Consider the following 60,948-nt stretch of genomic DNA (forward strand, 5'->3'; position numbering starts at 1 on the left):
AGCTCTGTTCATCCTGCACCTCCTGATACAGGAATAGAATTCCAAGACCACAGTGGGGACTGACACAACCTACAGGGCCTAATTCATTACTGCATTTGAACCTATTTTTTGTCCCATTCTTCCTTCTTTGAGGCTGTGTGAAGACACCAGCGTATATCTTAATTACCCAAACGACTATGTTTTTGCAAACCATGAAGAATTGACTTTTTATCTGTATATTGGCTTGTGGATTTAAGTGTTTATCTCTGGTGGGTCAATAAGACAGACTTGCATACCATTTAACATACTGTGTAAGTCTGTAATAGTGACTTGTACATTGTTAGTCATCGGGTTCCTGTCACTGCACAGCAGGAATCTCGAGCCTTGCATTCGGCAGTCTCCCATTCCTCTCCGGCCGCAGAGGAGGCTGCTCAGCAGACTCGTCGATCCTGGCGCTCTGCTCAGACCAGCTCTGTGGGTTTGGTTGCTGCTGCTACCTCTGGTCCAGCTACAGCAACGCATGCTGGTCAGCAGCGAGCTACTCCAAGGACTAAATCCTCCTTTTTGTCCACTGAGCATGCCCGTGGGACGATCTCTCATTGGAGATCGGAGGTCACATGCTCAGGTCCTTCTCCAGCTCAGATTGGACCATCAGGAAGGCCCCGGAAGGACGCGGCTATAAAAGGTTCGCATGGCCACTCGGTCATGCACTAATATAGAAAAGGATTAAACCATGTGGAGTGACTGTTGTATGCATGTATGAATGTCTCTGGTGAATGACTCATTGGAAACCCCTACCCTTGGTACGCATGTGTTGTGTAGCCTAGCTTGCTAATGCCCAGGCTGAGGTCCAGGTAGAGGCCGAGTCAGAGACTGGAATCAGCATCCACCGGTGGCTTTGTCTGTACGCCATGGTGTACATAATCTGCACTCCTCGGTGGTCAGCGTCCATTAGAGGCATCCACAGGTGCAACGCCACATGCTCAGTAGGTCTAGAGAGAATCAGACCTCGTGTCCTTGGGGCTGAGTTCTGTGACCATATACTGAGCACTCTCTTGCCGAGTGCTGTGAGTTTTAACAGGCTCTGGCATTTATGTTCCGCGGTACTGCGGCTCTGTGACGTAACAGAGTCCGCTCCTATTCACACTGGGTGACGTTAACCCGCGTGTGACCTATTGTATACCGCTATATACATCCGCCATTACTAAGCAGCAGTTTACCACCTCTGCACGGTGGACCCGGGGCTGCGAACGCACATTATTATTTTATTATTTGATGCGTTCCGCAAGCCCTAACAGTACATAGTGTGTGTTTATCTTTGTTTATTGTGTGCCCATATGCTAATTGTGTATTGTATTCTGTATCCAGTTTGTTGACTGAAGGGTGGACTGAAGGACACTGGGTAAATGTAAAAATAGATCACATGCCTCAGGTATAAAATGAGTCAAGAGACAGAGAGAGCAGATCTCATCACACAGAGCTACCAGTCAGACATTCTGCAAGACACTCAATGGACGAGAGGACTGCAGCCAATTCATCATGGCACCATCACAAGGGACACGGATCTATGATTCTATAGGAATCATCCTAGGGGTTGTCGGCTCCGGTTGGAAGAACACAGATCTGATCCAGTGGCCATCTCTTAACCATGCATATGTTTGGAGAAAGCCAAGTTTTGGGACCCGCCGGTCACCTGGTTCCATGGAGATGGTCAGATGAGCAAGGTGGTGACACTCGTATCAACTGGCTTTAGACCTTGTACAGACTGTTCTCTTTCCTCTACCTACGCTTGTCGTTATCTCTTCTCTGTGTGTGTATCACAGGTGGAATAGCAACCCTGGGATTTCTGACATAACACCTACTATTATCCTGGTGAGTAAGCAGAAGGGTGAGACCCTGTAATGTGCACCATCTTTGGAGTATTTGCTGGGATTATTCTGTTTGCTATTGGGTGTTGTGATTCAATAAAGTATTGCCACACTGGTTTACCCTAACCCTGTGTTGTCTGTGTAGTGTATTGCCCACGGGGAGATAGAGTGGCAGTTCAGTTGTATGAGCCCTTTCCATGCATGCAGTTATGCTAAAGTCAGCTGGGCCAGCATACGAGAGCACCCACTGACCCCATTTCCACACAGGCTGTTTTTTATTTTGTGCCAAATTCTTCTTTTAAGTTCGGCCAATTCTGAACTTTGTTTTCTACTTATTTGTTTCTTCCATAATAATAATAATAATAATAATAATAATAATTTTTATTTATATAGCGCCAACATATTCCGCAGCACTTTACAATTAAGCGGGGACATGTGTGGGGAGGAGGACCCCCATACAGTGATTGGGCTGGAACCAGGGGGACCGCCATCAGGGTTGTTGAAGAAACCACATCAGGGGGATTACAAAGGGAGACATGCGACTGAAGTTGTCAGGGCAACAGGGGGCGGGGCGAGGGTAAAAGGAGCAGGGGACGCGCTGAGGTGGCAGTTGGCAGAGAGCCTGACAGGAGAGAGGAAGCCGTGCGGCAGAGAGAGGACTGTGGCAACTGACGGTGTGGAAAAGAGAGACAGGCAGGAGTCTGAAAAAGGGAAATTTGAGACTGACCGAAGGTTGACGCGTAAGAGACTCTCCCCGGGAGTTTCCCCCCGCAAAGATTCAGATAAAGTGACGGCCGCTGATTCCCTCCGTGGTGTGACAGGACCGGGATCTCAGGCGACCGCTGCGACGACACAGCAATCCGGTACAGTGGCCAGGACACTACCCCCCTGTCTTCTCCCACAGCTGCGGCCCCGTCATCACCGACCTCAGGGGACGTCACCTCGCTATAGGCGGCCGCAGAGTCCGTCCTGGTTACTGAGGGGACACTGAGCAGAATTTGTTAACGTTTATGTCTTTTTTTGAAACTGCGTCATGACCTGGCTGGGGAACGAGCGCCTCTAAACGGACGCCTGGGAGATTGACCCCCTGAACAGTTTCTTCAGGGCCTGTTGTGCCCCCACCGACCCCACTTCTTCAGGGCCCGTTGTGCCCCACCGTGCCAGCTTCTTCAGGGCCCGTTGTGCCCCACCGACCCCATTTCTTCAGGGCCTGTTGTGCCCCACCGTGCCAGCTTCTTCAGGGCCCGTTGTGCCCCACCGACCCCATTTCTTCAGGGCCCGTTGCGCCCCACCGCCCAGCTTCTTCAGGGCCTGTTGTGCCCCATCGTTCCGGTTTCTTCAGGGCCTGTTGTGCCCCATCGTTCCGGTTACTACAGGGCCCGTTGCGCCCCACCGTCCAGTTTCTTAAGGGCCTGCTGCGCCCCATCGTTCTGGTCTCTTCGGGGCTGGACAAGCACAAGTCCTTCCGGGAAGTCGTGGATTACAAGGCAGCCACATCTGCAACCCCTGAGTGGTCGTGAACTCGAGCGACGCCCGGAAGGCTAAGTGTATTATAGGGAAAATAAGGACCCTTTTTGTTTTTTTTATGTTGTTTTACGAGTCCCTGCGAGGACAAATAAGTGTTTCCCGTTTTGTCTGATTTAAGCAGTTTTAGCCCTTGTGGCTTTAAAACTTATAAAAGTTTATTTCACCCCACATTCAGTCTCGTGTCTCGTCACTGCATCCTGTGAGCCTGCTCGAACCCTACACTTGGCGTAGTCGGCAGGATGCAGTCTCCGAGCGCGGACAGTGGTAGCCCCGAACATGGGGGAGCTGTAAGCTCTGTAAATAATGAGGGTCCCCGTACCAGCATCTCATTGGGGGCCATGTTGAACAACCTGCCTAGATTCTCTGGCTCAAATGCTATGCTATGGAGCTGGACAGAGCAGATGAGGGGGCTTTTTCGGATGCACCCAATGACCCCTGACCTGGAAGCTGAAGTGGCACTCATGGCCCTAGACGGGGAGGTGCGGAGGTCAGTGATGTTGAAACCCCCGGGGCACCGCAACACTTTTGAAAAGGTGTTGCAGATAGTGGAACAGACCCAAGGGGATCCCACTAATGTGGGAGAGTTAAGGACCCAACTGTTTAGCCAGATGCAGGCAGAGGGGGAGACGATTACTCAGTATATGAATGTACTCCTAGAGTTGCATACGGCTATTGAAAGAAAAGATGGGGTAGGGGTAGGACCTGTTGACATAACCCTACGTGACCTACTGGTGACTGGACTGCGAGATCCACTGATAAAGCAGGCTTTAAGGGAACGGATCAGAATGAATCCCCAAATCGACTTTTCAGAAGTGGGAAGTCAGGCACGGGTTCAGGAGCAAGAGCAGGGGATGGCGGTCCCCGTGGGGAAGGTCCGAGGTGTGGAGGCCTCCTCGAACACAGTTGAGGAACCTCAATGGGTGGAGGAGATGAAGCGTGAATTTAAAAATATAAAGAGCGAGTTGGCTGAAGTAAAGAGAAGAACCGAACCGGAGACTGGACGACCCAGTGCTAATCCCGGTCCCTGGGGGTCACGCTCTCCGCGAGGTGGTCAATCTCTACCGGCCCGGTGTTATGAGTGTGGAGAACCAGGCCACTTCGCCCGAGAGTGTCCGCGGCGTGGGAGATACCCACCCCGGCGGCCATTAAACTAAAGGGCTCCGGGCTGGGGGGACGCCGCTCGGAGCCGAAAACCACAACTAGGGGTGGTGGAAGTCCCGAAGATTTGGTAGCAAAGTGTCCTGAAGTTTGGGCAGAAGTAGAGGGCCGGGCCGTCCGGTGTCTGGTGGACACTGGGTCACAAGTAACCACTATGCCCGCAGCGTACTTTCAACAAAACTTTCCGGAGGCAGCAAGGCCTCAGTGGGGGCCCATGATTAGACTAGTAGCCGCCAACCAACTGCCGGTTCCGGTTGCCGGGGTAGTGTGGGTGCAGGTGACGTTGTGCGGTAAACCCCTCGGCCGCAGAGGGGTGGTGCTGACTCAAGGAGAAGCTGATCAACGACACCCCGTCACCCTAGGCATGAATATTTTAAAAGAGTTTGGTAACCTGTTGCTTAATGATCCCACACAAAGGACACTGAAGCAGTGGGGTTCTCGCACAGCTCAGGGACAGGTATTCCAGCAGCTGGTGCGAGGTGCGCGGGTGCATCGGGACTGCCAGGAGGGTGAGGCTCTGGGCAAGGTCATCGCGACAGCGGCACCCCTGCTTGTGCTGCCTCCTGGACAGACAGTGGTGGCCCTGCCAATTCGGGCCCCGATACCTTTGGAAGGCGTAGAGGTGCAGGTGGAGCCGTGTCACTCAGAGCACTTACCTCCTGGCATACTGGTGGCCCGTTCCCTCGCTACGGTGCGAAAAGGAACCGCCCTGGTCCGCTGCGTTAAGCTTGAAGACCGAGATATCATTCTGAAAGCACGGACTGTACTGGCCAAACTAGTAAAGCCTTTAGAAGAAGTGCTGCCCGCTGCTGCGGTTCAATTACGAGTACACCCCGAGGATCCTGGGGAGGTAACAATACGAACCCTACAGGCCCACGAAGTCTCGACACAAGAGAAGGGCCGAAATATTTTGGAGCAGATGCGGGCCGAGCTTTCTGGACTAACTGCGGCCCAACTTTCACAAGTAAAAGCATTGCTGGGACAGTACCATGAAGTATTTGCTAGTCATGAGGACGACTTTGGGTGTACCACCGCCATCACTCATGAGATCCCCACAGCAGGAGCGGCCCCTATCCGAGAACGATATCGACAGATCCCGCCACAACTCTATCAGGAGGTGAAAACTTTGCTGGCTCAGATGCTACAAAAAGGGGTGATACGGGAAAGTCAAAGCCCTTGGGCGGCCCCCATCGTGTTGGTCCGGAAGAAAGATGGTACACTACGATTCTGTGTTGATTATCGTAAATTGAATGCTTGCACTATTAAAGACTCATACCCACTGCCCCGCATAGAAGAATCTCTGTCTGCATTGGGTAAAGCAACATATTTTTCGACCCTGGACTTGGCCAGTGGGTACTGGCAGGTGCCTATGTCAGAAGAGGACAGAGCTAAGACGGCGTTCATAGTGCCCATGGGACTGTTTGAGTTTAATCGAATGCCATTCGGGCTGGCCAACGCCCCCGGGACATTTCAGCGATTGATGGAGCGATGTCTAGGGGATCTCAATTTTGAGGCCACGTTAATCTACCTGGACGACATCATCGTCTATGCCGCCTCCTTCGAGGACCACCTGAAGCGGTTGGGACAGGTACTCAGCCGGCTGCAAAAGTACGGGTTGAAGGTGAAGCCTCAGAAATGTCACCTATTTCGCTCTCAGATTGAGTATCTGGGTCATGTCGTTTCGGCAGAAGGTGTGAGGCCATCCCGGGAGAAGATTGCTGCTATCCAGGAATGGCCTACCCCCGAGACGGTGAAAGACGTGCGGGCTTTTCTGGGGTTAGCTGGATATTACCGTCGTTTCGTAAAGAATTTTGCATGTCGAGCTCGAGCCCTACATGACCTGCTGAAGGGGGCTCCCGCTGGGGCCAATGGGCGAAAAATCCAGTGGCAACACCCTCAGGAAGAGGCCTTCCGAGATCTCAAGGCTGCGCTCTCGGATGCCCCAGTGTTGGCTTATGCGGATTTTTCTCAGCCGTTCATCCTGCACACTGACGGGAGTCTTCACGGGCTAGGAGCTGTGTTGTCACAAGTTCAGGATGGCCGGGAAAGGGTGATCGCATATGGAAGCCGTTCACTCCATGACTCCGAGCGTAACCCTGACAATTACAGCTCTTTTAAGCTCGAGCTCCTCGCAGTGGTGTGGGCTATGACGGAGAGATTCGCAGAGTACCTAGCGGGCTCCGAGGTGGTAGTGCGAACTGACAATAACCCACTGGCTCATTTGGAAAACGCCAAGTTGGGGGCTTTGGAGCAGCGATGGGTGGCCCGAATGGCGAAGTACAATTACAAGATTATTTACAAAAGAGGGGCCGAGAATGTTCATGCAGATGCTCTCTCTAGGATTCGACATACAACTCCTGGACAGAATCGAGACGAAGAATTAGAAGGAGAGGAAATACCGTTCGCTCTTACCGCTGCCGTGCTCACCAATGTTGATGCAAAATTATCTTCCCCAGAGGCCCACAGGGGCATCCTGGAACAATCTCGTAATAAGTGGATACAACAGCAACAAGAAGATGAAGAAGTTGGACTTCTCCAGACATGGGTCGCCGCTGGTCAATTACCCACTGATACTCAACGACAAGCTTTGACCCAAGACCTGTCGCTGATGCTGCGACAATGGGAGAGACTGATTATCCGAAGGGGATTACTGTATCGTAAGATCACTTCGCAAACAACCTCAACGACTGTTTGGCAGGTGGTTACGCCCGGAGCTCAACTACACGAACTGGCTCGAGAGGCTCACGAAAAAGGGGCCCACTTTGGAGTCAAAAAGACTTTGCAATGGTTACAACAGAAAGTTTATCACCCACGCTTGTCGGCTGTTGTGGACGAAGTTTGTCGTACTTGCCGCTTATGTGAATTGGCCAAACCGCCTGCTCAGAGGGCCGCAACACAGACGATTGTGACTTCAGAACCCTTGGAGCTCTTGACGGTGGATTATCTGCACATTGGTCCCACATTCCAGGGATACGAACACTGCCTCGTCATGGTGGATCATTTCACTAAATTCGCTGTGGTCACCCCTACTCGAGACCAGACCGCGGAGTCAGCCGCCTCCGCAATTTGCAGAAATTTTATACAAGTGTACGGCTGTCCTCAACGCATACATTCCGACCAGGGAGCATGTTTTTTGGGGAAAGTTATGGAGGAACTACATCATCTTTATGGGATTGATAAATCCCGGACCACACCATATCACCCGCAAGGGAATGGGGCTTGTGAGCGATTTAATCGGACATTGATTCAAATGCTACGCACTCTGGAGAGTGACAAGAAAGCTCGTTGGCCTGAATATGTTTCTGAATTAGTGTGGGTTTATAATAATCGGGTACATCGAGTAACGGGCTATACTCCTTATTTCCTGCTGTTCGGACGAGAGGGTAAAGGGATCACGGAGGTAGAGTTGGACCCCGAAGAGCCTCTGCCCTGGACCGGAGTGTCGTCTTGGGTCCGAAATCATCGCCACAGGTTGCAAACTCTTCACCGAATTGTACATACCAAACTTCAAGACTGGGAACACCCCGGGAAGAATACAACCTCCCCTCCCCATCTCCAAAGCGGGGACCGTGTGCTTGTACTAGATCAACGCCCCCAGAATAAACTGGAGTCACGTTGGGAAGAGAGTCCTTATCGGGTACTACGCCGTATCCATTCAGAAGGACCTGTGTACGAAATACAGCCCGAGCAGGATGAAACACTGCCTACTCGCATTGTGCATCGTAATATGTTACGCCTGTGTATTTCTTCCGACCCGAAGCAACTGGAACCCGACCCGAAGACATCCGAACCGGAGTCCATATGCTGGGACTCAGACGACGAGGATTTCCCTCCAGTTCCCAAGGGCCCTCCACCCAATAATGAGCCAGTTGACACAATTAACCCACCGGCATCTTGCAGCTCACCGACGTCCACCACCCCAGAAGATTCCACCCCAGTCGAACTTAGACGCTCCGAGCGGTCAACAGCCGGCAAACCCCCCGAACGGTATGAACAAGACCAGTTCGTATGGCAACAAATATTGACACCTTTACAGACCAATCTCAATAGACTAACACTCTCGCCCGAGGACTGGCGAGCTTACAGGGTGGGGGAATGTGGGGAGGAGGACCCCCATACAGTGATTGGGCTGGAACCAGGGGGACCGCCATCAGGGTTGTTGAAGAAACCACATCAGGGGGATTACAAAGGGAGACATGCGACTGAAGTTGTCAGGGCAACAGGGGGCGGGGCGAGGGTAAAAGGAGCAGGGGACGCGCTGAGGTGGCAGTTGGCAGAGAGCCTGACAGGAGAGAGGAAGCCGTGCGGCAGAGAGAGGACTGTGGCAACTGACGGTGTGGAAAAGAGAGACAGGCAGGAGTCTGAAAAAGGGAAATTTGAGACTGACCGAAGGTTGACGCGTAAGAGACTCTCCCCGGGAGTTTCCCCCCGCAAAGATTCAGATAAAGTGACGGCCGCTGATTCCCTCCGTGGTGTGACAGGACCGGGATCTCAGGCGACCGCTGCGACGACACAGCAATCCGGTACAGTGGCCAGGACACTACCCCCCTGTCTTCTCCCACAGCTGCGGCCCCATCATCACCGACCTCAGGGGATGTCACCTCGCTATAGGCGGCCGCAGAGTCCGTCCCGGTTACTGAGGGGACACTGAGCAGAATTTGTTAACGTTTATGTCTTTTTTTGAAACTGCGTCATGACCTGGCTGGGGAACGAGCGCCTCTAAACGGACGCCTGGGAGATTGACCCCCTGAACAGTTTCTTCAGGGCCTGTTGTGCCCCCACCGACCCCACTTCTTCAGGGCCCGTTGTGCCCCACCGTGCCAGCTTCTTCAGGGCCCGTTGTGCCCCACCGACCCCATTTCTTCAGGGCCTGTTGTGCCCCACCGTGCCAGCTTCTTCAGGGCCCGTTGTGCCCCACCGACCCCATTTCTTCAGGGCCCGTTGCGCCCCACCGCCCAGCTTCTTCAGGGCCTGTTGTGCCCCATCGTTCCGGTTTCTTCAGGGCCTGTTGTGCCCCATCGTTCCGGTTACTACAGGGCCCGTTGCGCCCCACCGTCCAGTTTCTTAAGGGCCTGCTGCGCCCCATCGTTCTGGTCTCTTCGGGGCTGGACAAGCACAAGTCCTTCCGGGAAGTCGTGGATTACAAGGCAGCCACATCTGCAACCCCTGAGTGGTCGTGAACTCGAGCGACGCCCGGAAGGCTAAGTGTATTATAGGGAAAATAAGGACCCTTTTTGTTTTTTTTATGTTGTTTTACGAGTCCCTGCGAGGACAAATAAGTGTTTCCCGTTTTGTCTGATTTAAGCAGTTTTAGCCCTTGTGGCTTTAAAACTTATAAAAGTTTATTTCACCCCACATTCAGTCTCGTGTCTCGTCACTGCATCCTGTGAGCCTGCTCGAACCCTACACATGTACAGACAATAAATTCAATACAAGTTAAGACAATTCAAACAGTGACATTAGGAGTGAGGTCCCTGCTCGCAAGCTTACAATCTACAAGGAAATGGGGGGACACAGTAGGTGAGAAATGCTTGTTAATTCAGGTCTGGCAATTATAATAGGGATTTTCATATAAAGCTGCATGATCCGGTCATCAGCCCGTGTGTTTAAGTGCAATAGACAAGTATCAAATGCAGTTATCATGTGCATGAAGGGTGTGGAGACAGATGAATAGTAGGGTGCAGATTCAGAATAATATTTGGAAGGAGGGAACAGGGCAAAGTTAGCTTGCTGAGTAGTTGATGTGGTAGGCTTGTTTGAAGAGATGGGTTTTCAAAGCGCGCTTGAATAGGTCAGGGCTAGGTATCAGTCTGATCGTCTGGGGAAGTGCATTCCAGAGAGCTGGAGCAGCACGAGAGAAGTCTTGGAGACGGAGGTGCGAGGTTCGGATTACGGGGGATGTTAGTCTTAGGTCATTTGTAGAACAGAGGGCACGTGTAGGCCGATAGACAGAGACGAGAGAGGAGATATAAGGCGGTGCAGAACAGTGGAGAGCTTTGTGGGTGAGAGAGATGAGTTTATACTGGACCCTGTAGCGAATAGGTAGCCAGTGTAATGACTGGCACAAGATGGAGGCATCGGTGAAGCGGCTGGACAGAAATATGACCCTGGCTGCCGCATTCAAGATGGATTGGAGAGGAGAAAGTTTGGTAAGGCCTCTTTCACACATCAGGTTTTCGCCGTCAGGCGCGATCCGGCGCTTTTGACAGAAACCGGATCCGGCGAAATGCAATGCCGGATCCGGTTTCCCCCCCATTGACTTGCATTTGCGCCGGATCGCGCCGGATGGCCATGCGTTTCATCCGGTTTTCGCCGGATCCGGCAATGTGTCGCGATCCGGCGTCTGGAAAAAACGGCTACTGTAACGTTTTTTGTCTCCGGCAAAAAAGCCGGACACGCCAGATCCGGCACGTCCGGCTTTTTCACACAATGAAAGCCTATGAGCGCCGCAATGCGCCGGATCCGGCGAAAGCCGGATCCGGTGGCCGGATCCGTTTTTTTGGTCTGAGCATGCTCAGTAGCTCTGCCCACAAGACATATATAAAAGCAAGACAGTGGGACCCACAGCCACACCCAACATGCCACCCAAGAAAGCAACCAAGCGCAGCAGGAGAAGGCAGGAGACCACTGCAGCACCATCAGCACCACCACCACCCCAAATGGAGCAGCAAATGGAACATGCTGAGGAGGGGAGGCCAGCAGCAGATGAGAGATGGTAATTATCAAATCCCCCATTCCTCCAAACTAGGGCTATTGAATATCAAGATATTCATTGGCCCTTTGTTTCTCTTTATTCAACAGCCGCCCAAGAGATGCAGCAGCAGCAGCAGAAATGGCATCACTGGCAGCAGCAACAGCAGCAGCAATACCCACAGCCATGGAGTCTGGCCATCAACAGGACAGCACATCTTCTTCTGGGAGCCCTCCCTCGCATCGTCAGCGTTTGACGGTAAGTTTTTATTTCCAAAATCCATCATCTCTGTAATATATGTCTATTCATTGCCTTTTATTTCAAAACAGGATTCACAAGATGAAGAGGAGCTCCCAGAAGAAGAAGGAAGGGGTGGACAGACACTTGGAGTGGGCTCACAATTGGTAAGTTTTTTGCATCAAACGCAGAAACACAACATCACACTACACACAACACATAGAAAACAATGTTCTGCAGACCACACACAGCAAACAAATGCCTACATCCAAAGACATAACATTTTTTGTTTTCTTCTCTAGTCTTCCCAATCTGGTGCTCGGCCAAGAGGTCCTCGCAGTGCCTCCCAGGGTCGTCGGCGACAGCAACGCGGCGGTCACCAGCGTGTAAGTATAAATATTTTTGCTTTGTTTTTTTGCACTTTTTATTTCATTTCTTTTGTGGAGGCTAATTATGTTATTTTTGTCTTTTTCTTTAACAGCCTTCACAGCGTGCTCCCGACTCTGACGGTGAGGATGGAGGACTCGATGTGGACCACCTCATCGATCTCGTCAGAGAAAGGGAGCCGCTCTGGAATATGGCTGATCGCCGCCACGCTGACCTTATCGTTACCCGACGACTCTGGGAGGAAATCTGTTCGCTCCTTGTGGGCCGCTGGGAGGACCTCGATGTTCGGGCCCAGATTAAAGAGCGTAAGTATATACAGTACCGGTTGCTTGATGTAAACCAGTGTTTCCCGAACTCCAGTCCTCGTGGTCCCCACGGATCATGTGTTCAGGATTTCTATTTACTATGGAAATCCTGAAAACATGACCCCTGGGGACCATGAGGACTGGAGTTTGTGAAACACTGATGTTGTATACTAACCACTCCTTTCTCGTTTCAGGGAACAGAATTGTGAATCGGTGGCGGTCTGTGAGGGATCGTTTCAAGAAGGAGTTCAATAAAGAGATGCGGGCCCCGAGTGGATCTGGAGGACGCAGGAGCAAGTACAAGTACGCACAAGCCCTGTTGTTCCTCCGGGAAACAATGGTCACTAGAAGGTAAATATTACACACCACATGTGAAAAAAAATGTTAGATGTAACTTTTTTTTTTCAGCCAGGGCCATACCATGTCAGTATTTTAATTGTTTTTTTTTCTCTTTATTCCACAGCACGGTGAGCAGCACTCGGGAGCCTGCACGATTGGACCCTTCTGAGGCGATCCCTGAGGAGACCGGCACCGAGGGACACTTCGACCGCCCCGGTACATCTGCACCTTCCCAGCCTTCCCACACATTCGACCCATCTGTCCCATCCACCAGCACAGGAGCATCGTGGCCGCCTACATTACATGAAGCTGCTGGTGAGGAGATCGCTTTCCCTTTACCCCACCCTTCTGCCCCTGCCACCTCTAGTACACCTGCGGGTACTGGGCGGCAGCGGCAGAGGGGTCAGGAAAAGAGTTATGCGCCACAGTTCTTGCATCTGAATGCATCTTTCCAGAACTGTCTAAAAGTCTTGTCAGAGCAAATCTCCGCAGGCTTTCAGCAGATCAACTCCAGCATTCTGGAGGTGAAGACACTTCTGCAAACCATGCATTCAGAAGCAAGATCTTCGCCAAACCACACCTTTTTCAGGTCTGTTGTGGAGCGCATGGAAACGCTCTCTCCTACCCAGCAGATGCATGTAATGCATTCGTGCCACGGTGCTCTACAGCAGGTTACCTCCCAACCTCCACCTCCCACCACTGTAGTTCCTCCACCTGCACCCCCTCCAGCCACTTTCCATCCTTCCCCTCCTATTACATCTGCACCCCCTCCAGCCACTTTCCATCCTCCCCCTCCTATTACATCTGCACCCCCTCCAGCCACTTTCCATCCTCCCCCTCCTATTACATACCAGCAACCTCACCAGTACCAGCAACCTTCCCAGTACCAGCAACCTCCCCAGTACCAGACATCTCCCCACTTCCAGCAACCTGCCCCGTACCAAACTCCTTCCCCGTACCAAACTCCTTCCCCGTACCAAACTCCTTCCCCATACAACTTTCCATCAACATCATCTGCTCCTACAGTCCCTGCCCAACCCTCCACTCCACCGCCCACCACCTCTTCTGCCTCCCACATGTCCACCCATTCTGTAGCTTTTTCCACACCATCACCTCTAACTGTTCCTTCCCCACCACGATCCCAGTCCTCTCTCCACACTCCCATTGTCGAAGTGTCCCGCAGCCCCTCCAGCAGTATTTCCACCCCACACTACACCGAGTTATAATGTTATTTTTGTAATAAAAATGCCCATTTGGTTGGTTTCAAACCTTTATTAAAAAATTTTTTTAACTTTAAAAACAGTTTACACAAAAAAAAAAATTTTAAATAAAAGTTAAATTATTGTTTACACTGGTTGTCTGTCATTTCTTTCTGCGGCGAAATATGTTTAAAAAAAAGGTTAAATACAGGGTATTTAAAAGGTAAAAAGGTATTCAAAACCAGGTATATAACTGTGGGTAAATTTTAGCTTTTTGCCACAGTTGTGTTCCTGGTTGTGTTTGAAGCAAAGTATTTCACCTGAAAAGTTGTGTTTATTGTTGGTGATTTCCTAACAATGTACACAACTTTTGTTAAAAGGTGAAATACTTTGCATAAAACACAACCAGGTACACACCTGTGGCCTAAACCTAAAAATAGAGACCATGACAAGATAGCCAACTTTGGTTGGCAAAGGTATATACTGTTGGTCCAGAAGGTACACAAGTTTGGTTAGGGCACAAATCTTTCACACTCTGTCATCCTGCCAGTGTACTCTGCCTTGAGGTGACATAAAGTATAGTGCAAAATTGTCCCTCATTACTGAAACCATCACAGAACTTCTAGTGGTAATATTTCCAATGACAACATCCATCTTCGCCAGTAACTTGCTCTTCTCTCCAACCTGCACTTTCTCCTCTACAGCCTGTCAAAGAAGGGCTGTAGGAACATGCTATATATAGTTTTCCAGTAGCCAATCCCGTTCGGAAGGCCACAAGGGTCAATTTTAAAAACCGGATCCGGCGTAATCCGTCGAAAAACGGATAGAAAAACGGATGAACCGGATGAGATGGATCCGGTTTTATCTGTCAAGAACAAGATGGATCCGGCAGAAAACCGGATCCGGCACATCAGGTTTTACAAAACATTTGCCGGATCCGGCATTCCGGCACGACGCCGGATCGCGCATGACGCCGAAAACCTGATGTGTGAAAGTAGCCTAAGAGGGAGACCGATCAGAAGAGAGTTGCAGTAGTCCAGACAAGAATGAATAAGAGCGACAGTAAGAGTCTTAGCAGTTTCAAAGGTGAGAAAAGGTCGGATTCTGGAGATGTTTTTAAGATGCAGGTGACAAGAGCGATTGAGTGATCGGATGTACGGAGTAAAGGAAAGTTCAGTGTCGAATATGACCCCAAGACAGCGGTCATGCTGCTTGGGAGTTATGTTTGAACCCTCCAGGGTTATTTCGATGTTAGGTAGAGTGAGGTTAGTAGAGGGGAGAAACACAAGAAGTTCAGTTTTAGAGAGATTTAGTTTCAGATAGAGGGAGGACATGATGCTAGAGACAGCAGACAGACACTCCTTGGTATTTTGAATTAGGGTAGGGGTGATGTCAGGGGAAGAAGTGTATAATTGGGTGTCATCAGCATAGAGATGATACTGGAACCCAAATCTGCTGATTGTTTGTCCAATAGGGGCAGTGTATAAAGAGAAGAGGAGGGGGCCTAGGACTGAGCCCTGCGGGACCCCGATAGTAAGGGGACAAGAAGAGGAAGAAGAGCCGGAAAAAGATACAGTGAAGGAGCGGTCAGAGAGGTAGGAGGAGAACCAGGAGAGGGCTGTGTCCTTGAGGCCTATAGAGCGGAGCATAGTGAGGAGGAGCTGGTGATCCACAGTGTCAAATGCGGCAGAGAGATCCAGTAGAATCAGCAGGGAGCAATGACCTTTCGATTTAGCTGTTATTAAATCATTAGAGACTTTAGTGAGGGCAGTTTCAGTAGAGTGTAAAGAGCGGAAACCAGATTGTAAGGGGTCGAGAAGAGAGTTATCCGAGAGATAGCGGATTAGACGGGAGTGGACCAGGCGTTCCAGGAGTTTAGAGATGAAGGGAAGGTTAGAGACAGGTCTGTAGTTAGCAGTGCAGTTCTGGTCCAGGGATGGCTTTTTAAGTAAAGGGGTCATGATGGCATGTTTAAATGAGGAGGGAAATATACCTGAAGAAAGAGAGAGGTTAAATATTTTAGTCAGGTGAGTGGTGACCACTGGTGAGAGAGACTGCAGGAGCTGTGAAGGAATAGGGTCACTGTTGCAGGTTGTAGGCCGAGCAGAAGCGAGGAGCTTGGAAACTTCTTCTTCTGAAACAGGCTCAAAGATGTCTAGTGAGCTTGAGGTGCGGCAGGGAAGGGGATCCAGGCACTGAGGAGATAGGGCTGAGATATCCTGATGTATGTGGTTGATTTTTTCTAGGAAATAAGTGGCCAGATCCTCACCGCTGAGGTTGGTGATGGGGGCCTGTACTTTAGGTTTCAGGAGGGAGTTTAAGGTTTCAAAAAGTCGTCTTGGGTTGTTGGATAGTGAGGTGATAAGGGTGGTGAAGTAGGATTGTTTGGCCAGATGAAGGGCAGAGTTATAGGTTTTGAGCATGAACTTATAGTGGATGAAGTCTTCTGCTAAGAGAGATTTTCTCCACTGCCGCTCTGCACACCTCGAGCAGCGCTGAAGAAAGCGTGTTTGCGTTGTGTGCCAGGGCTGCCGTTGTCTGTGTCGGGTCTTTCTGCGTATAGAAGGTGCTGCTTCATCTAGGGCATTCTTCAGTGTATTATTGAAGTGTGACAATGCTGTGTCTGGACAGGAGAGGGTGGAGATGGGGGCTAAAGATGTGTGGAGATTGTCCCTAAGCTGTTGGGTATTAATGGTACGTGTATTCCGATAAGTGTGGTAAGTGGGGGTGTCCCGGGTGAGGAGACAATTCTTGACAGAGAAGGAAAGAAGGTTGTGGTCTGAGAGCGGGAGAGGCGAGTTAGTAAAGTCGTGCAGCGAGCCGGGACGGGAGAAAACCAGGTCCAGAGTATTCCTGTCCTCATGTGTAGGAGAATTAGTAAACTGTGAGAGGCCGAATGAAGAAGTTAGAGAAAGAAGATGAGAGGCAGACTGGGAGAGCGGATCATTGATGGGGATGTTAAAGTCTCCCATGATGAGGGTGGGGATGTCACAGGATAGAAAGTGAGTAAGCCAGGTGGTGAAGTGGTCTAGAAACTGGCGGGAGGAGCCTGGAGGGCGATAAACAACCGCCACTCGTAAGGAGAAAGGCTTAAAGAGTCTGACGGCATGTACTTCAAAGGAAGGAAATGTAAGTGAGGGAACAGGGGGGATGACCTGGAAAGCACATTGTGATGAAAGCAGCAAACCAACACCTCCACCCTGTCTGTTCTCAGGTCTGGGGGTATGTGAAAATTTCAGCCCACCAAACGACAGAGCGGCAGCAGCGGTGGTGTCTGAATGCTGGATCCAGGTTTCTGTAATAGCCAGAAGGTTAAGGGAATTAGAGAGAAAAAGATCGTGAATGTAAGTCAGTTTGTTACACACAGACCGTGCATTCCAGAGAGCACATTGGAAAGTGAGAGGAGAAGGCATGCACTGAATGTTAATAAGATTAGCAGGGTTTCTATATGCAGCTGGAGGAGAGTAACGTATGCTGGTGGAGGGAGGCCCAGGGTTGGGGGAGATGTCACCTGCAGCTATTAAAAGGAGAAAAAACAGAAAAAGCAGGTGGTGGGATGATTTGTATGAACGTTTGGAGTGCTGCATGGTGGTTTTGGATGGTTTGGTGTGGGTAAGAAATGTCAATAGAGCCTCAGAGTTATACATGGGAGAGGGGAAAAGGGAGGGGTGGATATGCAGAGAGTGCACAGAATGTGTAAAAGGGCAGGCGAGTTTTTAGAAAGCAGAGGTGAAGACAAAAAAGCAGCAGGTTGATATGATCAATGCATATGTAGTACGACTGACCAAGAAGCATGCGTGCATGAAAAATTTATGCACCTTACCTGTCTCCTGCCCTGTCCAACTGCATTGTCTAACTGCAAAACACTTGATCCTGTTGCACTTAATATCTTTTGTAAGCGTGAGCCCGCACGCGTGCTATCCCAGCCAGAGCTAAATATATATGAAATGAAATGTCTGCTAGCTTCAGCCACCAAAAGGCCACAATCAGTAATTAACCAATTAGCACAAGGCCAGAGCAGGCATTACTATGCAGGGTAAATAACTAATGCTGGACAAGGCCATCAAACAGAGAAAGGGAAAAAAAAAACAAAAAAAACACCTTTCTACACTTCAAAGCACAAACCAAATAGATAAAAAAAGAAAGACCCACCACAGGAGTGATGGAATGAATTACCATAAAAATATCTGGCAATATATGATGCAGTTCACACTTGTCAGACAGCACACATGGATGATGGAATGAATTACCATAAAAATATCTGGCAATATATGATGCAGTTCACACTTGTCAGACAGCACACATGGATGATGGAATGAATTACCATAAAAATATCTGGCAATATATGATGCAGTTCACACTTGTCAGACAGCACACATGGATGATGGAATTAATTACCTGTGTGAAGAAGAGAAGAGAGGAACATCAGCTTCAATGCATTGTCTAACTGCAAAACACTTGATCCTGTTGCACTTAATATCTGTTGTACGCGTGAGCCCGCACGCGTGCTATCCCAGCCAGAGCTAAATATATTATTATATATATATTATATATTATTATATATTATATTATATATTTATATATATTTATATTATATATTTATTATATATTATATTATATATTATTATATATTATATATATATTATTATATATTATATATTATTATATATATTATTATATACAGTATATATATATATTATTATATTATTTGCAACTCTTTAAAAAGTCGCAAAACCAGAGATTTTGCTCAAATGCACGCCACATATTAACAGACCGTGTGACTATTGTTGGAAACAGGTAAAAGACAAAACTAAAAAAAAACATTTATTTCCGATTTTGTACAAAATTCGTGAATTTGCACCGTAAGAAGAATACGGCGTAAAAATGTCAACGAATACTACAAGGCAACAAAAAAAAGGGATCTCAAAGAAACCGCAGAAGAGGAATCAGGGCTGGAACCTATATATCATTTGTGGGTTCTTCAGCCCCTGATTTTGTCTGGTGGTATTCGTAGCGCACGTGGTTTGAGTCATTTTGCACAAAGTCTGTGATCTTTTTTTTTTTTCTTTTACCATATTTTTTGCGCCTTTTTAAGAGCAAAAATCACATGAACCTTTAAAATGTTGCAAATTCCACTGTAGCAATATCAAGATAGAGCGCCATAAGTTACCCACATACGGCCGTGTTCGTTGACTTTTTTGCACCACGTTCTTCGAAATGGCTCAGACGGGTCATGAATTTTGTGCAAAATCAGAAATGCTTTATATTTTTGTCTTTTAACCTTTTTTTTAAGTGTTTTAGCACAAAAAGTTGCCTGTTTCGCTAAAATGTAAAAAAAAAATTGTACAAAAACTTCTGCTGTGCACATCATCACTTTGTCACTCCAGGGTCGGAACTGGAGCACATTTGCACATAAAAAAATGGCAACTTTTTAAAAAATTGCAATTGTTGAATTCGCCCGAAAGATCTGGAAACCCCAAACGGTACCCACAATGGTGACCATAAAAAAAAAAAAAAAAACACAGGCGGGCACATGTCAAATAGACTTTAGAAAAGGAATAAGGTGCAAATGCAATAAAGAATCGGACCCTATGTTTCATTTTTTGCTCTGCTCCTCCTTTATGCAGGGACCCCCGCTAACCATCATGGCACACGGTCTACTTTTTATCGTTCTCAGATCAGTAAATGAATCCTTCTGATTTTACAACATTTTATTGGAAACATTTTCAGGAAAGTTGAGCAGCAGAAGTCGCACGCAGGAATATAGCAGAAGTGGAGCATGTCACACGTATGTGCGCCCCCCAGCAGGGGAGGAGGGTCCCTTATTAATGCATGCAGCGAAGACCACAAGATGAGGGTCTGCGGCTATATGTCCATCTCTATAGATTCTTCCTTCCATTTACTTCTCTTCTACGTGGAGACTGCGGCTGATACAGTGGAACAGGAACCCGGAGAGGAGCACCAGGGGGGCCCCGGCTGCTGCAAAAATGAAAGACCACCCATAGTAAACATGAAGGTGGGCGTCCGGCGGGCAGCTCTGGCTTCTCTCCAATAAGATGTATTTCTCCAGGTCAGCAGCAAACTCCTTCCACAGGGTGAAGAGGGCGATGAGGAGGGCGAGCAAAACCCCTGAAATGAGAAGACAGGAGCATCAATGACCCCAATACTGATCTGTGCAGTTATCATCTTTGTAGTGCATCGCAGGAGTTGTAGGGATCAGAGAGTAGTCATGTCCTCAGACACTTGATTACTGCATAATAATCAATTGTACTGCTGCCTGGTGTCATGTCTCATACTCCATTCACTTTCAGAGCTTCACTCTTGATTCTCACATTGTTACACCTCAAGCTTGTCCCTTCCCAGACTGAACTATTGCATTCAGAGGAGGGGATAACTTGTGAAGTTCTGCTGTTTTCTCAGGTGTATTCTTTAGTTATATCTAGAGCTGCGCATACACATTATGGCCGGGATCAAACTACCGTGTGTGATGTGAGAAACTCGCACGAGTCTCTCGCACAGGGCTGCCTTCAGGGCATTACTCAGAGGCCAGCATCCGAAGCTGGATGGCGAAGTGGCTGACCATGGATGAGCCCTGTGACATAGCCAGCAGCCAGAACTCGATGTCATGGGTGACTTGCGGTCCCAAGAAGACCTGCTTCAGAGTGGCTAAAAACAGAGAAGCACTCTGCACCACATGATCACCACGCTCCACAGCAGTGTAGCCCACTCCAAAGCCCTGCCTGACAAGAGGGAGATGATAAATCCCACTTTAGCCCGTTCGGAGGGGAATCGTGCAGCTAACAGCGCTAGCTGTATAGTGCACCGACTCACGAAACTTCTACATGAGGCACTATCACCCAAGAACTTCTCAGGCAGCGGGAAGTGGGACAAAGTCGGGGCAGGGATGGCAGTGGTCACACGGGAGACAGCCTCTGTGGCTGCCTGGAGCGCGACCGCAGTAACATCCGCAGCTGAGGCTGAATGCTCAAGAGCCGCCAACCTGACCTCCAGCTGCCGGATGTACACACAGAGTTGCTGTTCGTCTGCCATTAGAGCCAGACTTTGTTGCTAATTTACTGTTAGGGTTGGCGGAACGCACCAAATAAAATATAATAATAAGGTCCACCGTGCAGAAACGGTATACTGCTGCTCGGTAATGACGAACACAGACTGAACACCGGCGGGGTAACCACTGACCTGGTGTGTGCAGGAGCAAACTCTTACTGCACAGAGCCGCAGAACACAAGTGCCAGAGCCTGTTAACCTCACAGGGCTCGGTAAGGTGAACACTAGTTAAGAGACACAGGACTCTGCCCCAAGGACTCAAGGTTAGAGTCCCTCTAGTCCCACTAGTGTTCGACACCACAACTGTGATGCCTGAACTAAATAATATAAATCGCACCACGTGCACACTGCACCATTTCAGTGGATGCCACTAACCACCCAGAGCGGGGACATAAGCGCTTGACTTGCGCATGGCGCCGCTGCAAGAACGCTGCTGCACATGCGGTCCAGTGGTGCCTTGTGCTGACTGGCGCTATCTGGTGCTAACACTCGTGTGGAGAGCAGGATGCTCTGTGGCACATAGATTATGCCACTACTGGCGCTGACTCTATCTCCCTAAACCCTAACTCATACACAACCGAGGGTAGGGGTTTCATAATGAGTCAGTCACCCTGTCTCATACATCCGTCATCACACATACACAACTATCTATTAGAGTCTATATTAGCGCATGGCCGAACGGCCATGCGAACCTTTTATAGCAGCGCCCTTCCGGGACCTTCCTGATGGTCCAATCCGAGCTGCTTGAGGACCTGAGCATGTGACCTCTGACCTCCGATGAGAGGTCATCCCACGGGCATGCTCAGTAGGCTGCAAAAAGGACTTAGTCTCTGGAGCTGCTCGCTGTTGACTAGTGCAGATTGCTAAAGCTGGACTAGAGGTGGCAGCAGCAACCAATCTGATCACACTAGCTAGAGCAAGACAACGGGAACGATGTCTTTGCTGAGCAGCCTCCTCTGCGGTCGGGACTGAATGGGAGACCACAGTAGGCAAGGCTGGGGATTCCTCCTGTGCAGAGGTCGGAATAAGACGCCTAACACAGGGGGCAGGATTGGAGACACAGGAGGCAGGATTGGAGACACTGGGCAGAATTGGAGACAGGGTAGGATTGAAGACACAGGGGGAAGGATTGGAGACACGGAGGCAGACTGAAAGATATGGGGGCAGGATTGGAGACATGGGGGCAGGATGAAAGATATGGGGGAATGATTGGAGACACAGGGGGCATGATTGGAGACACAGGTGGCAGGATGATAGATCAGGGGGCAGGATTGGAGCCAAGTGGCAGGATGATAGCTATGGGGGCAGGATTGGAGTCACAGGGGGCAGGATGATAGATATGGGGGCAGGATTGGAGACACAGGGGGCAGGATTGGAGCCAAGTGGCAGGATGATAGATATGGGGGCTGGATTGGTGACACAGGGGGCATGATGATAGATATGGGGGCAGGATTGGAGACACGGTGGCAGGATGATAGATATGGGGGCAGGATTGGAGACACAATGGCAGGATGAAAGATATGGGGGCAGGATTGGAGACATGAGTGCAGGATTGGAGATATGGGGCAGGATTGGAGACACAGGGGGCATGATTGGAAACATGGTGCAGGTTGGAGACAGATGGGGCAGGATCATGGGGCAGGATTGAGACAGATGGGGCTGGATCATGAGACAGATGGGGCAGGATGGGGAGATCATATGGGGCAGAACGGATGCTTGTGAGGGCAGGATGGGAGAACATATGGCTGGAGCCAGGGATGAGATACATGGGGGCCAGAATTGGAGACATGAGCACAGGACTGGAGACATGGTGGCAGGATATGGGAGCAGGAATGGAGACATGGGGCAGGATCATGGGACAGATGGGGCTGGATCATGAGACAGATGGGGCAGGAAGAGGAGAGCATATGGGGCAGAATGGATGCTCATGAGGGCAGGATGGGAGAACATATGGCTGGAGCCAGGATGGGGGATGTTATTACCATAGGGGCTAATTAAGGGATATTATTACTGCAGCAATGTATTTATTTTATTTTTTGAGTATACTGTTTTAAATGGGGGGAGGTCCTGTTACTGTGCAAAGTGATACTATGTTGCCTTTTTTTCTTCATTTGGTGTAATGTAGAAGTTGGGAAAAAAATAAGTAATGTGTTCTGCAAGCTGTGCTCTAAATATCTTTGTTATTTCCTGCAGAGACGAGCCCTGGCTGGAAGAAGTGACATCAATCCGTGCTGGATGAAGATGAAAGACTTTACCTAGAGGCGTCACTGGTGAGTCAGTGTCTTACCTATACACTAATACTATATACAGTGGTCCTGTCACGTCACCATCAGACTCGGGGCCTGCTGTTCCGCCCTCAGCCACTAGGAGGCGACGGACTGTCACGCCGCCCTCGGGCTCGGGGCCTGCTGTCCAGGCCTCGGCTACCAGGAGGCGCCGGACTGACATGTCATCGTCGAATTCAGGGCCTGCTGTTCCGCCCTCAGCCACTGTGAGGCGCCGTGGCTCGCGCCCGAGTAATGGCGGCAACAGTGAAAGGGCTTCTGCGCAGGCGTCTAGTGGACACAGACTCCGCTCCTCTGTCAGTCATGAAGGGGTTGGTGCATCGTCATCAGGTCTGGTCCTGGGGGCGGTCCTGATGACATCATCAGCCCGGGAGCCTGTGAGGGATAACCTGATCCCTCAAATACCTTTGGACTGGGCTTGCAAGCCGCCGGATATATTCTTGGTTCCCCTGCGTGTTACTGTGTGAATTGCTGTTGACTGACTCTGACTTTTGCCTGGACTTCTGACTCTGCTTCTGCCTAACGATTCTGTACCTCTGCGACTCTCCTGGTTTATGACTCTGACTTCGGCCTGGATTCTGACTCTGCTTCTGCCTAACGATTCTGTACCTCTGCGACTCTCCTGGTTTATGACTCTGGCTTCGGCCTGGAATCTGACTCTGCTACTGTCTACTGTTTTTGTACCGTTGCTGCCTGACTGGTTTAGTCTCGGATATCATTGCCTCTGTGTCCTGTATTGGAACACCTTTCTGGCGACCGTCCTGCTCTGGTCATTGCTCCTATTCAGACAGTGCCTCCTGGGCTCTGCTATAAATCCAGATCCCTGTATAGGGGTAAAGGGTATCAGTGTTTCTCGGGGTGCTGTCTGGCTGCAGTCCAGACCGCAGGCAGACGTCACATTATATCCGGCCCAAAAAAATAAAACTGCTCTTGTGTCTATACTTAACACATATAAAAGCAGTTTTCCTTACCTTTTTTTTTTCTTCCTCCTGACTGAGCTGATTCCTGGCCCAAACACCTGTTACATTGCACAGCCTGGAAGGTCGCTCTCAGGCTCAAGCATGCTGCAGCCTGGAAGCTTCAAGGAAAATGCTGGCTGTTGGAAATCCACATTCCTGGAGCATCGCCCCCTGGACAGCGCTGGGGGTCAGGTATTGCCCGCAAAAGCGGCCAAACAGTTGTTACCAGTTTCCCTTTCTTTTGCTAAGAAACGTCTGTGTGTGAAGGCTTATGTGGATTGTGGTGCTGCCGGCAACCTTATGGATTTTTTATTTGCTAAGAGTCTGGGTGTACCTCTGCTAAAGCTTAAAGTGCCTATTCAGACTATTACAATTAATGGTACATCTATAGACCAGGGAGGCGTGGAATTCATTACTGACGAAATTTCTATGTCAGTGGGGACATTACATAACGAACAAATGTCATTTTTTGTTATACACAATTTATCAGATCCAGTTGTGTTAGGCATGCCATGGTTGCACCAACATAATCCGGTTATTGACTGGCGCATAGGTGATATCGTGCGCTGGAGTCCACGGTGTCAGAATCACTGTATGTCACTGTCAGTGAACCAAGTTAAAATTAAAAACCCCTCCATTCCATATGCATTCGGAGATTATGAAGATGTCTTCTCCATAGTGGAGTCTGAGAAACCACCTCCTCATAGAGAGTACGACTGTCCTATAGACTTGGTCCCTGGTGCCCGTCTCCCTAAGGGGAGAATATTCAACCTCTCGGGTCCGGAGCGTGTAGCCATGAATGACTACATAGCAGACAGCCTATGTAAAGGCTTTATTAGACCTTCCACCTCACCTGTAAGAGCTGGGTTTTTCTTTGTAGAAAAAAAAGATGGTGGACTCAGACCATGCATCGATTATCGTGAGCTGAACGCAATTACTGTAAAAAATCAGTACTCGCTCCCACTCATTCCTGATCTGTTTAATCAGCTACTGGGAGCCCGCTGGTTTACTAAACTTGACCTCCGGGGGGCATATAATCTGGTCCGCATAAGAAGCGGTGACGAATGGAAAACGGCCTTTAATACACCTCTTGGTCACTTTGAGTACCTTGTAATGCCGTTCGGACTCAGTAACGCACCTGCCGTATTTCAACACTTTGTCAATGACATTTTCAGGGACATTTGTGGGGTGTATGTCGTCGTGTATCTGGATGACATTTTGATTTATTCGGCTGACCCTGTGACACATGCTCAACACGTCCGTTCGGTATTGCAGAGACTGCGAAAAAACTCCTTGTATGCGAAATTAGAAAAATGTGTTTTTTTTGCTGAAGAGGTACAGTTCTTAGGATACATGGTCTCAGGCAAGGGGTTTCGCATGGACCCTGCCAAGATTCAACCCATTAAGGATTGGGTGCAACCCAAATCGCTGAAAGCGCTGCAGCGGTTTTTGGGATTTGCGAATTATTACCGCAAGTTTATCAGGGGTTTCTCTGAGATTGCCAAGCCACTCACGGACCTTACCCGAAAAGGGGCGGACGTGACTAATTGGAATCCTGAGGCAACCTGAGCTTTTTCTACACTAAAGGAGTGCTTCGTGGCCAACCCGGTGTTGATTCAACCAAACTTGGACCACCCCTTTATTGTTGAAGTAGATGCCTCCGAAGTCGGAGTGGGAGCAGTGCTCTCGCAAGGCACTGCATCCCTCACTCAGCTTCGCCCATGTGCATTTTTCTCCCGCAAATTCTCTGCCACGGAGGGAAACTATGACGTCGGTAATCGGGAATTACTGGCGATCAAATGGGCCTTCGCGGAATGGCGCCACTTCCTCGAAGGTGCCAAACACAAGGTCACTGTTATTACAGACCACAAAAACCTAACCTACCTAGAGTCAGCTAAAAGACTAAATCCCAGGCAGGCTAGGTGGGCCTTGTTTTTCTCCAGGTTTGATTTTATAATCACCTTCCGCCCCGGGACTAAAAATGTGAGGGCAGATGCCCTCTCTCGCAGTTTCTGCCCCACACAGACCGAGGACTGTGAACCAGTCCCAATATTGGCTAATGGAATCGTCGTGTCGGCAGTGTCTTTGGACCTTCTGGAGGAGATCCATAGGTCTTCAGAGCAAGTTCCTGACACTACGCCCCCCAAAAAATTGTTCGTTCCGGCTAACCTTCGTCTGCAGGTTCTAAAAGAATCGCACGACTCTGTCCTGGCAGGCCATCCGGGTCTCAATAATACCACCAGGTTGGTAACTAGGAACTTTTGGTGGCCGACGGTGGTCAAGGACTGTAAGGACTATGTTTCAGCGTGTGAAGTCTGTGCCCGCGCCAAGTCCCTCCATAGTCGCCCTGCCGGCTGGCTTCAGTCTTTGCCCACCCCTGAGAGTCCATGGACCCACATCTCCATGGATTTCATTACAGACCTGCCGCCATCAGATGGGAAAACTTGTATCTGGGTGGTGGTAGACAGGTTCAGCAAGCAGGGCCATTTTATTCCCCTGTCTGGGTTGCCTAACTCTGAGACTTTAAGTAAGTTGTTTATCCTGCACATTGTACGTCTGCACGGCGTTCCGGCAAATATTGTGTCCGACAGGGGTACCCAGTTTGTCTCGAAGTTCTGGAGGGCATTCTGTAGACGCATTGGTGTGGAGTTGTCCTTTTCTTCGGCATACCATCCCGAAACTAATGGTCAAACTGAGCGTACTAACCAAGCTCTGGAACAATACCTCCGCTGTTATATGTCAGGACATCAGACCGATTGGGTGGAACATCTGCCATTGGCTGAGTTCGCCCTCAATAATCGATATCAAGACTCCATTAAAACTACCCCTTTCTTTTGTAACCTTGGACTACATCCGCGCTTTGGGTCGTTTTCGGCCAGGATGTCGGAGCTCCCTGGGGTGGAGCAAAATATACATCGGCTAAAAACGATTTGGTCTGAGGTTAATTCAAATTTGAAAGGGGCTCAGGTTAGACAGGCTTCGGCTGCAAATAGACGACGATCTAAGGGGCCGCACCTGGGAGTTGGCGACAAGGTTTGGCTCTCTACAAAAAATATCAAGCTTAAGGTACCATCCGCCAAACTAGGTCCCAGGTTCATCGGCCCATACGAAATTATCGAGGTGGTTAACCCAGTAGCCTTCCGCTTAAAACTTCCACAGTCATTCAAATTGCCTAACGTATTCCACAGGTCTCTCCTCAAACCTTATCGTTCTCCCATTCACCCTGTTCAGTCCCCTCCTCCTCCTGTTTCGGTCGGGGGAGCTCTGGAGTATGAAGTCCAGGGTATCCTTGACTCCCACCTTGTGAGGGGCTCAGTACAGTATCTGGTACACTGGAAGGGCTACGGCCCAGAAGAAAGGTCCTGGGTTCCTGCGGGGAACGTCCATGCCAAGGCATTAATTAGGAGATTTCATCTTCTTCACCCTGACAAACCGGGTTTTGAGGGTCCGGAGGCCCCTCCTGGAGAGGGGGGTACTGTCACGTCACTGTCAGACTCGGGGCCTGCTGTTCCGCCCTCAGCCACTAGGAGGCGACGGACTGTCACGCCGCCCTCGGGCTCGGGGCCTGCTGTCCAGGCCTCGGCTACCAGGAGGCGCCAGACTGACATGTCATCGTCGAATTCAGGGCCTGCTGTTCCGCCCTCAGCCACTGTGAGGCGCCGTGGCTCGTGCCCGAGTAATGGCGGCAACAGTGAAAGGGCTTCTGCGCAGGCGTCTAGTGGACACAGACTCCGCTCCTCTGTCAGTCATGAAGGGGTTGGTGCATCGTCATCAGGTCTGGTCCTGGGGGCGGTCCTGATGACATCATCAGCCCGGGAGCCTGTGAGGGATGACCTGATCCCTCAAATACCTTTGGACTGGGCTTGCAAGCCGCCGGATATATTCTTGGTTCCCCTGCGTGTTACTGTGTGAATTGCTGTTGACTGACTCTGACTTTTGCCTGGACTTCTGACTCTGCTTCTGCCTAACGATTCTGTACCTCTGCGACTCTCCTGGTTTATGACTCTGACTTCGGCCTGGATTCTGACTCTGCTTCTGCCTAACGATTCTGTACCTCTGCGACTCTCCTGGTTTATGACTCTGGCTTCGGCCTGGAATCTGACTCTGCTACTGTCTACTGTTTTTGTACCGTTGCTGCCTGACTGGTTTAGTCTCGGATATCATTGCCTCTGTGTCCTGTATTGGAACACCTTTCTGGCGACCGTCCTGCTCTGGTCATTGCTCCTATTCAGACAGTGCCTCCTGGGCTCTGCTATAAATACAGATCCCTGTATAGGGGTAAAGGGTATCAGTGTTTCTCGGGGTGCTGTCTGGCTGCAGTCCAGACCGCAGGCAGACGTCACAGGTCCTGTGTACAATGTCATCAGTGATCACTGTATTACCTTTACATTATACACTATATACAGAACTTCTGTGTACAATGTCACTAGTGATCACTGTATTACATTTACACTGACACTGCATACTAAGTACAGATCTCTGGTGTATAATGGCACATATGTGATATTAGTATTGTGTTTACTTTATTACTGATCAGTATTGTAGTATTCAGTCACAAACTGGTGGTAATATGTTGTCCGGCCATGGTGTGGTGGTATTTGCTCCTTGTATGTGGTATTATTGGTCACCATGTGGTGGTAATATATGGTCTGGTCATGGTGCGGCAGTAGTTGAGCCTTGTATGTGATATTATTCGAGCACTGTCGTTTTAATTTGTGGTCTGGACATGGTGTGGTGGTATTTGTTATTTGTATGTAGTATTTTAGCTCACTATGTGGAGGTAATATGGTGTCTGGTCATGGTACGGTGGTATTTGTCCCTTGCGTGTGATATTATAGGTCATTTTAAAAATATACCTAAATTGTATTGCATATTTTAACAAATGTTTAATAGGTTAGAGTAGGGCCCGACCAAAAGAGTCTACTGTGTCGTGGTGGCGGCTAAAAAAATATTTTGGCCAAAAGAAAGGCTGCTGGCTATATGCGTGATCTTGTGATGGGATCTGTTAATGTGTGATTTATGAGAAGTGCAGCTTTTCCAAGAGGGAGCGGTGGGACTGTGGACAGTTCGAAAGGTGGAGGCAGGGCTGGGGTGGAGCCTGGGTGGAGTCTAAAGGGGGCTCCGAAAATTTTGCAGGTATGGGGCCCCAAAATTCATAGTGGCAGCCCTGCTCTCGCAACAAACCCAGCGCTACCGCCGAGACTCAGGACCGGAGCTGCGGCTACATAGAAATACATGCAGCCGCAGCTCCAGTCCTGAGTGCCGGCGGCAGTGCCGGGTGTTGATGCGAGAGACTCGTGTGAGTTTCTCGCATCACACATGGTAGTGTGATCCCGGCCTATGTCTTATACTCCATTCACCTTCAGAGCTTTATTCATAATTCTGCAAGTTTCACTAATTGAGTGAATTGAATGCAGTGTGAATACTTTACCAAGAATGTAGTGAAGTCTTAGGCTGCGTTCACACGCCGCGTTTTTTTCGCGGCGGTTTTAAATGCGCGATTTTGCTGTGAAAAATAAGCATCCCATGCAATCCTATGGGATTCCGCAATGCTGTGCTAATGCTGCGGTTTTTTCCGCGGTGGAATCGCTTCACGGTAAAAAACGCAGAGAGGCGGGAAGGCTGTGCGGGACGCCGGAAGGTGAGAATAACAATATTTTTTATTTTTTCTATTATTTTTCACATCCTATCTTTTACTACTGATGCTGCATAGGCAGCATCAGTAGTAAAAAGTTGGTCACACTTGTCAAACACTATGTTTGACGAGTGTGACCAACCTGTCAATCAGTTCTCCAAGCGATGCTCCAGATCGCTTGGAAAACGCTAGCATTCTGCAAGCTAATTATGCTTGCAAATCGCTAGTTTTTCCGTGGGAAAATCGCAGGAATTTAAAATGCGATTTTCCCGCTGAATGGAATTCTGGAATTCTCGCAGTAACTTCCACTGGAATTCCGCTACGTGTGAACTTAGCCTAAGGCTTTAAAGGTCCTTACAGATTACATAAATGTTTTCCTGTTGTAAATGTCACTGATCTCCTGAGTCCAGCGTTGTTTTTCTTTTGAAACTGTGTTGCTCTGTTCCTGAGATATTACCCTTTCCTCCCTGTATATAGATCTGGTCTTTGACGCCAAGGGGGTGTGGTCAGTAAGAAGATGCCAATAGAAAAGAGTTGAGTTGAGGACCACAGCCCCTTCACTACAAAGACTAAATTTACTTACAGGGAAGGAGGGTCAATATATCAGGAACATAATGAAGCAAGAACAAATGAAACATAACCTTTTGTAGAAAAATTAAAATCCATACAAGGTCTCCAGAAGGGAGAAAGAGCTGATACTTCAAACTCCTTTTGAAGTAAGACCTCACATTGAAAGAGAAGAAACTAGTTAAAGCTAGGGAGATAAAAACTAATTTCTACAGGGGTGTGTATATATATATATATATATATATATATATATAATTACATGTGTTAGAATCGGATGTGTATTTACTACATGGACGCTGTAAGTTTCCTAATAATCGGGTTAGTAGTGAAAACAGCTGTCGCCTTGTCCATCAATTGCTGGTCATTTCTGTATTGTCTTGATGATTGGAGGCAGCAGAGTTCCATTTCAATGACACAACCCCAGATTCAAGAGAGGAGCGGTTCTCACTAGTGTTGAGCTTTCCGATACCGCAAGTATCGGGTATCGGCCGATATTTGCCGTATCGGAATTCCGATACCGAGTACCGATACTTTTTTAATATCGGATACCGGAATCGGAAGTCCAAAATGCAATGAGCCACTTTTGTGGCTCTGATTGGCTGCCGAAATGACGTCATCATGATGCGCTGTCTGTGCGCATCATGATGCGCCGTCAGTTCGGGCCTTCGGGGGGTCTGTGCCGACTGTCCGGGGGTCTGTGCAGGCTCCGGGGGTCTGTGCCGACTGCCCGGGGGTCTGTACCGGCCTGCCGGGGGTCTGTGCCGGCCTGCCGGTGGTCTGTGCAGGTTCCGGGGGTCTGTGCACGCATCGTCCGATGGGACTACAAGTCCCATCGGGCGATGCCTGCTACCATGACAGTGATTGACACATTAGCCAATGATGGGACAGTAGTAGTCCCATCATCCGGCTAATGTGTTGAATGTAAAAAAAAAAAAATTTACATGCTACATACATGCAACATGCATACTACATGTAACATACATACTACATATATACTACATGCAACATACATACTACATACATGCTACATACATACTACATGCTACATACATACTACATACATAATACATATATACTACATGCATGCAACATACATTCAACATATATACTACATGCATGCAACATGCATACTACATATATACTATATATACTACATGTAACATACATACTACATATATACTACATGCTACATACATGCAACATACATACTACATACTTGCTACATACATACTACATACATAATACATATATACTACATGCATGCAACATACATGCAACATATATACTACATGCATGCAACATGCATACTACATATATACTATATATACTACATGTAACTTACATACTACATATATACTACATGCTACATACATGCAACATACATACTACATACTTGCTACATACATACTACATACATAATACATATATACTACATGCATGCAACATACATGCAACATATATACTACATGCATGCAACATGCATACTACATATATACTATATATACTACATGTAACTTACATACTACATATATACTACATGCTACATACATGCAACATACATACTACATACTTGCTACATACATACTACATACATAATACATATATACTACATGCATGCAACATACATACAACATATATACTAAATGCATGCAACATGCATATTACATATATACTATATATATACTACATGTAACATACATACTACATATATACTACATGCTACATACATGCAACATACACACTACATGCTACATACATGCAACATACATACTACATGCATACTACATACATGCTACATACATATTACATACATGCATGCAACATGCATACTACATATATACTGCATATATACTACATGCATGCAATATACATATATACTACATACAATACATACATATACACATACAGTACATATAACATAGAGTACATACTCACCGTCACTTGTCACTTTGATCCCCGAAGCCATTGTCGCCTGAGGAATAAATATCAAAATAAAAAAACACCAATATACTTACCCCGATCCGCAGAAGTCCACGAACGTCCCACGTCGATCTTGCGTGGAGAACAGCAGCATCAGCTGATGCTACCATTCTCTACCAGCTCCAGGAATACAATGACGGAAGGTAGGTATCCTTCCGCACTGTATTCCTCCACCACTGTAAAAAAAAGTCCCTAGTCTCACTTTATTCCTCAGGCGACAATGGCTTCGGGGATCAAAGTGACAAGTGACGGTGAGTATGTACTCTGTGTTATATGTACTGTATGTCTATATGTATGTATTGTATGTAGTATATATGTATGTTGCATGCATGTAGTATGTATGTAGTATGTATGTAGTATGTATGTTGCATGTATGTAGCATGTAGTATATATGTTGTATGTAGTATGTATGTTGCATGTATGTAGCATGTAGTATATATGTAGTATGTATGTTACATGTAGTATGCATGTTGCATGCATGTAGTATATATGTAGTATGCATGTTGCATGCATGTAGTATATATGTTGTATGTATGATGCATGTAGTATGTAGTATGTATGTTGCATGTATGTAGCATGTAGTATGTATGTAGCATGTATGTAGTATGTAGCATATATGTTGCATGTAGTATATATGTAGTATGTATGTTACATGTAGTAGATATGTAGTATATATGTAGTATGCATGTTGCATGCATGTTGTATGTATGTTGCATGCATGTAGTATATATGTTGTATGCATGTAGCATGTATGTAGTATGTATGTTGCATGTATGTAGCATGCATGTAGTATATATGTTGTATGTAGTATGTATGTAGCATGTATGTAGTATGTATGTAGTATGTAGCATGTATGTTGCATGTAGTATATATGTAGTATGTATCTTACATGTAGTATCCATGTTGCATGCATGTAGTATATATGTTGTATGTATGTTGCATGCATGTAGTATATATGTATTATGTATGTAGTATGTATGTTGCATGTATGTAGCATGTAGTATGTATGTAGCATGTATGTAGCATGTAGTATGTATGTAGCATGTATGTTACATGTAGTATGCATGTTGCATGTATGTAGCATGTATTCTTTTTTTTTTTTTTTTTTTTTACATCCAACACATAGGCCGGATGATGGGACTACTACTGTCCCATCATTGGCTAATGTGTCAATCACTGTCATGGTAGCAGGCATCGCCCGATGGGACTTGTAGTCCCATCGGACGATGCCTGCACAGACCCCCGGAGCCTGCACAGACCACCGGCAGGCCGCACAGACCCCCGGGCAGTCGGCACAGACCCCCGGAGCCTTCACAGTCCCCCGGGCAGTCGGCACAGACCCCCGGAGCCTGCACAGACCCCCGGCAGGCCGGCACAGACCCCCGAAAGGCCCGTACAGACCCCAGAGAGGCTGTACAAGGCAAAAATAGGGTTTTTCTTATTCCGATACCGGAAGTCCCATAGACTTGAATGGGACTTCCTGTATCGGAATCGGCGATACCCAATATTTTTTTTAGATCGGCCGATCCATTCCGATCCGATACTTTTAAGTATCTGACGGTATCGCTCAACACTAGTTCTCACAACAGGAAAAATATTATACATTTGTGGTAAATGACCGCTGAATGCAGCTCTGGATGTAACTGGAGGATACAAAAAGACTTGAAGAAACAGCAGAATTGTGAATACAGCTCATGAATATAAGGATAGATGTAACCCCAGATCAGTAATGCAGCCGGTTTGGTTAATGGCTTACATTGTTGTCAGTTGTCAGGTCAGCAGAGAGGCCATATAAAGTTTGTGCCCCCTACATGTCAGCTACAGTACTTTCAGAGCTTGTAGCCAGAATTCGTCCCCTGTAAACGTTTTACCTACTGAGTGGAAAATCAGTAAAGTGATGTCGTCTGGCCTCCATCCAGCGGGACGCTGCCAAATTAAACTGTCCCCTCCTGTGATAAGGGGCCGCTAATTCATTAAGACGCTGCTCATCTGATGGTTTTCCAATACCCGGAGATTGTTCATCACTTTGGACAAGGACTCCTAGAAGCTTCTCATTTCCCTCTGGGCTCATTCTATTAAAGGGACGTCTGCTCCGGGGATGTACAGAGGACAACGTATTCTGGTCACTTGGGGGTCACTATATATTGGGGCGATGACTGCTATTCCGTAACGTTCCAACCTGAAGTCATACAATGACATCTCATATATCATCCATTAATAATAGACTGTGCAATGTGTCACCAGTGATTGGGCATGTCGCCAGGATCATGGGGCATCACTAGGTGTCAGCACTGGACCAGGGGAGGGGGCAACAGGTGTTATTAGATGACTGAGCAGCTACTAGTACAAGATTAGTCTAATCTCTATATAAATGACAAGTATGTAAAATACTTTGTATTTTAATTCCTTAATATTTCCAAGATCTCTGTTTGCTGTCAGTGAATGAGGAAACTGTCCCTCTACATGGTAAATCCTGCACCTGAGGAGTGGATATAAGGCTATGTGCACACGTAGTTTGGAGAGCTACGGATTTGTAAAAATCCGCAGGTCAAAAGTCCTGCGGTTTACCTGCGGTTTAGCCCTGCGGTTTCACACCTCTACAATGGAGAAGGTGTGAAACCGCAGCGGAATCCGCACAAAGAATTGACATGCTGCGGATTTGAACCCGCAGCAAATCCGCAGCATGTGCACAGCGTTTTTGATTTTACCATTGCAAAGAATGGTACTGTATACTGCAGGAGAAACTGCTGCGGACCCGCAGGGCCTGAAATGCTGCGGAACCGCAGCAGAATCCGCACTGTGTGTATCCAGTGCAGTAACACATCAGAGCAGCTGTAGAAACCTCTGCTACAATGTATCAGTCTGGGGAGGACAGAGCACAACACTGATACATTGTGTCCATATCTCAGCCTGGACAGCTATGGGCAGGATTACTGCCTCAGAAGGAAGCAAGTGTCCTCATTCATTGGCAGCAAGGTGAGATGTTGAAAATGGGGAGGAATAGAAACAAAAAACTTTTCATTTCTACAGAGAATAACCTCATTGAACCTGATATTTCAGAGCCGGGGTTGTGTGCGCAGTGCAGGTGTCTGATTATTGACGAGCTGCTCGTCTGGTCTGGGACAGTCTCTGCTAGGTGCCGGATTAGGCAGGGATCACACTACCGTAGAATACGGGCGAGTGCTCTGCGAGAAAACATTGCATAGCACTCAGCACTGTGTTAGGCTAGTTTCACACTTGCTTTTTTTTGCAGCGCGTTTTTCCCGCAAAAAAACGCATTGAAAAAACGCATACATAAGCATACAACTGCTGCGTTTTTTTCAAGCATTTTTATGAGCATGCATGAAAAAAACGCAGCGTTTTTATGCGTTTGTATGCGTTTTTAGCGCGTTTTTACCGCGTTTGCGTTTTTTTTCCAACATTTTTAGGTGGCCCCTCACACTACCCAAACCATGACTTTACTAACCCTAACCCTGACCCTAACCCTAACCCTGACCCTAACCCTTAACCAAATCATACTTAACCCTAACCCAAACCCTAAACCCTAACTAACCCTGACCCTAACCCTAACCCTAACCCTGACCCTAACCCTTAACAAAACCATACTTAACCCTAACCCTGACCCTGACCCTAACCCTTAACCAAACCATACTTAACCCTAATCCTGACCCTAACCCTAACCCTAACCCTAACCCTGACCCTAACCCTTAACAAAACCATACTTAACCCTAATCCTGACCCTAACCCTGACCCTAATCCTTAACAAAACCATACTTAACCCTAACCCTAACCCTAACCCTGACCCTAACCCTTAACAAAACCATACTTAACCCTAATCCTGACCCTAACCCTTAACAAAACCATACTTAACCCTAATCCTGACCCTAACCCTGACCCTGACCCTAACCCTGACCCTGACCCTAACCCTAACCCTGACCCTAACCCTTAACAAAACCATACTTAACCCTAATCCTGACCCTAACCATGACCCTAATCCTTAACAAAACCATACTTAACCCTAACCCTGACCCTGACTATAACCCTAACCCTAAACCCCCTTAACTAACCCTAACTCTAACACAAACCCCTAAATTCCATGGTTTAAAAAAAAAAACGCATATGCAAAAAAACGCATACATGAGCATGCCAGTGCGCACATATGCGCATCCATAGGCTATAATGGCCATTTTTAGCGCAAAACGTGCGCATATGTGCGCATGCGCTTTTTTGCAGGGCCAAAAAATGCAACATGATGCGTCTGGAAAATCACAACGCACACCCCAAAAAAACGCAGCGCATGAAAATCGCATACATGCGCTGACCAGTGCGCAGGTATGCGCACCCATGTTAAATATAGGGGAAAAAACGCATGCGCAGGTGTGCGTTTTTTTCCAGCGCTAAAAAACGCAAATGTGAAACCAGCCTTAATCTATGGGGCAGCTCACATCACCGTTTGTTTTCTCAGGCTGGGATCACACTTGCCAGAATCTCACACGAGTCTCGCACCTCAATATCCCGCACGGCCGCCGGCACTCGGGACCGGAGTGTACAGCTGCATAGAAATACATGCAGTCGCATACTCCGGTCCCAGTATCGGCGGCAGTGCCGGGTATTGAGATAAGTGTGATCCCGGCCTTAGGAGTATTCTACGTGCATGTAAAACTGCAGCATGCTGTGATTGTACGCGTATATCGTCTGAGACTCCCCAATGCAAGCCTATCGGTGCGAGAAAAACTCAGACACCACACGGACCATCCATGCAGCTTGCTACAGATGCGCACACATTTTCCTCATTTCAGCCCATTGAACCATTTAATTCTATGTGGAAAATCAGTGAGAAATGTAAAGCCATACACATGTCACACGGATACATGGGTGGGAGAAAATCTCATCATCACACTGCAAACGCATTACACACGGATGACCATACGGAGGACACTTGTGTGACTCTCAGCAGGGAGACTCGGACCGATTTTCAATACTCCAAGTTTGACCCCGGCCTAAGGATCCTTTACACTCATGCACACATGGCGGTAAGGGACAATGCGGCGGCGGATGGTTTGCAGCATTTCTTCCTGCGCTGATTTCTCGGTTTTGCTCTTGGATTGTTCTTTCCCTTCAGATATGAGGTTTGGCAATTGTGGAATCAGCACCTCTAATTATCTGACTTCGCATCTTACCTGCAGTGATGAGGAATCCGCCTCCCACCCTATAGAGCTGAGCTGCAGCAAAGGGAACTGCACAGACGAGCAGAAGCCCCCCCACCACACTGGCGGCCACTGCGAGGATGATGAACGCCGTCCAGAAGCCTCTGTACACTGCAAGGAAAACCGCACAGATTAATCACTGGTCTACCTGTGAGCGGCAACTACACATAATATACATTATACACACTACACACAATATATATGGTGCAAACTATACATAGCTCACAAACTACATATAATACATTACACTCATAGATACACTACACAAATTACACACATAATAAATATAGCACACACTACACATAGTATACACACGACACATAAGATATATGGTGCAAACTATACATAGTGCACACACTGCACTCATAGTATACACATTATACATGCTACACAATTTACACACAAATATAGCACACACTACACATAGTGCACACATAGTATACACATGACACAGTGCACATACACTACACACAATATGCAGACTTCACATCTTACACATAGTACACATATTACACATACAGTTTTATACACATAGTGCACAAACTATACACACAGTATACACACTACACATACTACACACTAAACATTATACACTAGACATAGCACACACATACTACATAGTATATACGATGATTACTACACACCCTACACATACAATACACACTCGAAATACCAAACGCAGTGCCCACTCACACCATACACTGCATACATACTAATCATACTGCACACCATGCAAATATTACACACTCTCCACATCACACACTACAGATTCTGCACACATTACAAATACTACGCATAGGGCGGCACACTGGTTCAGTGGTTAGCGCTGTAGTCTTGCAGAGCTGGATTCCTGGGTTCAAATCCCACCAAGGACAACATCTGCAAGGAGTTTGTATGTTCTCCCCGTATTTGCATGGGTTTCCCCCGGGCACTCCGGTTTCCTCCCACATTCCAAAGACATACTGATAGGGAATTTAGATTGTGAGCCCCAATCATGTCTGTAAAGCGCTGTGGAATTAATGGCGTTATATAAATGAGTAAAATAAATAAATACTACTCATACTGCACACCATACACATATTACACACACTCCACATCACACACTACAGATTCTGCACACATTACACATACTGCAGACTATAAACACTACACATCCTGCACATATTACACAGGTGAATGAGTGTTCTGCTGACAACTATCTGCTGTGTATGGCCAAGGGTGTAACTATAGTGGGTGAAGCCATTGCAGTCACACATGGGCCCTGGAGCGTAAGGGCCCATAAGGTCTGTTTGGTCGATATGATGAACTAACACTATTAAAGATTCATGATAGCCGGGGGCTTTATTGGAGATTTTACATTGAAGCCCATGAGCTTCCGCTGTCGCCTGCGCTAGAGCTATCCTCTGCCCACCCTTGAACAGCTGATAACAGAGAGCAATGCATCTGACTTATCCCACAGCCATCCTTTGCTTAGTGTGATATGGCTGATAACAGAGAACAAAATATTGCATCCACCTGTCCTGTCAGCCCCTTCTCTTTGTGATTTGGGATTCTACGTACTGGGTGTCAGGTATGGGGTCTCTCAAATTGTATCATGTGACCCAAAGTTTTGTGGATGCCTGCAGTGGGTGTAATCTCCCCCTCAGGCATTGGATTGTACTGGGATCAGTCCTGGGAATATTGGCTTTTGAGGAAAACCTTTTGTTTTTCCCAATATGTTCTGAGGTGTTCAGCGCCCCCTGCTGGAGAAATAGAAAATGATAGGTGCCTCAGCCAATCAGGACGCAGCCGACAAAGCACCCTACCCCTAGAGGAAATGACCTGAGCAGCACGACCCGGCAATTACAGGGGGATCTCCAACACCAGCGTTAAAATAATTACCGGCATATTCTTCACATAATTGTCTCATTAGGAGATGAAGAAAAGTCATTTTTCGCTAGGAGAAGATGAGGGGTCAGCGGGAGTTGGTAATTCAGCAGATACAGGGACAGGGAAGGGAGGAGGGCGCTTCTTGGAAGACATTCAGGGGGGTCAGGAAATTAGGATGAAGGAAAAATATGAAGAGGATTTCCCTCTGTATAGAAACCCAAGAGTGATCATCTATGTGTGAGGAAGTGAGACACTTTGAAGACCTAAAGTGAAGGAACTGGGAACACAGGTCATCTTCTAATCCATCCTCCCAGTGGACGGACATGGACCAAGAAGACTGAAAAGGATTCTACAGGTGAACAACTGGCTGCATTGATGGTGCCATGAGTAACGTTTTGGGTTTCTTGACCATAGAGTGAATTACCTGTATGATGGACTCCTTGCTAGAAATGGGTTGCATCTTACAAACACCAAAAAACATATTTGGTAGAAGCCTTACTACACTCATCAGGAGAGCTTTACACTAGAGCAATATGGGATGGGAAATATAGGGCAGGAAGAAATGTGCAGCTAATGAATATTTCTGAGAACCTGATATTAGAAGTGGAAGTAAGGACCAAAAACAACACTCTGAATGAAAATAGAGGAGCAATAGAAGCCGACTACAAACTAAAATGTGTCTGTACAAATGTACAGAGCAGTAGTGTAGCTACAAGTGGGGGCGGTTGCCCCCCCGGTCCAGCGCTCTGAGGGGCCCACCCATAGCTACACAACTGGTACATTCTGTGGCAAAGCAGGGAGACTGTCACTTGGCCGCTATGGAGCCCATGAGCTGGGTAGGGCCCGGTGCCAGCACCAGGCCCCCCACTCTTCAAGGCAAGTTCAAATGTATCAGCAGAATGCCAATACAGTTCAAAGCAATGATGAGAGAGGGAGCGACAAGCTTTCTCTCCCATCATTCCCCGTCTGACGACACTGACGCAGATGCTGACAACAGCGGACACAAAGATGTCACTACATGGAGCCTACTGTACTGAGATGTAAGGGCGCTCTGAGCAGCGGGGGAAAGAAGAGTAGAGGTGAGTATTGTTCTTTCATTTTTTTATGGGAAGTGCATTATACTATATGGAGGACTATGGGGAGTGCATTATACTATATAGACTTCAACTGGGAGTACATTTTACTATATAGAGGCCTATAGGGAGTGCATTATACTATATGGAAGACTATGGTGAGTGCACTATACTATATAGAGGCCTATGGGGAGTGCATTATACTATATAGAGGCCTATGGGGAGTGGATTATACTATATAGAGGCCTATGGGGAGTGTATTATACTTTATATAGGCCTATGGGGAGTGCATTATACTGTAGACGCATATGGGGAGGGCATTCATTTAATGTATACATATGGACCAGGTGACAATGGGGGGCTCAGTAAGAACAAAAAACACCAGCTCATCCATAAGAAAGGTAAAGTGGATATGGGAAATGTACTCTGGATAGATTATTAATATGCTAGTACAAGAAGTGCCTTAGGTAAAGTGCAAGTGCTTATAGCAGTTATTGTCATAAGTACAGCATGGTATTACTGAGGGGCAAACAATGTGCAAAATAAAGTACAAATTAACAGTAAACAATTTCCTGAGGCAATAAGTGAACAAGCTCAGCCAAATGCATGCATGTACTGAGAAAAATATACTTTAAGCGAACCTGTCAGCAGTTTTGGCCGATATAAGATACGGCCACTGCCTTTCAGGGATTTTCGACAGCATTCGATAATGCTGTAGATAAGCCCCCAATCCGACCTGAAAGATAAGAAAAATAAGTTTTATTTTACTCACTCAGGGGAGGGCGGTCCGATGCGGTCCCATCTACCTCTCATCTATTTGCAATGCCGCCCTCCTGTTGCTTCATCGTTGAGGGCAGAGTAAAGTACTGCAGTGCAGAGGTGCCGGGAAAGGTCAGAGAGACCCAGCGTCTGCGCACTGCAAGAATTTGCTCTGCCCTCAACAGGGCAGAGAATTACGCCTGCGCAGGAGCGCGATGCCAGGGAGGCATGAAGCAAGCAGGAGGGCGGCATCGCAAGAAGATGGGAGGCACCGGACCTGGACCTGTGACACCCATCGGACCGGACTGCACCGGACCGCCCCCTGGGTGAGTATAATACAACTTATTTTTCTTATCTTTCAGGTCGGATCGGGGGCTTATCTACAGCATTATAGAATCTTATAGCATCGTATAGCGGCCAAAACAGCTGACAGGTTCCCTTTAAGTCACGCGCGTAGGGGCTGCTTCTTGTGGGACAATATGGGTAAGAACCTGCATCATGTGACTTAAGTATATTTTTCTCAGTACATGCATGTATCTGGCTGAGCGGTTTGTTCACTTATTGCCTCAGGAAATTTCTTCCTGTTAATTTGTACTTGATTTTGCACATTGTATGTCCTTCAGTAACACCATGCTGTACTTATGACAAGAACTGCTTTAAGCACTTGCACTTTACCTAAGGGACTTCTTGTACTAACATATTAATAATTTATCCGGAGTGCATATCCACTTTACTTTTCTTATGGATCAGCTGGTGTCTTTTGTTCTTACGATGTCCCCCAATGTCACCTGGTCCATACATATACATTGAATGTCCTAGTCCTTTTGACATGTATTGATATATGTATTTTTTTTAATAAATTGTGTTACTTTTTTATGGACCATTGCTCCGTTTTTTTTTTATGGTTTTCCTATTGCAATATATAGAGTGTTTGTAATATATTTGGCCTGTCAAAACTTTTTGGTTTTTTGGGGCCTTTGATTTAATGATCAGTGTTTATTATGTTTTCTGGTTCAGTATTATTGTTTTTTATATGGCGGGCTATGCGGAGTGCATTATAGTATATATAGGCCTATGGGGGAGTGTATTAGACTATATAGAGGCCTATGGAGAATGCATTATACTATATGGAGAATAATGGGGAGTGTATTATACGATATGGAGGACTATGGGGAATCTATCATACTCTATGGAGGACTATGGGGAGTTTATTATACTATATGGTGGTCTAGGAGGAATGTATTATACTCTCTGGAGGACTATGGGGAGTATATTACGCTATATGGAGGACTATGGGGAGTGCATTATACTGTATGGAGAACTACGGGGAGTGCATTATTCTATATGGAGAACTAAGGGGAGTACATTGTACTATACGGAGGACTATGGGTAGTGTATTATACTGTATGGAGGACTATGGGGAGTGCATTATACTATATGCAGGACTAGGGGAATGTATTATACTATATAGAGAACTATGGAGAGTGCATTAGATTAAATGAATGACTATCTGGTGCATTATATTATACTAGCTGAAGAGCCCGGCGCTGCCCGGGCATAGTAACTAACTGTGGTTAGTTATAACAAATTATAATTATCCTTCGTCCCATAGTCCCGTGCCCATATACCCGTCATACATATCCACCATCGATGGCCATCTAAGGGGCCATCTTACAGTGAGGGGATTACAGTGAGGAGGCCATCATACAGTGTGGGAGCTAATGTGGGGCATTTGCACAGAGTTAGGGGCATTTAACAGTCTGGGGGCTACTAAGGGGTCAGTATACTGTAAAGTACCCCCCTCACAGTGAGGGGACATTATACTGTGTATAGGGGAGCTGTACAGGGGAGTGACTGGGAAAATTATTAAATGTTAAGTGGGTACTTATTGTTATAGGGAAACTCAGGTTATTTTGACTGTCAAAGGGGCACACAGGTCACTATTACTTTCTAGGGGACAAAATGTGGGCACTGTTTTCTAGGGCACTTGCAGGGCACTACTATCTTATAGAGGTTTGTTTTACCATCTAGAAGGCACAGAGTTCCAAAGAGCAGGTGCAGTAATAGGGACACATACGGCAGCAGCAGCGCAGGATTGGGGTATCAGCAGGATGAGGGGTTTGTGCAGGTTTGGGATAGATGGAGATGGCGCTGGAAATGTGAGAAGTCAAATGTGACTTTGTTGTAATCTCTGCAGCCGAGTCCTGGCTGGTGAAGTTGTCATGTCGGTCTGGGCCAGATGAAAAGATGGGTAAAGTGAATGAGTCCATCATAAAGAATGTCATCTATAAGTTACTATATATACCGTATTTTTCGCTTTATAAGACGCTCCGGATTATAAGACGCACCACAATTTTTGAGGAGAAAAATAAGAAAAAAATATTTTTTAATAAAATGGTGGTGCCTCTTATAATCCTTGCATCTTATTGCTTACCGGGGTTGGTGGCTGCGGTGTAGAGGGGTCCCAGGCTCGCTGCTGGAGGAGGCAGGCGTGGAGTGATGCTGCAGGCCGCATTCAGGGATGAGGGGGGGCTCCGATGTGTGCTGTTGCTGCTGCAGAGTCTTGTGCTGGTGTCAGGTTTCTCCACTTGTCCGGCAGTTGGAGGCCGGTGCTGCAGGTGCTCCGGTGCGGCGTTGTGTGTCCATCGATGCCTGGGGCTCTGCCGACATTGTTTGACAGACCAGAGCCCCAGCATTTCCTTGGTTCCCTGTATATGTGCGCTGAAGTGCCGGTAAAAAGATGGCCGCCGGCGCGTGCGCAGATGGGATCTCGGGACCCAGTTCTCGAGAGATGAGATTTGAAATCTCATCTCTCGAGAGCTGGGTCCCGAGATCCCATCTGCGCACGCGCGGCGGCCATTTTTTTGCAGGCACCACCGCGCGCACACAGGGAACCCAGGGAAAATGGCCGCCGGCGCGTGCGCAGATGGGATCTCGGGACCCACCTCTCGAGAGATGAGATTTCAAATCTCATCTCTCGAGAACTGGGTCCCGAGATCCCATCTGCGCACGCGCCGGCGGCCATCTTTTTACCGGCACACAGGGAACTGAGGAAATGCCGGGGCTCTGGCCTGTCGCACAATGTTGGCAGAGCCCCGGGCATCGACGGGCACACAACGCGGCACCGGACACACCCGCAGCAGCGGCCAGCAACCGCCGGACGCCCCCGATCACAGCCTAGGTAAGGCATGTCCGCTTTGTAAGACGCACCCCTGTTTTCCCCCCAAATTTTGGGGAAAAAAAGTGCGTCTTACAAAGCGGAAAATACGGTAACTGTGCTAAAATCGCCTATATGTTCTGCAGCACTGATATCTACCACTATGTGTCACCATATGGCAGTAATATCAGTGTTGGACTTTGTATAGAGATTATTTTCAGTAACAGCACGGTCATCTGCTAAGATTTTCCTAAAGTCACTATTAGGGTGTGCCACCATAGTTGTTATCAGGGTTACTTGGTTAGGGGGCCACTCAAAAGTTTTGGCCTCTATGAACAAAACCCTAGCTACGCCTTTGGCACAGAGATTGGGAGACAAACAAGGAGAATTGTAGCTGTTAGCACAGGAAGAGAGATATAATGTCATAGACATCTCTGAAACTTGGTGGGATGATATACATGATAAGAATATAAACCTTGAAGGCTACAACTTATCTCTTAGAAACAGAAATAACAAGAAGGGAGGAGATGTTGTATTGTATGTTAGGAAAATGTATATCTCCACAGAGAGCCAAGCTTCAGAGACTGGTATCTCTGTGGAAACTTTGGGTAAGAATACAAGGAGAGACGAACAGAAAGGACACTATTGTAGGTGTTTACTATATGCCACCTGGACAGACTGAAGATATGGATGAACTCTTTTTATCATAGATATCTCTGTTCTCAAAAAAATACAACAAAGTGATCATGGGAGATTTTAACCATCCAGATATTTGTTGGAAATCTCTCTTAGGGCTCTTACTCACATGCCAGAAACTCGGATGAGTCTCGCACGTCAATACCCGGCACTGCCGCCGGCACTACGATCGAAGCGTTCAGCTGCATAGAAATACAAGCAGCTGAACGCTCCAATCCGAGCACCAGTGGCAGTGCCAGGTATTAAGATGCGAGACTCATCCGAGTTTCTCACATGTGAGTATGAGCCCTTAGGCAAAAGTACTTAATCCAGAAATTTTTATCTTCTTTCGCTGACAACTTTATCTTTCAAAACAGAGAGAACAAGTGGATCTGCAATCTAGGAACTAATTTTTACCAACAGGGAGGAAATGGTTGAGGATTTTGGATTACAAGAGGAGGAAGACCAGCGAGGACTAAGACTTTAAGGTTAGACATCAGAAGGGCAAATTATAGGCCAGTAGAGTCTAACCTCTATTGTTGGTAAAATATTTGAAGGGTTTCTGAGGGATGTTATTCTGGATTATCTCAATGAGAATAACTGTTTAACGCCATATCAGCATGGGCTTATGAGGAATCGCTCCTGTCAAACCAATCTAATCAGTTTTTATGAAGAGGTAAGCTATAGACTGGACCAAGGTGAGTCATTGGACGCGGCATATCTTGATTTTTCCAAAACGTGTGATACCGTGCCACACACAAGGTTGGTACACAAAATGAGAATGCTGGGTCTGGGGGAAAATGTGTGTAAATGGGTAAGTAACTGGCTTAGTGATAGAAAGCAGAGAGTGGTTATAAATGGTATATTCTCTAACTGGGTCACTGTGACCAGTGAGGTACTGCAGGGGTCAGTGTTGGGACCTATTCTCTTCAACATATTTATTAATGATCTGGTAGAAGATTTACACAGTAAAATATTAGTTTTGTATCATCTGCAAATATCATGTAAAGCAGTCAATACAAAAGAAGATAGTATTCTGCTACAGATGGATCTGGATAAGTTGGAAACTTGGGCCGAGAGGTGGCAGATGCGGTTTAACAATGATAAATGTAAGGTTATACACATGGGATGAAGGAATCAATATCATCATTACACACTGAACGGGAAACCACTGGGTAAATTTGACATGGAGAAGTACTTAGCGATCCTAGTTAATGATAAACTTACCTGGAGCAGTCAGTGCCAGGCAGCGGCTTCCAAGGCAAACAGGATAATGGGGTGCATTGAAAGAGGTCTGGATACACATGATGAGAGCATTATACTGCCTCTGTACAAATCCCTGGTTAGACCACACATGGAGTACTGTGAACAGTTTTGGGCACCTGTGCTCAGGAATGATATAATGGAACTAGAGCGAGTACAAAGGAGGGCAAAAAAATTAATAAAGGGGATGGAGGAACTACAATACCCAGAGAGATTAGCAAAATTAGGATTATTTAGTCTAGAAAAAAGACAATTGAGAGGCGATCTAATAACCTTGTATAAGTATATAAGGGGACAATACAAATATCTCTCCGAGTATCTGTTTATACCAAGGAAGGTGACGGTCACAAGGGGGCATTCTCTGCGTCTGGAGGAGAGAAGGTTTTTCCACCAACACAGAAGAGGATTCTTTACTGTTAGGGCAGTGAGAATCTGGAATTCCTTGCCTGAGGAGGTGGTGATGGTGAACTCAGTCGAAGGGTTCAAGAGAGGCCTGGATGTCTTCCTGGAGCATAACAATTTTGTATCTTACAGTTATTAGATTCTTTAGAACAACATATCTGGGGATTTATTCTGATGGAATATAGGCTGAAATGGATAGACAAATGTCTTCTTTCGGCCTTGCTAACTATGTTACTATGTAAAGGCAGATTTTGATGGACTCAGAAAGAGAGTAGGAAAGGTCCAATGGTTGGATGTTGTAAAGGACAGAAATATCCAAAAAGAATGGAAGATTTTCCTACATGAAATTCTCACCACACAATCAGTAACAATCAAGAAAAGATGGAAGAATTGGAAGCTTAAAGAGAGCAGGGTGGATGAACACAGAACTTAATCATTTGTTAAAATGGAAAAAAGAAATATATATTTAGTGGAAAGAGGGGGGCAAATCTAAAGAAGAATATAATGCTGTTTGCAGGGTATGCAGGGCAAACATTACAAGAACTAAAGCCAGTAATGAAGTGAGGCTTGCAATGGAGACCAAAGCAGTAAAAAAAAGGATTTTAGGGGTATGTCAAAAGCAAACGAAAAGTCAAAGATGCTATATGATTTTTACAGAATGAAAATGGTGAAGTGGCAGAAATGATGTTGAGAAGCCAGACTTTTAAATTCCTATTTTGCATCTGGGTTCTCTAAGAATGCAACTGTAACATCAGCTGATCTTCGCAATGCCATCAAAGGAATATAAGAATCCACACTATCTATAAACAGAGAGATGGTGAGGGAACACTTAGCTAATCTACATGAATTTACATCTCATAGTCCAGATTAATTACATCCTAGGGGACAGAAAGAGTAAGCAGAGGAAAATGCAGAACCATGAACTAGAATCTTTGAAAAATCCTGGAGAACAGGAGAAGTGCCAGAAGACTGGAGAAGGGCAAATGTTGTCCCTATCTTCAACAAAGGAAAGAAGATGGAGCCAGGAAATTACAGGCCAGTTAGCCTTACTTCTATACCAGGAAAGATCTCTGAACAAATTATTAAACAGCATGTAAGTATTTGAGTAAAAATGCAGTAATTAACCAGAGCCAGCATGGGTTTATAGCAAACAAGTCATGCCAGACTAATCTAATTTCTGTCTATGATGGAATCACTGACTGTGTGGATCAGGGAAATGTGGTAGAGATAGTAAATCTCGACTTCAGCAAAGCATTTGATAAAGTATATCACACTATCCTTATTGAGAAAGTGACCAAGTATGGGATTGACAAGGCTGCGGTTAGGTGGATTCATAATTGGCTCAGTGATCGTACTCAAAGAGTGGTAATAAATGGTAACAATCCATTGTTGGAAGAGGTTTCAAGTGGGGTACCACAAGGCTCTGTTCTGACCCCAGTGTTGTTCAACATCTTTATAGATGATGTAGATAAAGGAACTGAAGGTAAACTGATCAAATTTGCAGATGATGCAAAGCTAGGAGGGACAGCTAACACTAGAGAACACAGAGAAAGGATTCAGAAGAATCTAGAGAAGCCTGAAGAATGGGCAGTGACTAATAGATTGGTATTTATCGGAGAAATGCAAGATCTACATCTGGGCAAGAATAACGAAAATTACATTTACAGAATAGGAGGAATAGAACTAAGAAATAGCATGTGTGAACAAGACTTGGGTATACTAATAGATAACAGACGGCACATGAGTCAACAGTGTGATGCAGCAGCAAAAAAGGCAATCACATTTCTAGGATGTATTAAGAGAAGCATAGAGTCTAGATCACATGAAGTAATTACCCCCCTCTACTCCTCCTTGGTCAGGCCTCATCTGGAATACTGGGTCCATTTCTGGGCACCACATTTTAAAAAAGACATTGAAAAACTGGAGTTAGTTAAGAGAAGAGCTACCAGGATGGTGAGTGGACTGCAAAGTATGGGAACGGTTAAAGGATCTGGGAATGTTTAGCTCCAAAAAGAAAGGCTAAGAGGAGACTTAATAGCTGTCCACAAATATCTGAAAGGCTGTCACAGTGTAGAAGAATCATCATTATTCTCATTTTCATATGGAAACATGAGAAGCAATGGAATGAAACTGAAAGGGAGAAGATACAAATTAGACGTTAGAAAAAACTTTTTGACAGTGAGGGTGATCAGTGAGTGGAACAGGCGGCCACGAGAGGTGGTGAGTTCTCCTTCAATGGAAGTCTTCACACAGAAGCTGGACAGACATCTGTCTGAAATGATTTAGTGAGTCCTGCATTGAGCAGGGGGTTGGACACGATGACCCTGGGGGTGCCTTCCAGCTCTAACATTCTAGGATTCTATGATCACAGAGGAGATCAATATTACAATAGGATTGTACAGTAAATTCCTATGTGAGGGTCCTATAGAAAGACAATCACTTTTTGGGGGGGTGATGTTCTGCGATTGTCTGATACATACCTGCTGTAGGGTCATAAGACGGATGAGGGACCGGTCCAGGTGCTATCGGCATGGGAAACAGGTACCCCTGGATGCAGTGTTTGGGGTGCGCTTGACTGGCTGGAGAGAAAGTTTAGAGAATCTGCATTAGGAGGGACAATGGGTGTCCTTGGAATCCAGAGAAGACTCTCACCCCCTCCCCAGGCCTGGTGGCGCACGCTGTGTTACCCACATTTGTGCAAACATTTTTGGAATCTTTTTGCAATTTTTTTATATCCTGTGATTTCCATCTAAGCAGCAAATCACAAGTATTCACTGATGTTCAGGGCACAAACAGCTGTAAATTCTGGCTCATTTGGTTAATAAATCTGTCCCTTAGCAGACAGTTCTTTTGGCGAAAAGGAGTAAAAACATTTATAAATGTGGGTAAGTATTGCTATTAGTATACTCACCAGGCCACCAGGGATTAATACTAAAGCCCCTACGCAACCAAGTACAAACCAAATAGCACCCCTCCGGCCTCTGTATATAGAAACCCACCCCTCCGGCCTCTGTATATAGTGACCCACCCCTCCAGCCTCTGTATATAGTGACCCACCCCTCCAGCCTCTGTATATAGTGACCCACCCCTCCAGCATCTGTATATAGTAACCCATCCCTCTGACCTCTGTATATAGTGACCCACCTCTCCAGCTTTTGTATATGGTGACCCACCCCTCCAGCCTCTGTATATAGTGACCCACCCCTCCAGCCTCTGTATATAGTAACCCAACCCTCCAGCCTCTGTATATAGTGACCCACCCCTCCAGCTTTTGTATATGGTGACCCACCCCTCCAGCCTCTCTATATAGTGACCCACCCCTACTGCCTCTGTATATGGTGACGCACCGCTTCAGCCTCTGTATATAGTGACCCATCCTTCCGACCTCTGTATATAGTGACCCACCCCGTCAGCTTCTGTATATGGTGACCCACCCCTCCAGCATCGTTACATAGTGACCCACCCCTCCAGCCTCTGTATAGTGGCCCACCCCTGCTGCCTCTGTATATGGTGACGCACCGCTTCAGCCTCTGTATATAGTGACCCACCCATCCAGCCTCTGTATATAGTGACCCACCCATCCAGCCTCTGTATATAGCGACCCACCCCTCCAGCTTCGTTATATAGTGACCCACCCCTCTGGCCTCTGTATATAGTGACCCACCCCTCAAGACTGTGTATCGTGACCCACCCCTCCAGCCTCTGTATATAGTGACCCACCCTACTGGCCTCTATATACGGTTACCCACCCCTTCAGCCATGGTACATGTAATCGTCCCCTCCAGCCTCTGTATAAGATGCCGACCGCTCCAGCATCTATAAAGGCCTCAGCCAGAGCAGCGATATTACATGTTACCTGATGCCAGGAGGGGGGCGCTGATGACAATGAGAAGAACTTTTGTAACTGGACTGGATCACAGATAACAGAACTTTACTCACTGAACCAGAAGTTCCAGATTGTCTCCTGGAAATCTTCCCCATTGAACCAACATCTCCAAAAGAAACCCTCATGGTGAAAGTACAGAGGTGTGGCCGGGGTGGGGGGGACGTCTGTGCTGTTCTGCAATCAGAGATAGAGAGTCAGCTGCCATCATCCACCACTGTTCCTAACCTGTCCTGGCTCCAGCACCGGTCTATGTGGCCTTCTTCCCCTGCGGCCAGTTTTCTCTACTACTATGTGCGTTCCTGGAGCTAACAACCACTTGACTAACCCAGCTCTGCTATTGCTGGGCTCTGCAGCAGCTATATCAAGAGTGCCTCATGATAAAAGCCCCTCTGATGCTCTACAGTGCTGTCTACTCACTCGGCTCTGCTATTCTGCTCTGCTATTCCAGCTCTGCTCATCCACGTACCATCTGGCAACTCCACCTGATGAATCACCATCTCCACTCTGCGCTGCTCACCCTGACCTATGGCTTAGCCCATCCACATCACCAGGTGCGACCATGACACCAACATCATCACCATCATTAATGGGATCTTGCATTTTTCATATCAGCTCTGCATTGTTATAAAGTGTGGAGACATCAGATCCCAAAGATTGATACAGACCTCAAAATCAGCTTTATAACAGAATAGCAACAGCTGCAACATTGGGGTGATACATATGGGCACTATATGGCAGTAATATACACATGACAGCGATGCAGCACTAAGGAAATCCAGACATTGCTAAAAATTCTAAATTCACCCCAAGATGACACCCAAAATCATGACTGATATTGCACAATGCATGTAATCATCCATCATGTCATCCGGCATTCCTACTACCTTTGTAACCTGATGAACCGTGCTATTGATGGGGAAACGCGTCAGGGTGCATCTGACTGATGATAAGTCATACTCCAGATTATTTACAATGTCTCTTTACCTGTTATATATGGGCTTATAACTACTTTTACACCAAGTATATTAAATGCATTGTGCAATATCAGTCATGATTTTGGGTGTCATCTTGGGGTGTATCTAATTCTCCCTCAATTTTAAGTCAATTATTTGGACTGTCTAATCAGGTGCTATGCTTGGGCCTGTAATATGTGATAGCTATTTATCATATGGCATGTTACATGGTGGAGTATTAATCATGATTCTGGATATTATTTTTGATTATCTGTATGCCTATTAACCCCTTTACCCGGGCCAATTTTTACAATTCTGACCACTGTCCCTTTATGAGGTAATAACTCTGAAACGCTTCCATGGATCCCAGTGATTCAGACACTGTTTTCTCGTGACATATTGTACTTCATGTTAGTGGTAAAATTTCATTCAAATAACTTGTGTTTATTTGTGAAAATAATGGAAATTTGGCAAAAATTTTGAAAACTTCGCAATTTTCCAACTTTGAATTTTTATGCCCTTAAATCACAGAGATATGGCACACAAAAAACTTAATAAATAACATTTTCCACATGTTTACTTTACATCAGTACAATTTGGGAACCACAATTTTTATTGTTAGGAAGTTATAAGGGTTAAAAGTTGACCAGCGAATTCTCATTTTTACAACACCATTTTATTTTTAGGGAGCACATCACATTCGAAGTCACTTTGAGGGGTCTATATGATAGAAAATAACTGAAAGTGACACCATTCTACCATTCTAAAAACTGCACCCCTCAAGGTGCTTAAAACCACATTCAAGAAGTTTATTAACCCTTCAGGTGCTTCACAGGAATTTTTTGAATGTTTAAAAAAAAATGAACATTTAACTTTTTTTTCACAAAATTACTTCAGGTCCAATTTTTTCTATTTTACCAAGGGTAACAGGAGAAATTGGACTGCAAAGGTTATTGTGCAATTTGTCCTGAGTACGCTGATACCTGACATGTGGGGGGGAAACCACTGTTTCGGCGCATGGCAGAGCTCAGAAGGGAAGGAGTGCCGTTTGACTTTTTCACTGCAAAATTGTCTGGAATTCAGATCGGACGCCATGTCACGTTTGGAGAGCCCCTGATGTGCCTAAACAATGGAAACCCTCCACAAGTGACCACATTTTGGAAACTAGACCCCCCCCCAACGAACTTATCTAGATATGTGGTGAGAACTTTGAACCCGCAAGGGCTTCACAGAAGTTTATAACGTACAGCCGTACAGTTAAAAAATCACATTGTTTCCACAAAAATGATCTTTTCACCCCCAATTTTTATTTTCCCAAGGGTAACAGGACCCCAAAAGTTATTGTGCAATTTGTCCTGAGTACGCTGATACCCCATATGTGGGGGTAAATGACTATTTGGGCGCATGGCAGAGCTCGGAAGGGAAGCAGCGCCATTTGACTTTTTGGGCTGGAATTGAGATCGGACGCCATGTCGCGTTTGGAAAGCCCCTGATGTGCCAAAACAGTGGAAATCACCACAAATGACCCCATTTTTGGAAACCAGACCCACCAAGGATCTTATCTAGATGTGTGGTGAGCACTTTGAACCCCCAAGTGCTTCACAGAAGTTTATAACGCCTGGGCGTGAAAATAAAAAAATATTTTTTCCACAAACATAATCTTTTAGTCCCCAATTTTTTTATTTTCCCAAGGGTAACAGGAGAATTTGGACCCCAAAAGTTGTTGTCCAATTTGTCCTGAGTACGCTGATACCCCTGTGGGAGAAAACTACTGTATGGGCACACGTCGGGGCTCGGAAGGGAAGTAGTGACGTTTTGGAATGCAGACTTTGATGGAATGGTCTGCGGTTGTCATGTTGCCTTTGGAGAGCCACTGATGTGCCTAAACTGTGGAAACCCCCCACATGTAACCCCATTTTGGAGACTAGACACCCCAAGGAACTTACCTAGATGTGTGGTGAGCACTTTGAACCCCCAAGTGCTTCACAGAAATTTATACTATAGAGCCATAAAAATAAAAAATCATTTGTTTCCACAAAAATTATATTTTTGCCCCCAATTTTTTATTTTCCCAAGGGTAACAAAAGAAATTGGACCCCAAAATTTGTTGTGCAATTTGTCCTGAGTAGGCTGATAACCCATATGTGGGGGTAAACCACTGTCTGGGCGCATGGCAGTGCTTGGAAGGGAAGGAGCACCGTTTGACTTTTTGAACGCAGAATTGGCTGGAATTGAGATCAGACGCCATGTTGCATTTGGAGAGCCCCTGATGTGCCGAAACAGTGGAAACCCCCCACATGTAACCCCATTTTGGAGACTAGACCCCCCAAGGAACTTGCCAAGATGTGTGGGGAGCACTTTGAACCCCCAAGTGCTTCACAGAAGTATATAACTTCAACACTAACCCCAAAACACCCCTAACCTAATCTCAGCTCTAACCCTAGCCCTAACCCTAAGGGTGTGTGCACATGTTGCGGTTTCTGCTGCATTGTACTGCGGATCCGCAGCAGTTTCTGCTGCATTGTACTGTATCTTTATATTCAATGGCAAATAAAAAATGCAGTGCACATGTCACTTCTTTGTGCGGAATCCGCAGCGGTTTGACACCTCATCCATTATCAGATGTCAAAACGCAGGGGAAAACCGCAGGCTAATCCACACTAAATCCGCAGGTAAAATGCAGGTCATTTGACCTGTGTATTTACATGCGGAGTTAGCCAAATCTGCACGGAAAAATCCACAGCAGAATCCGTATCGTGTGCACACAGCCTTACCCTAGCCCTAACCCTAGCTCTAACCCTAGCCCTAACCCTAAGACTAATGGGAAAATGGAAATAAATGCATTTTTTTTTAATTTTATTATTTTTCCCTAACTAAGGGGGTTACATTGTTACATAGTTTTGAAGGCTGAAGGAAGACCTTATGTCCATCTAGTTCAGCCTATTTTTAGTGCAGCTGTTCTGCATTGTTGATCCTGGGGAAGGCAAAAAACCCACAGAGTAGCAGCCAATTTTCTCCATAGGGAAAAAAATTCCTTCCCCTAAGCTGGGTCAACCGTCTACCTATAATATTATGTTATTCGTAACCTTCTATACTGTTACTCACAAGAAAGGATCCATTCCTTTCTTAAATTCATTCAGTGAGTTGGCCATCACCACTTCCTCAGGAAGAGAATTCCAGAGCCTCACTGCTCTTACCGTGAAGAACCCTCTTCTATGCTGGTGCAGAAATGGTCTTTCCTCCAAACGAAGAGAATGCCCCCTTGTTCTTGTCACAGTCTTTGGTACAAACAGTTCATTGGAGAGATCTCTGTATTGCCCTCTGATATACTTGTACATATATATTAGGTCTCCCCTAAGTCTTCTCTTTTCTAGAGTAAATGGACCTAATTTTGATAACCTTTCTGGGTATTGTAGTGAACCAACTCCATTTATCATTTTAGTAGTCCGCCTTTGAACCCTTTTAAGTTCAATAATGTCTTTCTTGAGCATCGGCGTCCAAAATTGCACACAATACTCCAAGTGTGGTCTGACGAGTGATTTGTACAGAGGGAGAATTATGTTTTCATCTCGTGTCCCCAGACCTCTTCTAATGCATCCCATGACCCTATTTGCTTTGGTGGCAGCTGCCTGACACTGGGCACTCCAATTTAGCTTCTTATTGACTAAGATGCCTAAGTCTTTTTCCATGTCTGATTTCCCCAGCAGTTTCCCATTTAGTAAGTAATTGTAGCATCTGTTTCTCCTTCCCATGTGCATAACCTTACACTTATCTGTGTTAAACCTCATTTGCCATTTTTCAGCCCAATTCTCCAATTTACTCAAATCTGTCTGTAGTTGCAAACTGTCCTTCTTTGTGTTAACGACCTTACATAGTTTTGTATCATCTGCAAATACTGATATTTTACTGTGTAAGCCATCCACTAGATCATTAATAAATATATTAAATAGTAGGGGGCCCAATACAGAACCCTGTGGTACCCCACTAGTAACCCTGGCCCAATCTGAGTATGAACCATTAATAACCACTCTTTGTTTTCTATCACTAAGCCAGCTACCTACCCATCTACACACATTTTCCCCTAGCCCAAGCTTTCTCAGCTTACTTACCAATCTTTTATGTGGGACAGTGTCAAATGCTTTAGAGAAGTCGAGATAAATGACATCCAATGATTTTCCTTGGTCCATTTGAGAGCTTACATCCTCATAGAAGCTGATCAGGTTAGTTTGACAGGAGCGATCCTTCATAAATCCATGTTGATATGGAGTTAAACATTTATTAACATTGAGATATTCCATAATGGTATCCCTTAGAAACCCTTCAAAAATTTTACCCACAACAGATGTTAAGCTTACCGGCCTGTAGTTTCCAGGTTCCCTTTTACACCCCTTTTTGAATATTGGTACCACATTTGCTTGCCGCCAATCAAAAGGAACAGACCCTGTTTCTATAGAGTCTTTAAATATAAGGAATAGAGGCCTGTCTATCACATTACTTAACTCCCTTAACACCCGAGGGTGAATGCCATCAGGGCCTGGTGATTTGTCAATTTTAATCTTACTAAGGCGGTTCTGCACTTCTTCCTGGGTTAGGCAGGTAATACTTAATGGGGAGTTTACATCATCACTCTGCATTTCACCTGGCAAATCCATTTCCTGTGTGAACACTGTTGAGAAAAAAGTATTTAAAACATTTGCTTTTCCCACATCGCTCTCTATGATTCCACCCTCATTGTTCTTTAAAGGGCCGACACCATCAATTTTAATCATTTTACTGTTTATATAATTAAAGAATGGTTTGGGGTTTGTTTTACTTTCCTTAGCAATGAGTCTCTCAGTTTCCACTTTTGCTAAATGTATTTGTTTTTTACACATTTTATTTTTTTCTCTATAACTTTTTAATGCTTCTTCATTGCCTTCTTGTTTTAGCTTCTTAAATGCCTTGTTCTTGTTATTTATTGCCCTTTTTACATCCTTATTTAGCCACATTGGTGTTCTCCTGTTCCTAGCCCTTTTATTTCTGTATGGTATGGTTAGCTCGCAGTGGGTGTGTAAAACTGATTTAAATATTTCCCATTTATTTTCTGTGCTCCTATTTTTGAGGACATTGTCCCAATCAATTCGGAGAAGGTCCTCTCTAAGCTGATCAAACTTTCCTTCCTGAAATTCAGCGTTTTTGTAACCCCCTCCCAGGGCACCTTACTGAAGGATAAGTGGAATTGTATTATATTGTGGTCACTGTTCCCTAGGAGCCCATCGACTCGTACTTCTGTTATTCTATCTGGCCTGTTGCTTAAAATTAAGTCCAGAAGGGCTGTCCCTCTAGTTGGGCCCTGCACAAGTTGTGACAGATAATTATCCTTGGTCACTGGCAGAAATTGGTTTCCTTTCTGAGATACGCAGGTTTCAGTTTCCCAGTCTATGTCGGGGCAGTTGAAGTCCCCCATAATAATCACCTCATTGTGATTTGCTGCTTTGTCTATTTGTTTCAATAATACATTTTCAGTGGTTTCTGTTATATTTGGTGGCTTATAACAAACCCCTATGAGGATTTTATTACTTTTCCCTCTTTGTATCTCCACCCATAGAGACTCCACCTCTTCATTTCCCTCTTGTATATCTTCTCTTAGTGTGGACTTTAAAGTGGACTTTATATATAGACAGACTCCACCCCCTTTCCTTTTTTTACGATCCCTCCTAAACAAATCATTTCCTTGCAAGTTAGCCGCCCAGTCATAGCTGTCGTCTAACCATGTCTCAGTTATTCCTACTATGTCGTATTTTTCCTCATACATTACCAACTCCAGATCTTCAATCTTATTGGTCAGGCTTCTTGCGTTGGTCAGCATGCAGGAAAGAAGTTTTGCTTCCTTTTTCTTAGCTTCCTTCTGAGTACCCTGTCTTGGGTCCTCTTTACCACATCTAGTATCCTTGATTAGTTTGTCCTTCTGCTGCATGTTCTTGTCTGCTGTTTTTCCTCCCATCCCCTCTTCTTCTAGTTTAAAGCCCTCCTGATGAGTGTGACAAGTCTTCTGGCGAATGTGTGTTTCCCCGGTTTTGTGAGGTGTATCCCATCTCTTGCGAGAAGTCCATCGTAGAGGTAATTCACGCCATTGTCCAAGAATCCAAATCCTTGCTGCCTGCACCACCGTCGTAGCCAGCTGTTCACCTCTAGTATCCTATTCCATCTTCTGATGCCATGGCCATCGACTGGGAGGATTGATAAGAAAACAACCTGTACATTCCCTTCCTTTATTTTCTTCCCCAGAATTTCAAAGTCTTCGCAGATAGTTGGTAGGTCATTTCTTGCCGTGTCGTTTGTGCCTACATGTATCAGTAGGAAAGGGTAGTCGTCCTTGGATTTGAGGATAGCTGGTATCCTGTTGGCCACATCCTTGATTTTTGCTCCTGGGAGGCAGCATACTTCTCGTGCGGTTATGTCCGGTCTGCAGATAGTTGCCTCCCAGAGTGATAAAGGGGGGTTTGATTTAGTATTTATGGCAGATTTTTATGTTTGACAGCTGTCATACACTAAAAGATGCTTTTTATTGTAAAAAAAAAAGTTTTTGCATCACCACATTTTGAGAGCTATAATTTTTTCATATTTTGACCCACAGAGTCACGTGAGGTCATATTTTTGTTATTGGTACCATTTTCGGGCACGTGACATTTTTTGATCGCTTTTTATTCTGATTTTTGGGACGCAGAATGAACAAAAACAGCATTTCATGAATTTCTTCTGGGTCAGTATGATTACAGTGATACCTCATTTATGTTTTTTTATGTTTTGGCGCTTTTATGCAATAAAAGCAATTTTATATAAGAAATAATTATTTTTACATCGCTTTATTCTGAGAGCTATAACTTTTTTATTTTTTTGCTGATGATGCTGTATGGAGGCTTGTTTTTTGCAGGACAAGATGATGTTTTCAGCAGTACCACATTTACTTATATTCGTCTTTTTGATCGCGTGTTATTGCACTTTTTGTTCGGCGGTGTGATGATATAGCATTGTTTTTTGCTTCATTTTTTTTGAAGGGGTTAACTAGTGGGACAGTTTTATAGGATGGGTAATTACGGATGCGGCGATACTAAATATGTATTTTTTTTTTAAAATGACCAAAATAAAGAATTTTTGGGGGAATTTTTTTAAATTTTTTTTATTTATTTGGGGATTTTTTATAAATTATTTTTACACTTTTTTTTTTTTTTTACTTTATTACATTGTCCTATGGGGGACATCACTATCTAGTGTCAGATCGCTGTTCTGACAGTTTAGACAGCACTCTGTCAGATCAGCGATCTGACAGGCGCTGCTGCAGGCTTCCTCATGCCTGCTCTCAGCAGGCACTGTGGAGCCGCCTCTCTGCAGACCCCCGAAGGCCCCGGTGGCCATATTGGATCCGGGGGCCTGCAGAGAGGAGACCCTCGGAGCGACGCAGCACATCGCGCTGCTTCGGGGGATGCAGGGAAGCACGGAGGGAGCCCCCTCCCTGCACGCTTCTCTCCTATGCCCCCGGTACACTGCAATCATGTTTGATCGCAGTGTGCCAGGGGTTAATGTGCACATAGTGCCGGGTGTCATCTGTGATAATCAGCTGACACCCGGCCGCAATCAGCGGCGCTCCCCCTGGGGGGGCGCTGCTGATCACTATGACGTACTATCCTGTCCATGGGAATTAAGTCCCAGGTCACATGGACGGGATAGTATGTCTAATGGCAGAAAGGGGTTAAGATAGAGAATTAGAGATCATTAGTTATCAAACTCTTCATCTCTGCTCTATAATATGTTGTTTTCCCACCTGTATTGGTAGGGTTGTAATGGGGCAGTGAAGGACAGCCTACGTTGTGTGGGGTTGCCAAAAAATCGTTCTTTAGGGGGCCAACCTACACAGTCAGGCAGGGGCATATTTAGGCCTACTGTAGGGTATCTGTCAGGCTAGTCTTATATACTGTAGGTCAATGTTGTGGTAATTTTTTATATATACAGTACCTTTTTTTTACTGGGTTAGTGTTTTTTAATCTGATCATTAAAGGTTGTTTTTAAAGGGTATATATGTTCACTTTGGAATGTTTACCATAGTATATTACGTGTAGTATATTATAATGTATGTTGTATATTACATGTTGCATATTATACTGTATGTATATTATACTGTATGTTGTATATTACATCTTGTATATTATACTGTATGTTGTATATTACTTGTATGTTGTTTATTATATGCTGCATGTTGTGTGGTCTGGCACTGGTATCATCTTCTCAGCCATCTGAGAACAATTGTGGCCTCCTTTAGTCGGCCCAAACATTGACCTGAACGCGGCATCTGTGAAGTCACCACATGACTGTTAAAGACAACAACCCCCATTATGTTTGCACCTGTTCTGCTATTACACCCAGATGCCGACACTTAGGAGGTGGAAGCTACCAGCAAGTCTCCCCAGCCTCCGGCATTGCCTTCCCATACACAACTTTCCTCGCGATATGACACTTGACACCATTTTTACAACTTTGTCGACAGATTTATAAAGTGTAAATGTGCCGGAGCCACGACGAGTCAAAAATGCTCCAAATTATTATTTATACAGAATATTGATGTAAAAATTGCAGCCAAGGAGTCACGTGAGGAAAAGGAAGCCTCCGTCTTGTCTGATAACTTGTATCAAAACTTGTCACACCCGGGATCACCTCGATGCTGCAACATTGTTACCTGCGCTAGAGATGAGAGTCCACCGCTAACGCCACAGTTCTCCGTTGCAAGGAGCCAATAATCCGTCGCGAATGCAACAAGGAACAAAAGGACCCCGATACCTCCAATCAAGCCTGCGACAAGGGAAGCAGCTCCGACCTTCATCCTGACCAACTCTGCTATAACTGTACACACGGAGCAGCTGAACAAGTGCAGTGGTGGGAGGCCGGGCGGAGGGGTCGGGGCGGTGGCGGGCCCATCATGGATATTTTGGGATGGAACGTTACATCCCTTAAACACTGGTTTGGGTTTCACTGAGAAGCGGCACAGGATCCTATTTAAAGCTGATGACCCTACAGCACAGAACACTTGTGGTCTGGAGAGGACGCATAGCTGCATGAAGGAGGATGGAAGGCACAGAACAGGCCAACGTCTTCCACACACTACAGGGGGAAATGCTGCAGAGTCCTGCACCGCACCGGAGAAGACATGCTGCAGAGTCCTGCACCGCACCAGAGAAGACATGCTGCAGAGTCCTGCACCGCACCAGAGAAGACCCTGAGGAAGAGAAGAAGGAGGATGAGCGACTGGAACACACAAATAGAGACACCAAGACTAATGACCAAAACATGACATAGAAGTCACAGGAAAAGAAAGAGATGACACGGAAATATTCTCATCATCTATAAATAATGGTTTTATCAAGAAAAGGACAAAGCAACGGAAGCAAAATAACCTGGGCTGGAAGCAATTCCTTATAGTGAGGTGCCCCCCCCTGGTCCCCCACATAGTATGTAAGGTAGACAGGTGAAGTATTCCTATACATAATATACA

General features: G+C 46.2%; 1 protein-coding gene across 1 annotated transcript; it reads right to left on the reverse strand.

Moving 5' to 3' along the window:
- Positions 1-19,383: 19,383 nt before the first annotated feature.
- Positions 19,384-60,548, reverse strand: LOC141101109 (transmembrane protein 182-like). The gene is made up of 5 exons (XM_073589933.1): positions 60,136-60,548; positions 50,526-50,646; positions 49,067-49,165; positions 37,362-37,499; positions 19,384-19,819 (listed from the first exon to the last, which is right to left on the reverse strand). Exons 1-5 carry the CDS (start codon positions 60,511-60,513, stop codon positions 19,590-19,592), a joined length of 966 nt encoding a protein of 321 aa, XP_073446034.1. The 5' UTR covers positions 60,514-60,548; the 3' UTR covers positions 19,384-19,589.
- Between the last annotated feature and the right edge of the window lie 400 nt (positions 60,549-60,948).

This window comes from Dendrobates tinctorius, unplaced genomic scaffold (genome assembly GCF_039654945.1).
Source record: "Dendrobates tinctorius isolate UK_male_01 unplaced genomic scaffold, ASM3965494v1 ptg000114l, whole genome shotgun sequence".
In the NCBI taxonomy this organism is placed as follows: domain Eukaryota; kingdom Metazoa; phylum Chordata; class Amphibia; order Anura; family Dendrobatidae; genus Dendrobates; species Dendrobates tinctorius.

What these genes read in the sequence shown, in the direction of transcription:
- LOC141101109 (XM_073589933.1), bottom strand. Translation starts at nt 60,513, where the DNA reads ATGCAGCTATGCGTCCTCTCCAGACCACAAGTGTTCTGTGCTGTAGGG. An exon ending in GACTCTCATCTCTAGCGCAG is followed by an intron (nt 50,647 to 60,135) that starts GTAACAATGTTG and finishes CTCTGATTGCAG; the next exon opens with AACAGCACAGACGTCCCCCC. An exon ending in CGGATTCCTCATCACTGCAG is followed by an intron (nt 19,820 to 37,361) that starts GTAAGATGCGAA and finishes TTCTCATTTCAG; the next exon opens with GGGTTTTGCTCGCCCTCCTC.